General features: G+C 44.1%; 5 protein-coding genes across 6 annotated transcripts; 3 read left to right on the top strand and 2 right to left on the bottom strand.

Annotated features, from left to right (window-relative positions):
* The first annotated feature begins 243 nt into the window (after positions 1-243).
* On the top strand, positions 244-13,148 carry pals1b (protein associated with LIN7 1, MAGUK p55 family member b). Its single transcript, XM_030110644.1, has 14 exons — positions 244-500; positions 3,311-3,789; positions 4,709-4,917; positions 7,473-7,550; positions 8,954-9,073; positions 9,175-9,336; positions 9,535-9,612; positions 9,705-9,888; positions 10,452-10,520; positions 10,593-10,664; positions 11,190-11,351; positions 11,438-11,640; positions 11,918-12,028; positions 12,245-13,148. Exons 2-14 carry the CDS (start codon positions 3,465-3,467, stop codon positions 12,419-12,421), a joined length of 1,950 nt encoding a protein of 649 aa, XP_029966504.1. The 5' UTR covers positions 244-500; positions 3,311-3,464; the 3' UTR covers positions 12,422-13,148.
* Positions 13,149-13,261: 113 nt separating this feature from the next.
* Positions 13,262-17,064, bottom strand: atp6v1d (ATPase H+ transporting V1 subunit D). Its single transcript, XM_030110645.1, has 9 exons — positions 16,844-17,064; positions 15,626-15,743; positions 15,275-15,354; positions 15,130-15,197; positions 15,004-15,048; positions 14,794-14,897; positions 14,658-14,724; positions 14,500-14,578; positions 13,262-14,001 (listed from the first exon to the last, which is right to left on the bottom strand). Exons 1-9 carry the CDS (start codon positions 16,882-16,884, stop codon positions 13,857-13,859), a joined length of 747 nt encoding a protein of 248 aa, XP_029966505.1. The 5' UTR covers positions 16,885-17,064; the 3' UTR covers positions 13,262-13,856.
* A 56-nt stretch (positions 17,065-17,120) lies between these two features.
* Positions 17,121-21,818, top strand: eif2s1b (eukaryotic translation initiation factor 2, subunit 1 alpha b). Its single transcript, XM_030110528.1, has 8 exons — positions 17,121-17,285; positions 18,587-18,829; positions 19,266-19,345; positions 19,979-20,130; positions 20,224-20,330; positions 20,410-20,507; positions 20,971-21,114; positions 21,200-21,818. Exons 2-8 carry the CDS (start codon positions 18,589-18,591, stop codon positions 21,323-21,325), a joined length of 948 nt encoding a protein of 315 aa, XP_029966388.1. The 5' UTR covers positions 17,121-17,285; positions 18,587-18,588; the 3' UTR covers positions 21,326-21,818.
* Positions 21,819-22,356: 538 nt separating this feature from the next.
* Positions 22,357-32,689, bottom strand: rbm25b (RNA binding motif protein 25b). 2 transcript variants are annotated; one of them, XM_030109904.1, is made up of 17 exons: positions 32,512-32,689; positions 31,938-32,038; positions 31,099-31,316; positions 30,866-30,923; positions 30,598-30,758; positions 30,243-30,428; positions 30,052-30,135; positions 26,308-26,579; positions 26,101-26,218; positions 25,795-25,884; positions 25,478-25,551; positions 24,705-24,849; positions 24,062-24,473; positions 23,684-23,979; positions 23,423-23,521; positions 23,288-23,335; positions 22,357-23,178 (listed from the first exon to the last, which is right to left on the bottom strand). In XM_030109904.1, exons 2-17 carry the CDS (start codon positions 32,014-32,016, stop codon positions 23,086-23,088), a joined length of 2,433 nt encoding a protein of 810 aa, XP_029965764.1. In that variant the 5' UTR covers positions 32,017-32,038; positions 32,512-32,689; the 3' UTR covers positions 22,357-23,085. The 2 variants fall into 2 exon arrangements, with proteins under 2 accessions (XP_029965764.1, XP_029965762.1); XM_030109902.1 differs by having other exon boundaries at positions 24,705-24,855; positions 32,512-32,688.
* Positions 32,690-33,887: 1,198 nt separating this feature from the next.
* On the top strand, positions 33,888-39,822 carry hsp90ab1 (heat shock protein 90, alpha (cytosolic), class B member 1). Its single transcript, XM_030109513.1, has 12 exons — positions 33,888-34,049; positions 35,089-35,232; positions 35,631-35,837; positions 36,020-36,179; positions 36,330-36,463; positions 36,560-36,859; positions 36,950-37,115; positions 37,217-37,407; positions 37,798-37,945; positions 38,036-38,304; positions 38,853-39,186; positions 39,272-39,822. Exons 2-12 carry the CDS (start codon positions 35,089-35,091, stop codon positions 39,388-39,390), a joined length of 2,172 nt encoding a protein of 723 aa, XP_029965373.1. The 5' UTR covers positions 33,888-34,049; the 3' UTR covers positions 39,391-39,822.
* Positions 39,823-50,466: the final 10,644 nt, after the last annotated feature.

Here is a 50,466-nt window from a genome sequence, read left to right as displayed (position 1 = left end):
GTGGAAAATAAGTATTTTTAAGGTTGTAAAACTCCTTAATGCACCTTTAAACCTCAGACACAGATGTCGTTCATGTAGTGGTCCAAAAATCCAATAATAGTGAATGGTCCGCAAGCTAAAATCCTATCATTATTATTATTATTATTATTATTATCATTTGGATTACTTCATTTCCTCCTGTAAAGTCCGTCACTGAGTGATGAACGTCCTACGTCACGGCTGCGGCCTTTGCGTCACGCCTGACCATCAGGGGTCGCTGTGGAGACGCGGTGTTGCCAGGGAGACGGCTGAAAACAACAGTTGCACAGAAATGGCTTCAAGTGTCCCGACTGTGCCCGGGCCAGTCTCACAGCAGCGGCTGTACGCGTTGCAGTGAACACCGGTTGCTTCTCCCTATCCATCCCAGTGGGAAGTTAAGCGCACGTTCGGCGCGTGCGGGATGGTAAAAGTGTTCCCGTCGTCCTCCTGGAACTCCCATTCATCTGGCTGTTTGTGAAGTGGTGAGTACAGCACTCCGCCGCGGGACAACTACTGTTAAGCTACGCAAGCTAAGCTAAGTCCCCTGCTATTGTTACGTTAGCCCCTAATACCAATAATAAATCCAATTTTGCACATTTTTAGGTTCAGGGCCGCGTTTGTTCCAAGCGGATATGTCCAGTGTTTTGTTACCGATGTTTAGGAATGTGCTAATGTTCTTGTGAAGTTGTTCTCTGAGTATTTATTTCTCCATAAAGATGCTGCAACTGCTCCGCTAGTGATCACAATGATCACAATTTAGTAGCATTTGTGTGTCGTGGAAATTACCAGCTAAAATGTATTCTGAGACAGTGTAGCTATAGACAGTAACTATATGCTATAGCTGAAGTACAATACAGAACGTTTTTTTTAACTTTTAAATCAAAGTTATTTTCCAGTTCTTTATTTTCTTGTTACACATTATACAATAGTGTAGCGATGCTGACAATATTTACTCGCTATAAGCCATGTTGTAAAGTAAAAATATCTCAAATTGTACATACATTTTTAAAGTTCACATAGGAAATGCTAAATATTGAAAACGGTATTATTATTATTATTATTATTATTATTGTTATGCCTAGTTTACAGTGAAGTTGGGGTAAAATGTAACAGTTATCTTGATAAAAGACAACGTTAACATCAGATATAGTACGATCAAATTTAAATCCAGACACTTTTACTGACCTCTCAGTCATATACAGTTATCGTCTTCAATACATAATCATATAACTAATAAATTAGACATATCCTCTGAAGTGACACCCCCCCCCCCCCCCCCCCCCCCCCCCCCCCACACACACACACACACACACACACACACACACACACACACACACACATTTTGTATTCATCTTAGTCATTTGAAGTGGAAGTAATTCAGGATATTGTGGTTGGTTCATTACACTTGAGTTCCATGTGGCCTCGCAATATCTCATACCTGCCTCACTTAGTTTTAAGCTCGGGCCTTCTGGTGCCACCTTAATCTGCTCATTCACTTGATATGAGCTTGTCGCCATCTAATTCGATATCACACAGCATGATTAAGTTCTATTTAATTATAAAAACTTATTTAATCATCACTGTAATCTTTCAGAGGCATCAAACTAAATCCACAGATGTAACCGAGACCTTGTTTATTCTTCACTCGTCTGTTCAGGTATCCCCATCCCATCCCACTATCCCCTCCAGTGCTGTGGTGGCCACTGAGCTCGAGTAGAGCATGAGCGCCCAGGCTTAATTAAGCCCACAGGAACAGATGGTCTGCTGGCAATCTCTGTTATTTGTCAGCAGTACACCGCCTCTCTAAATGCAGCTAAATGCTCCTGTAGAGTCTGGGTTTGGGAGGCGGGGGGGATGACCTGCCAGACATAATTAGCTGTGGGAAGTAGGTAAATAGGAGGGAGGGCTGTCATGCATTGATAGCTCATATTAGTGTGTGACTTGACAACATCTGCAGGTTGGCTTTTGGTGGAAAACAAGTGTATTAGAAGACGCATGTAGATGGGACTGTTGTGTTGTAAGATTTTTTATTTTTTTTTTAATGACAAACCAAACAAAATAGTTTTTTTCATTACTTGTCAGACATACTTTTTGACTGAAGTTGCTTTTAGCATCATTAGAAATAGATTGTAATCCACAGAAGACACAACAAAACAACAGTCACAACACCGAAAGGTCAATCAGGATGATGCTTGAAATGTACATGCTGTTTAAACGCATGTTACATTAGACATATACATCCATACGAACACACATGGTGTAGGCACCAGGTGGATTTTGTGATTAAGCTCTTCAGGTAGACAAGTGGGGACAGGTGTACCCAGGCAAATGCTGGGTGAGGCTGTACCAAAGGGATTTGAGGTGATTGAGGGTCAGAAGGCTTTCCTTGCTTTCCTCTCTGCAGGAGATTAGTAGTGTGATGGTTGAGAGAAGGTGCAGGTCAGTGTTGGTGGTGATCAGCTGACATCAGTCTGGAAGGAAGTAATCATAATGTTGATTTTCTGAATGTATTGTTATGAAACTCCCAGCAAGACCACAAGTTTGTAGAATATCTCGATATCCATGATGGAAATTTTGAAAAATACCAGGACCACAAATTCAAGATGATCAACTTGGCAGAGGAAAGTCCATTGTTTTCACCAGTTAAATAATGGAACCTATTATTAAACCTGCTGCGAATTGAATACAACTCCTTGCTTGATTTTAATTCAAATAACACATTCAGTTTTTTGTTATTTAGTTTTGTTAATTTTTTTATTAAACATCCCTGAAAGGCTGCCAAGACACAAAACAGCTGTTAAAAAAAAGAGAGGGTGAGAATAGAACACACAATTGTTAACAAATGGAGCTGTCAATGAATTACTTTCATTTTCATTGAGCAATCATCACATTGCATGCTTAAACTATGTAATTGACACATGAATATGTTCCTGGAAAGGACCTGTAAGATAAGGGCTTGAAATGACAAAATATGACTTAAAAAGAGCTAATCTGCATCTTTTGCACACATTTCGAACTGTCACTTTTTTAGGTTAGCAACCTAAAATTTCCACTTCATGTGAGAATAAAACCCTCAGCTTCTTTTATTCGCAAAATTTAAATATGATAATAAATGTATTTTTTTTTTCTTTTTCATTGTCTTATGTTTTCTCCACTCAGTTTTCAACAACTTCTGCTGCTTCAACTTTCTAAGATGAGATTTATTTGCTGAACACTTGGCTTTGCCTCCTGCTCTTAAATTAACATAAAACAGAAAGGGAAGCCCAGTTTCAGTCTGTGTTTGTATTTCCAGGACGACTGATCACAGAAGGAGCATAAAGGACGACATACTTCACCGGTGTGCAATGGCCCCTGAGTTGAGCGGTCTGGGCTTCAATACCTTGTAACGCTCTGACAGACCTGAGACAACACTGGGGTGGTGTGAGCTGTACACAGCTGCAGCAGGGATGATTACATCCCACATGAACGGGTTTGTCCAAGAGCCCACCGGTCAGGCCAAGAGCCACAGGGAGAGGGCCGTGGACTGTCCAGGGGAGGAAGGCAGCCTCGTCAAATCGCCGCAGAGCACTGCCCACATGGAGCGGATCCAGCATTACCAGGAGGAGCTGAGGAAGAGGAGAGAGGAAGACAGCAGGGGGAAACACGGCATAGACCCCAACGCTTCTCTGAGGCTCAAGAAGCTGGCGCAGAACCCCAAGGTGGGCATCGACAATCCCACCTTCGACGGGAAGGAGGCCACCAAAGAAACAAGCTCTCCAGATCTTTTCATCGGTGAGTTTTAGGTCTGACTAAACAGAAACAAAGCAGGGTCAAACAATGACTACTGAGCGGGCAGAACAATGGTTATGGTGGAGGAAAGGGGTTTGTTTTAAGGGCTGGACTCTTCTCCTCTGGTTAGTTGATCCTTTATCTTTGGTTCTGCAGCAAAACTGAAGAACTGCTGAATATCACAAATTTTATTCTCAATGAAAAAGTTGTGCTGATTCAAATGTTCTCCGAGAAAAAAACACAACATACGAGATATTATGATAACATGTATTTTATGGAATCTCAAGCCAAATCAAGATTATAGCCACTCAAATCCAACGATATGTACTAATTTTCAAAAGAGTGCATCTGAAAATGTAGAAATGTTATTCAATCTGAAACTGAAGACTGTGCTCCAGAAAAAAAAAAAAAAACACTCTCATTCATAATATACCAGCACGACTATTTTTTTAATGCTCATATCAAGGTTAAATCAAGGCTTCAGCTTCACATTGAACATTCATGTAAAACACAGTCAGGTGCAAGACTCATATGATCATTTAAATTCAAAGATATAGATATATAGTGTAAAATCACAATAAAGTCATTTAATACTTTATTCCATGACAAAGTTTGTGTTGAGGACGATCTTCTCTATTGAATCCACTGAGATTTGATTAATAAACAATAAATATTGCTGCAGAGTCCAGATTTTTGCTTTCAAATGCAACAAAAGATTCCCAAAACACAAAATAAAGGCAAAAATATACCTTATAACACATACTCAACAACAGAAGTAAAGGCTTACTTATTACTTCCTTATCATTTTTTTTCCAGATGTGTACCTGCATTCTTTCCTTAGACACAAACTAATCCTCCCATCTTTCCATCTGAAGGTGACATTCTGTCCTTGTTCCCCTCGCTGTCTCTGCCTCTCCCTCAGAACTGGAGGAGCTGCTGCAGTCTCTGAAGTGGGTGCAGCACTGCTTGACCGACGCTCAGAGCCAGCAGGACGTGGAGCTGTTGATGCAGCTCCTCGCCAAGGAGGACTTCAGGAATGCCTACACGGTCTACAACGCCGTGTCCCAGCAGATGAGCCGAGCCAGTCCCACCTCCCCGCTCACCGCACAAGCACAGCACCTCTGCCACGAGGTATGCATCACTACCGCTTTTTTTCCTGCTGAGAGCAAAACTTGCCGTTTCCTTCAGTGCAGGAGATCAATTGAAATACCTTTGCAAACGCTGAGTCATGTAAAACAGACCGACATGGACTCAGACAAATGACTCACTCACTGTGACTGTATTCCTACACAACGAGTTGCATACCTCCCGTTACTAAGTCTCCACACATGAAGCACTTTGTGCTCGCTGGCTGAAAATACACTTAAAAATGTGTTCTCCAATTTACGGTTTGGCTACCGTTAGTTTGTGTTTACTTTCAAAGCACCTCCGTGAGTGAAGCAATTGAATAAACTCAATGAAGGGTGGAAAATCTTTGCTTCAGGTGGTGATTAATTCAACAAAGCTGCCCAAAAGACTGCCATGCCAGCCTGACTAATTATGAAATGTAAATTGCCGTGCGGTTAACAAGGTGAGAGAAAACAAAAAATGGGGGATTTGTGGGATACAGGCCATGCATGAAAATGTAGCGGGCTGGCAAAAAGAGAGACGCAGAAGGTAGAAAAATTCAAATCAGAGCATTCGGGTGAAAAGAGGATAAGCTGGCAGCCACAGGCAAGAAAAAGGAATAAAAAAAAAAAACCAGGGTGTGTGGTTTGGTCTCCCACTGGTTGGGAAATATATATAAAAATAAAAAAGACATGGATTCAACCAGTTGCTGTTTCCTATTTGAGCGACAGTGATGTCTGAGGAGCTCCGGGCCAGAGAGTGACAAAGAACTAATGTGAGCTTTTTGGTTTGAGTGTAGGTGGGAATCTGCCACACTTCATTCCTTGTTGATGGAAAAAAGAAAAAAAAAAAAAAAACAGCCAGCTGGTCTCCACTGAAGCGAGGTGAAGGTAACAGACTTGTGTCTCCACAAAAGGAAGCTGCTGCTCTCTGGGTGTTCAGCCAGCTGTGTGCTGATTTCCTGTGAGTCACGTGAAGCTCTATAGATCTGTGATGGGGCATCGGGGTCAGCGTGAGGGGTCGCTGCATGCGTCCTGTCTGCCTCTGCTTCATCTCTGTCTTGATAGTAAATAAACAGATTATCTAAAAATATATATATTTTAAATTATGTATTTCCATGAATTAAATACAAAATAGTGAAGCATCCAGATATTTCAGATTTACAACATCAATTAAAATATTTAAAATCTCTGGAAGACTACTCTCATAGCATGCAAGTTATCCAAGTTTCCTGCTATTCTTTGTCATTTTTACATAAAAATAACTGCACTTGCTGCGCAGAGGTGTAGTCGTAAAGGGATCTAAAAATATCTGTGACAAAAAGAGGAATCAAGCTCTCTTAAAGACCTGTGAGCATCCCTGTGACTGAGTGGCTATTCCTGTCTTATCAGGATGGTTGAAGATTAAGAGGCTGGGTGTGATGATCTATTTCGCCTCACATACACACACACAACACGCCATCATCCCGCGTAAAGCAAATCAGCATTTGCACACATTTACCAGGCACGTCTCCTGAAGCGCTTAGCAGCGTAAGAGTTTGAGCTGCAGTCTGTCTAAACTTAAGTGGCTGTGTTGTGTGAGACTCACTTTGGTCATTGGGGAAACTAATCTCCCAGCAGCCATCGCTGCTCGCTGAGCAGAGCAGAGCAGCACACCGCAGGAAGGAGGCCGGGATCTGGACGGCCAGAAAAAGAAACTCCAGCAGCTTACGGCAGCGTAGGCTGAGAGAGACAGCGCGGCTCAGGCGGGGGAGGGGAAAGTGCGTCACCTTGTTAGCCAGAGCTTTGATGAGTGTTGTGGATGAAGGAAGGAAGGTCCAGACAGGAGGAGGAGAGGAAGAGGCAGCAGGAATCTGAAGCGATCACCGTCATCATAAAGAGTCCACAAACACTGAGAGAAACAAAACAGTAAAAGACAGTCTTCCAAGTGAAAGACGAGGGGGAAGATAAACGAAAGCTGCAATTTATCACAATAAATTTCCCAAAATACCAGGAAGCCTTCACAGGAAATTTGTACCTTTTGGCCTTTAGATCCAGGGGGGTAATTTCGATCTTTGATCAGTACTTGTCAGTGTTCTTCTCCCCTGTCCAGTATCACAATAAACCCATTTACTAGAGAACAAGTTGAACCTCCTCCATGTTTCCATCGGCCTCTCATTCGCTTTCGTTGTATCATTATTGTAAAACTTTGGTCTAAACATCTGAACTTCACTGGTATTCTCGATAAACATCTACTACATTCATTCCTTTCCCTCTGAATCCACAGGTGCAAGGAACTTTCAGTCAAAATGAAGCTAAAGTTGAAAACTTCTCAGCTTTCCCAGTTTCTGGTTGATCAATTAAATACGACACAACTACAAAGAACGAAAACAATGTACATCTGACAGGCTGTGGAACAGCTTTCTGTCTGAAATCTCAAACCAAACTGTGAACGATTCCAAATTAAAGCCCCTTTAAAATTAATGTTATGTATTTTTTTTCAAATTTTCTATCATGTGTCGTTGGATTAAAGGGCTCTCTATCGCTTGAGTGGCTTATATAGAATTTATTTTACCATAATGTGTCTCCTTTTCTGCGTAGGTGCAGAAGATTCTCCAGTCGAGCCAACAAAAGGAGGGTTTGGAACTCAGAGCTTTGCTCACCAAGCCTCATCTACAGGTCAGAAATCAGCTTTCCAGCTGTGACCCCCGCTGACCCTCCGCATGACTTTCAGACAATCCCAGTGAGGTTCAGCAGCAGGCCTGCTGGGGCCCCCCGAGGCCAACTCATTTATTTAGTTAATATGTTAATAATTAGACGACTGGAAATATAATTAACGTTCCACTGTCCTGCTGCCAAAAGGGTAATTATCTTTCTCACGCCTTCCAGTGGGAGGTCAAAGGTCACGGTGAAGCAAAACTTGACAGTTTCACACCAGCACTATGATCACATGTGCTTGAGTGACAGGTTGAACCATTTCATTTTGAATCGTTTGTGTTACAGTGTACGTCAACGGAGAGGCGAATTTACTGATTCTAGGATTTTTAATTAAAAACATCATGAGGTCTTATCATGCTCGTTCAAAATGAACCCTTCTTTTTTCAGAAGACATTACCTGGAGACTGGGTTGTTTTACAAATTACATCACCTGACACATTAATTTTAGCTGGTTTGATGAGGTGTTATTCAAGAGGTGCATAAGTTTTTTTTTCAAGGTCAAATATTCCCTCGGTTGTTCGAATGATTAATAAAGTTAATCAGCACAAAGGCGGCGATGTAGGTCATCTCTCCTGGTAACAGTAAAACATGATTGGTGGAGTCTTTGCAGCAAAGTCAGCCTTTTAATTCATTTAAAGAATGTTTGTGAAATATAAAAGCTGTTGATGATTTATGGACTTTGCGTGCTTATAGATGGTCGGTCCTTTTCTAAAATAACCGGGAAAAGCTGGCATAAGGCGACTTAATTGTGTGAATTTACACCTCCGGCTGAGTCACCCTGGCAAACGGCTTCATATCCGAAACTAATGGAGACGCAGGAGAGGGGAGCAGAGCGCCCCTCAAGTCCAGCCAAACCATGCTTCGTCGTTTTATAGGACACGCTTTCCTCGGGAGCGGCAGGAGTCAAAGGTGTTTGATGATTGATGGCGGCGGATTCTGACACCTAAATGCAGGCGGAGATTAAGACGGATTGTGTGTTCGCCAAAGCTTAGCCCGGGCGCCGTTCTCCCAGGTCCCATTTTGCTGCAGGATAGAGAGGCTAATTTAGACTGACGGTTATTAATTGCGGGTTGTGGAGCTCGTGTCACATTAAATAAAATAAAGAAGCCGTCCAAATTGATATTTTCTCCCCGGAGGTGGGTTTGCTGACTGGTTTCCTTGAAAAAAAGATGGGGGTGAGGAGAGTCATGGTGGAGCTGAAAATATTTGGTAAACTCCTCTTATTCTTCATGATCATTTCCATTTTCCACTGATTCCCTTAATTGCTAACACCCTTCGTTTTTCCTGCTACCTCCTCCAGTTTTTAAGTCCCTGTTCCATCTGAGACTGTGAATTTCCTGTCTGCTCTTCTGGTCTTGTGTCAGGCATTAATGCAGGCCCACGACAGCGTGGCAGGGCAGGAGATGGCAGAGGAAAGTGTGACCCAGTACCTCGGAGAGACGGTCAAGTTAGTGCGGCTGGAGAAGGCCAGAGACACCCCACTGGTGAGAATCCAAACCGTCGGCCAGTTAATGAAATAACGGTACGGATTCAGTCTGATTTGTTGATGGTCTGACGTCCGTCACCTGTATGACCTCTGACCCAGGGTGCGACGGTACGGAACGACATGGAGAGTGTGGTGGTGAGCCGCGTGGTGAAAGGTGGGGCGGCGGAGCGGAGCGGCCTCCTCAGCGAAGGAGACGAGATCCTGGAGATCAACGGGATCCCTATTCGAGGGAAACATGTCAACGAGGTCCACGATCTGCTGGTGAAGACCGTAAATTATTACAATCACATCCCATGTACTGCGAACTGACAGACATAATTTGGGCTTCTGTTAATTAATGGATCTGTCAGGATGGTCCAGAGCTTCTGTGTGAATCTGATGTTTTTATGTGTTGATGAGACGCATTTTTAAGATTGAGACCAACACGATGAATCATTGCATTTTCTATTTTTTCACCAGCAACAAATGCACGGCTCCCTGACCTTCCTCCTCATCCCGAGCTCTCAGATTAAACCTGCCCCACACAGACAGACTGTGGTAAGCCCCTGCTCGTGCATGTGTGTGTGTGTGTGTGGGGAATTCCGTCTGCATGCGACCAGCGGCCTTGACGTTCTTCACCCCGCCCTCAGATGCACGTCCGAGCTTACTTCGACTACGACCCCTCCGATGACCCCTTCGTGCCGTGTCGGGAGCTGGGCCTGTCCTTCCAGAAGGGAGACATCCTCCACGTCATCAGCCAGGACGACCCTAACTGGTGGCAGGCCTACCGGGACGGGGACGAGGACAACCAGCCACTGGCTGGACTCGTCCCAGGTCAGAGTGAGAGCTGAGCTGAATATGTTTTGATTGTGAAAGTCGCATATCAGTCAGGAGAAAAAAAAAAACAAAAAAAAATGACCGCAGGTGTGGTTGTGGCTCCGGTGCTAGAGAGGGTTCGATCCCCCGCTCGTGCCATGTGAGTGGCGTCCATCTGCGCTGTTTGCGTCGGTGTTCCACCGAGCAGCCAGTACCTGACTCCACCCCTGTGTAGTAGCGATGGACCCAGTGACAGAGCAGCTCCTGGCAGGAGTCGCCTCCCATCTGGCACGTTAAGGAGATTAAAACAAACACCTGAGAATTATTTGTGATTACTTTCTGACCTCTGCCTGTTGTGGCTGGAAATAAATGAGGTTAAGTCGTGGAAATGGAAAGTGGGCCTTTTTTTATTTTTTTTTTTTATGTCTCATCCTTTGTTTGTCCAGAGGAAGAAAGAAAAACACTTGGTGGCGTCGTCCTATGCTGATTCAAATTTTTGATTTAAATACAGAAAAAACTTTAAGTTTGAATTTATTGTACTGGAACGTCAATAAATATATGTATTTTTAATTTTTTTTTAGGTAAAAGTTTCCAGCAACACAGGGAGACATTAAAGAAATCTATAACAGACAAGAGTCGAGAGCCTCAAGGTAAAAGCTTTACATCCACTTTCACTCATTTAGAAATTCCGGTGTGAAATGATGCTCTGCCCGTGTTTTCAGGGAAGGGCTGGTATGCCAAGAAGAGCAAGAAGCAGAGGAAGAAGAGCGTACCCAACCTGAACAGGAACACCGGTAAGACTTTTCACCTCGGCTTTGATCCGGTCTGAACATGTGCTCCATCTCTACACACTTTGACCCGCTGCCGCGGCTCATTTACCACCTGTGAGCGGCCGCCTCCGCGCTGGGCGGCCGCCAAGTGTCCACACGCCGTCACCGTTAACCGGAGCTGACGCCTCTCGCTCTTCCTGTCGCAGCTTGTCCAGACTCGGTGTGTCAGATTAGTCCCGTTCCCTCGCAGACGGGATCAGGAGGAGGAGGCACCAATCGGTGCCCAGCAGGCGCCTAAATGGCTTGAAGGAACCAGTAGAGCCTCTCACAAAGGAACACGCTCATACCGACAGCTTAGCTTTAACAAACATGGCCAACGTCACAGAAACAGGAGTGCTGTAATGATTCTGAAATATTCTGTTGATCTCTAAAATCCAGTTGCTTCCCCACGTCTGAAAGGTCAAAGGTCGGAGTAGACTGGAGAGATTGGAGTGATTTTGTATATAGGTCACCGGTGTAACGCTAATCACCTCCAAACCGTGTCCTCAGACTACGAAGACATCCTGACCTATGAGGAGATGTCCCTGTACCACCAGCCGGCCAATCGAAAGCGCCCCATCGCTCTGATTGGTCCGACAAACAGCGGCCACGACGAGCTGCGCCGAAGGCTCCTGTCCATCGAGCCCGACAAGTTCGCCGTCGCCATTCCACGTAAGTCCTGGTTTTGTTACGACACCATCACATGCTGACTCAAACCCTTCCATCGTCACAAACCTCCTTTCTTTTTCACTCCTCAGACACGACCAGGACCGCTCGCATCCACGAGCGGAACGGGCGCGAGTACCACTTCGTGGGCCGCTCGGCCTTCGAAACCGACCTGGCGGCGGGGAAGTTCATCGAGTCCGGGGAGTACGAGAAGAACCTGTACGGCACCAGCACCGACTCCGTCCGGCACATCGTCAACTCTGGCCGCATCTGCCTGCTGTGCCTGCACACCAGGGTAACGCCCGGAGAGCGTGCTGAAGTTTCCAAACATCTTTTAGTAAATCAGATGTAATATTTTTAATACACATGATTGGTTGATATTGTTTGACACTGGTGCTCAGTTGCATGAAGACAAATTTTGCCAAAGTCCTTTGAGAAACTATCCTGAACATAATTCCTGACTGGTGTTTGTTTTTTAATTACAGTAAAACTGTATTCAAATGTTTGTATTTCCACTAACAGAGGCTTTTGGTGTAACTTGACCCTGGATCTGTTTTTTTTTTTATCGTTAGTCCCTGGGAGTGTTGAGGTCTTCCAACCTGAAGCCATATGTCATCTTCATTGCTCCTCCTTCTCAAGAACGACTACGCACCCTGCTGGCCACAGAGGGGAAAACACCGAAGGTAAGAGTTTCAGTTCTGAGTTCATTCTTCTACAGAGGATTCCTTTACTCCTAAAGAGACTTTCAGCTTGATTAAAGTGTGATTTTGTGTTCAATATATTTGATTTCAACATTAATTTGAAAGACAGAGTCCTTAAGAGAGGGCATACAGAAACTTCCTCCTTTCATTCAGGGGTTGTGAGGGGTTACAAATGGATTCCCTGCTTTCTGTGCACAGCCGGAGGACCTGAAGGAGGTCATCGAGAAGGCCCGCGAGATGGAGCACAACTTCGGCCACTTCTTCGACGCCACCATCGTGAACGCCGAGCCGGACCAGGCCTTCCACGAGCTGCGCAGGCTGATAGACAAGCTGGACACGGAGCCGCAGTGGGTGCCCACCTCCTGGCTGTGCTAGAGGCTCCCGGAGACGGGAGCCAGGGACGCACAGCGGCGGGTCGTCACTGGATTGTCACTTGCACATTTTCCTCGTTTGAAGAGGAGGCTGTCGTTAGCACGTCTTGCATGGATGGACTCCAGTTTCTTTACTTTCTTTTTTTGTTGTTTTTGTTGTTGTTGTTGCTGTGTCTTTGTGAAGGAATGTTTTGTTATTTTTACTCATCTCTCTTTTATGCAAACCATCTATCAAACAAATAGACATATTTCAATTGTGAATAGTTATTTATAACTGTAAATATATGTATATTTTCTAGACCAAAGAAGAAGCTATTTTATTGTTTCATTTTGTGTTTGATGCCTGAAACGGCACACTCGACTGGGAGGCTGTCGAAGTATTCCAGAGGTTACCTGATGAAGCAGCGAGCCAAAAACTCATCGCATACCAAACTGAGGAAAAGCGCTCGTGCTTCTAGCGGCCTCTAACTTCAGCTGGAACCTGCACACACTCGCAGGCAGTCCAGAGGCAGTATTATTTCATGTTGTGACAACAGATCAGCGTCTGACTCGGTATCGTTACTATCAGTGTGTAACTGCTGCACAGGGCAGCTCATCTTGTTTGTTTTGGGATTTTTTTTTACCAGTATATGAAAAGATCAATTTAAAATTAGAGTAAGTCCAAACAATCCTCTGTAGTTTGTTTGCAGGATATCCGAGCACAACATTTGGAGCAGTGGTAATAAAAATGGAAATGGATGTGTATTGTTTTTTTTGACTCTCCTCTAATGTCTCTTTCAACAATGTGAAGATTTTCTTCCTCCTTTCAGGAGCGGACGGCTTAAATGAGGGAATCCAGACAGGCTGAATATTTCCAACATCTTTATTGGGATGGATTTTTGTGTTTTCTTGACTTGTTCACCACATTTTACAGCAGGGTCACACTGGGGGATTCATGTGTCGCGGTCAGCGTCCTCCACCGAGGTCACTGTAACCCCCCAGGATGTGACGCCAGCAGCTGGACGATGCTCCACAACACACACGCACACACACGCACACACACACTCTTTGAAATCCACAACCACTTTTAAGCTTTACAGCATGCAACGGCTCTAAATGTGGTGGCAAAACTTAAATATCTACAACTTCATCAGCAGTCACACGGAATGCGTCGACGCTTTAACATCTCTCGTGTAAACACACATACAGTTATTGTAATATCCACTCAGTCTGTCACACCGTTGAGTAACAGCAAAGTGCAACATCACTTCAGTGGGAACCTTTCCTGCACTGAAACGTTTGGAACAACTGATCACAGACATGGACGAACAGAAAAACAAAAAAACCAAAACAGAAACAACTTTCATCACTTGGATTGGAGGACACGGACATGGCCAGAGAGGCACAGAATAAATAGGAGCGTGAAGTGAGGTTGGTGAGCGCCCGCCTTCGTCGAGGCTTCACTCGAACAGCAGGTCCTCGTCCGTCTCCTCCGTCAGCATGTTGGCGGGCTCCGCGATGGGGCCCAGCTTGGCCAGGCGCTCGGCGATCTCCTTGTCCGTCCGTTCCCTCAGCTGCTTCTTCTTCTCCTGAATCTTCTTCAGTCTGGAACAACAGAAAACAGTAACATTACAGCGTTATCCAAGTCATTTGGATCTAGGAATATATTTACTCCTTTGTTGTTTATGATTGATTTTCCTTCAATCCAGAGGAGGTTTCACACTCACCATGTGCAGCCCAATTTAACCTCAATTAAAATAAGAGCATCGTGAATGCAGCATGAATCGATGTGAAATCTTGAATAAAATTCAAAACTAATGTATGAAGCTCTTAACAACCATCCCAGACGATCCCATATTATCCCATCAGAACACCTCATACTCAGACTGGGGGCTGTTCGAGTTTCTAAAAACAGATTTTGAGGCAGAGAATTGAGTTTAAGACGTTTCTTTCTTGAGGAACTGGGCCCCAGTTTCTGTTCGGTGTCAATTTCAAGTTAATGATGTTAATATAAATAAATAAAGCGCATAAAGTCATAGCTTCTGAGTACCAAACAGCATTATAAATATCAAAAATAAAAAGGACGAAGCTTGAAAACCTCACCTGTAGAACTCCTCCCTTTCTCTCTCATCCAGCTCCGTGATGATGTAGGTGAGGGTGCGATCGATCCTGGGAATAATCACTGCAATGGGGAGCAAACATGGTTTGATTAATGAGACTTTAAAAGGAAGTCTTCATCTGCTGATGAGGCGAGAGCTTACCGTGCTCAATGGCATTGACACGGCGATTGGTGATCTTTATGGCCTCATCCAGGGTGACAAAAGAGGTCTGCAAACAGAATCGTGTTATTCTGCGTCTCTGAAGTCACACTGTGGCCTCGCCAGCAGGTGTGTGTACCTGTAAGGAGGCCAACTCCACCAGCAGCTCCACAGCTCTCGCATAGTTTCTCTTCAGCCTGGAGAGCTGCTCTCCTCCTCGGGCCAAACCGGTGAGCTCATAGCCTGAAGGACACACAGGGAGATTATCAATACAATATCTATTGATACTCAGGAGAATATTAAATTCATCCAAGCACAGTGACGGATGGAGAAGTGAGGCTCGACTTACTGTCCCCGCCTTCTTGGTAGTGCTCAAAAACGGGAAGAGTGACACCTGAAAGAGGAAAAGCAGAGTGTGTGACAAACCGTCCGTCACTCACAGAGAAGGTAACGCCGATGCTTTTAAAAGGCTGACCTGCCACGTTGTCTTTCTTGGCTCTGACCTTCACCTGGGCTTTGTTGACGTTCTGGATCACGGTTGTGCTGCAGACAGGAATAAAAGGCGGAGCGTTGAGTTTGCGTGCGAAAGCGACACAAAAATCCAGTTTCATCGGTCTCACCTGAAGTCTCCTGCAGCAAATTTGGCTTCAGCCAAAGAGAAAGCAGCCTCCCTCATCACCTCTCCCATCTTAGTCTTAGTCTAAAAGAGCACAAACAGGAGGAAAGACGACCTTTAAGAAACTCTGTTCTTTATTACTTAATGTTAATATTCACAAAAGCCTTGAAAGCTCTAGTTGTGTGGTTTCTGGTAGTTTTTAAATTTTTCTACATAAACAGCCACACATGCCAAATTCAGAATGTGCTTGTGTATTGCATTAATCTGTATAAATCACTGGTAGGCATAACAAAGTGAGTGGAAAATACAAGAAGAATTCAAACTCATTCCAAAAAGCCTGAATAATTTAACTGACTTCGATGATTTTACGAAGGATCTGGCGGAAGCGCATGGATAAGGCGTCAGATTTCTTCTTGAGCAGATTGCGGCCGGTCTGCGCTCCCTTCAGCCGGGCCTTCATGATGGTCTGAGCCCTGCAAACACAAAACAAACAGGCTGGGCTTCAATTCTGGCTCTTATATCGGCTCATGGGTTCAACCTGCATTTAGTCCTTTAATAATAATGATAATAATAACATGGAAGGATGGAAAGAAACTAATTAACTCAAATATGCTGTGAGAAAATTTGCAGAAGTAAAGTTCGGAACATCCTACATGGGGTCGGTTTAAAACCCCTGCTTCAGTGGATTTTTGCAAAAATTTGTTGAATAATCTTTAATTTTCACCCATCATGTATTATAGCAATCTTTTTATTGATTTGCTGTTTGCTTTTTGTTTTTCCTTTTGTTTCCGGGAAGCTTTTACTTTGCAGAAATAAGTTCAAATATTAAAATTATTGGAGATGATCTCAGGTTTATGTATACTATGCACAACCATCCATCTTCTCCACAGCTTTATCCTGCAGGGTCACAGAGCACTGGGTCGATCACAGCGACTGGAGCTATCTGTGAAGGTCTCTACAGGTCAGAGGTCAAACATACCAGTTCACTTCATGGGCATGTTTTGGGACAGTGGGAGGAAACTGGAGGAAAACCACTTTATGATTGTATCACAAAAAATATTGTCATCCTCATACAAGTAAAAGAAAAACAAAACACTTCTGAGAGCCACAGGAGATCCTCATCACCATCACACTTTTTTTTTTTTACTGAAAAGTCCATCTTTGTTAGCATATTGTTTTTATTTACTCAATATTTAATTCTACTCATTGTAAACAGAATCTCCGACTAGGTTTAAATTTAAATTAAATGAATCTGTTCAGTAGAAACAGGCCTCCTATTTGAACAAACACGACGAAAAGTGTATAGTTTTTAATTTTCTGACCTTGTTGCAGACTGACAGCTCACACTAGGATGATATTCTCACCATCACATGACAGAAGGCCTGTTCCTCTTTGTAACTGTGGCCTGGATCTTATTTACACTGGATTCATAGAGTGCAACACTTCCACATCCATGACTGTATGCAGGGAGGAGTGTGTTTCAAAGCATGTCAGACAGTAACTACACAGAATAGCGTTGTGTTGGTTAAGACACTGCAGAGGTTAGCGACCAGCGAGCAAACAAGCTGCTTACATTCTGGAGGGGAAGATGTCGATCCTGTCTTTTCCGGACATCCTGGCCTTCTGTCTTCGATTACTGCGATCTTGCGGAAGGTTTCGCTTCCTTAAGGTGACACTTGGACGTGTCGTTCAGTTTTTCTGTGTTAAATATTTTAGAAAACGGCGCTCTCCGTGCAGGATTATCGGGCTGATGGTCGTGATCTTGTCCGACTCTCCGTCCGGGATGATCAGCTGACCTCTTGGTCACGTGATCCAGCCCTTCGTCACACTGCGCATGCGCGCGTCACCAGCCTCGTCCGATCCTTTCCGGGTGAGACGTTAGCACACCCCATGAATGTGAGCTAGCGGGCCGGACTTTTTCATTCAGAAAACCGAGAAAAGTGAACACAGCCGGACATTTAAACACCTCCTCCGCGGTGTCATTCAGCGTATCGCTCTGTAAACTTATGACACAGGTGAGTGTTTGCGGAGAAAGCGGATGTTCGGCGGGAGGTGGGCAGCGCTCGGCGCTGTTAGCTCGGTGGCTAGCGGCTAGCCTGTGCCGCGGTGCATGTGCCGCATGTGATCCGCTGGAAACCGGGGCTGTGAGCTGGAAGATAACGGACTGCACTCATAACGAAATATTATTTGTCACGGTGTTTAATGGGAGTGTTTGTTCTTGAAATCGTGTCAACATGTTGTGGAAATTCGGTGGAAATGATTTCTTGTGTTCATTCAGTGGGCTCCAGCTTGTCTGCGTTGCATCATCTAACTCAGAGCCAGTGTCGGTGAATTAAAAGTCCTTTAATTTATCCCGTGTTGTCCTGTAAAACTCATTTATCACAGTAGTTAAACCCACCCTGGGAATTCAGATATTGAATGGGTGTTTCTCTATATATTGTGTCCACGCCTCTGATATCTATGAAGGCAGAAACACCTTTGGGTGGGTCTCTTTAAAAATACCACAAATTGCAGCTTCTAAAACGAAAGTCATTGTTAATGTGTTTATTTTTGTGGGGAATTAACAGTGCATTCAGTTGACCTGCACCTGGGAAGGAATTGGTGAATGGGACACCATGAGCATAGCTGTTGTTTTGAAATGATGTCAGATTGAAGTGAGAGTCGTTCTCCACAGCTCAGCAGCACGAGGATCACTGGCTTCTACTGGACTGTGAATCACAGGCGTCCAGCTTTTGTGGCTGCTTTAAGAAAATGAAGCCTTGTACACATGGCATTAGACTGACTGTGAATTATCAGATGATAATCTGATGTGGCAGGAGTCCAGTGATGAAATACTTTACAATAATCTGTATATATAGAATTCACATAAAAAAAAAAACAATCATCTCATCTTATTTTCTATTATAATAGTGTTTACTGTCACTGCTGAAATACTAGAATTTCCCCAGTGTGGGATAAACAACATCTGTCGTGTCTTATCAGTTTCTCTTTGAATCAATCGCCTGATTCTGTTTTTTAAATGGAACATCTGCCCCAAGTGTTACATTATGTGTTCCACTGCAACACTGGACTGTAAATTAATAATAAAAATCGTGAAAAACTGTTATTTTTTTCCCCACTTTGGTGTCCAAGGAGTTCATCACATGATTTTAAAACTTGTGATTTATGCAAACATTTCTGGCATTTGAATGAAGTTTTTACAATACCGATTACCCCCCTTTCATCACTCAATATACATTTATTCTGTATTTATTCTAGCTACTGTCTGCCCTCTTACTATTTTCTACTTCTTCTTCTTCTCCTCTCTCTCCCGCAGCGATGCCGGGGCTCAGCTGTAGATTCTACCAGCACCGGTTCCCAGAGGTGGAGGACGTGGTGATGGTGAACGTGCGGTCCATCGCCGAGATGGGCGCCTACGTCAGCCTCCTGGAGTACAACAACATCGAGGGCATGATCCTCCTGAGCGAGCTGTCGCGTCGACGTATCCGCTCCATCAACAAGCTCATCCGCATCGGCCGCAACGAGTGTGTGGTCGTCATCCGAGTAGACAAAGAGAAAGGTGTGTGTTGTGGGGAGGACTCCAGACATTTCAAATGTGTTGGGACATATTCACCTCAGCACAGGGTTTAAACGGGACTTACTGCTGTTTGGTTTTTAGACGGAGGGATGAAATCTGCCTCAGTCTCTCAGTGATTGATGTTGCTTCACCTTCAGAAGCAAACCAGACAAAATTCATCAAATAGAACATATTCTTCAGGTCCAGCTTGAGCTCTGTGACTTGTCACTGCATTGTTAGTGTCTACTAGTGTTTAATTTAATTTTTTATTAAATTTAATCATTCAGATCCATTAGCCTGATTGTACACTCATTTACTAAAACAAGACAGTTCAGTTGGCCTTACTATTTAATCATTGTATCGACCTCATCTTGCACAACTTCAAACTTTAGCACATTTTACAGTCATTTGAATGTTTTTCTTTTCTTCTTGCTCACAGGATACATTGATTTGTCCAAAAGAAGAGTTTCACCAGAGGAGGCCATCAAGTGTGAAGATAAATTCACCAAATCTAAAACTGTAAGTTCGACTGTCTTTGTAAAGATCTGCAAAGTTTGCAATCCAAAGAGCTTCCTTACCCACTGTTCCTGCTAACTCATTTGATGTTAGGAACCTTTTTTTTTTTTTTACCTTTTTCAGCTTTGCTCTGGAAACTGAAACTGTAGTGTGGAATTTATGGATTCAATGAACTATAAGTAAAGGCTGTGTAAACACGCATAACATTTGAGAATGTGAAAAATAAAGTGTTCACATGTCATCTAATGTAAGGGACAGATAATTTGTTTAATCAACTTTTTATAGGGCATGCATTAAAAAAATACCATTTACATGCAAGCATGTTGTAAACGTGTAATTTTTTAAAATAAACTGGGAAGTGTCAATATCAGACATAAAGCATTATTTATCATGAATAATGTGCTCAAAATTAGGTAAATATCTGGCTGAAGTTTAGTAAAACATTCAACAAAAATCTCTTTACTTGTCATTAACACACGAAATGGTCAAACAGGTGAGTCACCTCAGATTTAAAAGGTAGATTCTTGCAGTTGTATACAAGCTAGACATTTCTCTCTAATATCACCACTATCTTCAGTTTGACCTTCACGTGTTTTATTTCTCGGGCGATTTGATGTGCTTTCTGTGTGTGCGCAGGTGTACAGCATCCTTCGACACGTGGCAGAGGTGCTGGATTACAGTAAGGATGAGCAGCTGGAGAGCTTGTACCAGCGCACCGCCTGGGTGTTTGATGAGAAATACAAGCGGCCCGGATACGGAGCGTATGACGTCTTCAAACAGGCTGTGTCGTAAGTTTCAGACGACGACGACGACTGAAGAAAAACTAACTCGTCTCCCAAAGAGACACATCCATAAAAAAAAAAAAATCCTCCACCTCACAGAGATCCTGCCATCCTGGACGGGTTGGACTTAACAGAGGAGGAGAGGAGCGTGCTGATCGACAACATCAACAGGAGGCTCACCCCGCAAGCCGTCAAGATCCGAGCAGGTGCGGTGCCGCCGAAGGCGAATGTGTGTCAGCTGATCGCCTGCTCCTGACGGCCGTGGCGTCTCTTCTCCTCCCGCAGACATCGAGGTGGCGTGTTACGGCTATGAGGGAATCGACGCCGTGAAGGAGGCTCTGAGGGCCGGGCTGGGCTGCTCCACGGAGGCCATGCCCATCAAGGTAATGTCACTGCTTCAGTCTGTGTGTGTTTGTGTAGAAACTAGTGTCCTGATTTATATGTAATAGATTTTGAGTCGATAATGAGGTTTGCTTGTGCTGGTGAGACTTGTGTGAACACAGATTGCAGCTGTATTTGTTTTGAGATTGGAAAGTGGCTTCCAGGACCTGGAATAGTCTCCGGCTTGTTCATAACTACAGGTTGTGTTTGCCTTCAGTCTTGGCCCACAGGGTTGCCTTTGTTGAGCCACTTCCTGTAGTGTTACGTTGAACATCACGCTGCAGCGCTCCTTGGTTGTTATGAAGGGGCGCACAGCCTGACAACCATCAGCCTGTCAGTCCATATTGAGGGCAGATAAGCCCACAAGGCACTGACAAATTTGAAAATCCAGCCGACTGAGAGAAGATTTTTTTCATTTTATCTCAAATTCTGACTTGTGATCTGACTCTCTCTCTTCCCCGGCAGATCAACCTGATCGCTCCCCCTCGCTACGTGATGACGACGACCACCCTGGAGCGCACGGAGGGCCTGTCCGTCCTCAACCAGGCCATGGCCGCCATCAAGGAGAAGATCGAGGAGAAGCGAGGCGTCTTCAACATCCAGATGGAGGTGAGGAAGAAGTAGTCATGATTTCCACATCTTCACCGCGCCGGCATCCAGCGTTCGATAACTAAACGGCGGTGGTGTCTCGCAGCCCAAGGTGGTGACAGACACGGACGAGACAGAGCTGGCGCGGCAGCTGGAGCGGCTAGAGCGGGAGAACGCCGAGGTGGACGGAGACGACGACGCCGAGGAGATGGAGGCCAAAGCCGAGGACTAGAGTCGGCGCTGGACAAGGAAGGCCGGCGGTCTAGGGGGGGGCGGGAGACGGCAAACACAAGGAGAACATGTGAACAGGTCACAGTCACTCAGTCCAACAGACGGTAACTTTCACATTCAAACATTAACGGGTGTTACTAGTTGATTGGCAGACGTCCCGGTTTCTCCGAAAGAAGCAGATTTCTGACCGGGCGAATGGTTACGTCACAAGTTAAAACATCAGCATAGTTTCTATTTTTAAGTACTCCCAATTTGAATACATGATAACTCTTAAAGTACAGAAAGCTGTTCAACAGACGGTGGCCTTCACATCCCTCTGGCTTCAAGAGCCCGGCGGCCTCAGTGTCCACAGCGCTTCATCTCTGGATGTGATCGACTGAAGAGGGAGACGCGCCGCCGCTCAGCTGTAACTTCATGTGTTTCAAGGTTTCTACTGGCAAAGATCTTGTTCGGCTCACATGGCATCAATAAAGTTCTGGATGTTTTGATCTCAATGTGTCTGTCTCTGCTGAATGAAACGGGAAGAAGGTTCACAAGGTCTATAGTTTTCTCCGCACGATGAGTGGAACTTATAGAGAAAAAACCTTGGGTTTTTATTTGATTTATGAAAACAACCCCCTCTTATAGAATTTGTTTTTGTCATTTTTAACCCTACCTCCTCAGCAACAAGCTTATCTGTCAGACATTCTGAGTGCAGGAGCAGAAACAAAGCTCAGTCCGACAGGTTGATCATTATCATCTGGTTTCATTTTACTTTTCTGCACAGCGATGGAAGTTAAACTACACCTGAGGATCTGAGTATTTTTCCAGTAAGTCTCTCGAGCCGAGACTTAATTTTTGACTTAATTCTTCAAACCACTGGGTTCTAGTTCCTAAGAAGACCTGAAGTCTTTAATCTAGTTATGTAAAATCAACTCCAATACAAATGTTTGATCAATAAACTTAAAAATGAGATGAGATGATTAACAGTATTTTTTCTTGTATTTGACTATCAGTTATTTGGTGACAAAAATAAAACATGTTGACAACCTGTTAGAAAAAAGTCATTTTTATTCAAATGTTTACTGAATACAAAAAAAAAATGGAGAGAATCTTCACAACTTGAAATCCTTTTTGTCCTATTCTTTGCCCGTTTTCTGGTAGTGGTTTTCCCGTGTGTGTGTGTGTTTGTGTGCTTTCACTAGTTCCCCACCTGGGACGATTTGAGGAGTTCTCCTAGCAGACACATTTCAACCGGTAACAAAAGACGAACACACTGACCCGTTTATCAGGAATGTGAGGAGACGAGGGAAACGTCTGTCTGGTTGAAGCTGCGGTGGCGTCCAAGACCCTTAAATAAATACCCCATGGAAAACTGAACTAAAAATCATACTGTAAAGTGTGTGTCGACTGGAAAGCTCCAATATCCCCCCCCCCAGTGTGTTTGTACGTACACAAACAGAAAATAGTCTCTTATTCATCAACACAATGACACCGAGTCTATTTGCAACTTCAGTTTTCAATTTTTCCATCACAGCCAAACAATTATGTACTGTATTTACACTGAAGCACACCGACACCGTCAGCACCTGCAGACACAGGAGAGGCCGGGTGGTGCTGGAAGAAAGAAAAAGAAACAAAAAAAAAAGACCTGAAACAAGTGGTGCGATCGTGGGAATGAGCAGAAGTCTACAGGTCGGGGCTGACGGACCGTCGCTACACTATAATACAACATGAGAGAGTGAGGAGGGGGGAAGGAACGGGGAAAAACAAAACGTCGCTTCATTTCACCAGTCCTATCTTCTTGGCTTCAGTTTCATAAATGAGCAGCCGCCACATCTTCACTATGAAGACTTCAGCTTCTTCATCAAGAACCTGGAGAGGAAGGAGAGAGAACCAAAAGTTCCATCTTTCGCTCTCACTGAACTCCGAAGACAACTTTATCATTCCGGTGCGAGGCAGACATATTTTTATCACTACTCACCATGGCAACGTCGTCCAGGATGCTCTGCGGCATACTGTGAGCCATCACCTGAGAGCGCACGGACGAAAACACCAGGATGATTAAATCTTAATCGTTCCCAAGCCCAGATGACAGTGGCGTATGGAGGATCGGTACCTTGGAGCAGACGAAGTCCACTAACGTCGGCTCTTCCTCGCCGATGTACTCGATGATCTTCTTGTTGATCCACGGCCGAACGCGCCTCTCCATTAACGTCTGTGGAGCAGAGAGGCGAAATATTGACGACGTCTGAATGGCTGAGGCCGTTTAAGTGAGATGAAACATTTGGCGTTCTTCTATTGGCCTGACGAGAAGCCGTGCAGGGTTCTGCGATTCGATCGCGTTCCTCGGCTCAGAACTGAAATGAACGGTTCTCACCGAGTCGACCATGGTCCAGTCCAGCGGGTAGGAGAAGAGCTCCGGCTTGGCCGTGGGGATCTTCTCGATCAGGCTCTTGATGTGCTTGCGTTTCTCCTCGGTGTTCGCTCCCTTTATGCTGGACAGCCCGGCGCCGTCCACCCCGAGGCTCTTGTCGTCGTCGTAGTCCAGCGGCACCAGCTTCCTCTTGCGGGGCTGCTCGTCCGCCTCCTCGTCGTCGAACTTGTTGAAGACGCTGTCCACGGGGAGCTTCTTCCTCTTCCCGGCGTTGGGCTGACTCGGGCTTCCTGTGGCAGCTGGACCGGACGCAGACACGTCAAGGTCTGGTCTTCAGGCTTTTTTTCACAGATAGAGGCGTTGCACGCTCTCAGGACTCACCCAGTTTGAGGCTGAGGCCGATCTTGGGCCGGTTCTCGTCCTGCGGCAGGGCGTCGGGCGGCGAGTTTTCGTGGGGGATGATGATGCCGCAGGGCGACTCCTCCCCGGGCGTGTCGGGGGACACGTTGCCGCTGGCGGACGAGACCGAGGGCGCCGCCGTGATGGGCCGCATCATGGGCTTCAAGCTCGGCGGCTTCACGTCGGGGTTGTCTTCGTCGTGGTCGTACTCTTCCTCGCCCTCCTCCACCTCGTCGTCCGAGTGCGGCGGTCTGGCGCGGGGCTCCGGTCTTTCCGGTTCCGGGCGGCGATCCCGGTGGTCCCGGGAACTCCGGTGGCGTTCGCGCTCCTCCTCGGGCTCCGGCTCTTGGATGATGGGAGGCCGTCTCAGACGCTCCTCCTCTTCCTCCTCCATCTGGACCAATAACAGGCGGACGTGTGAAAAATATCCCCCAATCGGAGGGTTTCACAGCAAAGAAGGTCAAGAGACAATGACAGCTGGACGTGGCGGAGGTGCAGAGATGCAGAGAGACTCAAATGATAAAGTGACCTTCAAAAAAAGCAACACAGCACACACACACACTACAGGCAGACACTGGGAAAACACACACATCCACAACATCCCCGCCGCGGCAGGCGGGCTTACCCTGCGCAGCTCTGCGTCTGGGTCTGGGTGTCCCTCGTCTAGCAGCCGCTGTCTGATCTCCTCCAGCTCCTCCTTCTCTCTCTTCCTGTCACGCTCGTCCGCCTCCATCTCCTTCTCTCGGTCTCTGAGACGCTTCTGCAGCGCACTGCCCCTAGGGGCAACACAGAGCATAGCACCATGTAGAACAATGGCCAGAGCTGCAGTGCTGCATGGACTCGGACTACAGTCACACTGAACGTGCCACGTGATTTATTATTTGTGCAAAACTTTACCAGATTTTTTTTAAAATACCATAATGTACTGAAAAATGTCACAAGATTAACTGTTTTTCATTTTTGTTAAACTGTGGCCATAACTGCCACAATATATAGATCACAGAACATCTTGTTGAGTTAAAATGACTCATTGTTAATCTTGTGTTTCTGTATTCGACACAATTAAAACGTGTAAAATCAAAACAATGTACAGAGGAATATGTTTGCATGGGGGTGTCGTGGTTGGTATTCCAGCCTCACAGCGAGAAGGTCTCTGGTTTCAGATCAGTTTTTTTTCTCACAGTTAAACGTGTTTGAAGCTTTTAGGCGTGGCTGTGAGTTTGTGTGTCTGTGTTTGCTTGGTGATGCACTGGTGGCCTGCGGGTGTGCTCACAGCCGTTTCACATTTAGATGCATCACTACAGTAATTTTATAACCTTTTCTTGTTGCTGAAGATGGACGTTTGCATGGTTTTGAGCAGTAATCCAGACGTTTCAGCGTGTCCCTCCGCTGTCTCACCTGTAGTATTTGGGATCATCTCTGTCATCATCATAATCTTCCAGGAACTCTTTCAAACGTTTGCCTTCTTTCACCTAGAAGATCACAAGAACCAAACTAAATGACTCAACAACAATACTGTAATTTCGTTTTCACAATTATTTTAACAATCCAATCTGACATTTTATTTTGAACCATTAAATCCAAACCACCACACAGAAGTTTCACATTAATGAGCAGAATTCTCCATGTAGCATCTCAAACAACAGTATGAACTTTGTTGTTCATAATCAAGCCCCACGCTCCCGTCAACATCACAGGCCGTTCAGTCCTCTCACCACTTCACGCCGGCGCTCATCTTCTCTCTCCGTGTCCTTGGCATAATCCCGCGCCTTCTTCCTCTCCCTAAGCTCCCAGTTTTTTAGACGCTGAAATGAAAAATGTTTTAGGTAAGCTGTTCCTGGCAGTAAAGGCGAAAAGGGACAACTGTTAAAATATTGGTGCTAAAACAAGATATGTTGTGTGAATTTCTGGGAAGAGGAAAAAACTTTCCCAAAGAAAGAGAAAGATTCGGCGACTGAAACCACTGCCTGTGTTGATGTTGCTGAAAGAGATTTTCATGGCCTTCAAGCAGTCCATCCTACCTCCTGATACGCCGCTTCTTTGTCTCTGAGTTTCCTTTCCAGCTTCCTGCGTTCATACGCTTCCTCTTCGTCTTCTTGTTCTCGCTTCTTTTCTCTCTCTCTGTCTCGACTCACCTCCCTACAAACGGAAAATTGTGGATGTACAGAGTTACATTTTATTGCCTTTTGGAGATAGAGGACAGTGAGTGAGGAGAACGCTTGCTTCACCTCGACCGGCTGCGGTCGGCGCTCCTGTCGCGGCTCCTGTCTCTCTCCCAGTCCCGCTCCCGCTCTCGCTCTCTGGTCCGGCGGTCGCGGTCTTTGTCTCGGTCTCTCTCGCGCTCTCGCTCTCTTTCCCGCTCGCGCTCCCTCTCTCGTTCCTTCTCCCTCTCGCGGTCTCGCCGCTCTCTCTCTCGCTCCCGCTCCTTCTCCCGCTCCCTCCGCTCGCGCTCAAACTCCAGCCGCTCCTTCTCCCGCTTGTCTTTCTCTTCCTCTAGTTTCTGCAGAGCAAAACACAGAGCGGTTCAGCCGACGCCCCACAGGATGCCGCTGGTCTTTTGCAGTCACTTTTACAACTGTGCACAGATCAAGTGGTTTCCAGGTTTTGGAGAACTTTAGAGGAACATGCCCTGCGCTAATCAGCCGACTGTAAGAGAAGCTGCAATCCTACATCGGAAAAACTGGGCTCTCCCTCACAGAGAGACAGCTTGGTCATTCGTTTAAAGCAGTCCAGTGTGCTCTGCCGTCTAAAGCTTGCAGCCTAAACTACAGCCTAGCGGAAATGTGACTGGAAACCACTTTAAGGGTCAAAAGATCTGTGGGACAAGTTCAACTTTGAGGCATTCGTAACGAGAAAAACGCGGCAAAAAGACAAAAGTTTTTCTCTCCTTAAGGGTCCTCCTCTCAGAACAAGGAAAACAAAAACAGAAAACAGGCATCAGTCTTTCGGTGAACTAGTTGTTTGTGACTTACAGGTGTTGAACTATGGACTCAGCCCTTCGCTGCCCCTACAAGCCTTTTAAGTTAGGCCTGGGAGGAAAGCAGGTCACACGGTATACAAGGGAAAAATGTTATGGGATTCTGTCTTGCTTCAGCATCATTGTCATCATCATCAACAACAGGATTTACAGTCATCCAACACATGGCATTTGGTACAGAGCTAAAAATCAAGAAATGAACATTAAGAAAATCAGTTACATTTCTGGACAGATATATAAAATTGTAGAAGCAGTCTTACCCCCGCAGAAGTCTTCGGTGGATCATCACGACTAACTTTCTCAGATACATACACACACTCACACAAACACACACACACACAATGACTCTGCCTTTGTGAGCATTACACACAAGGCTGCCACGTGAATTTCTCAAGAAAGCTCAGATATGTTTATAACTATTCAAACAAAAAAAATATGCAATGTCTTGCACTTTTCTTATTTTTGTCCAGTTACACAAAAAAGGAGTCGTTCATGAAATGTGTTAATTTAAGTGAGCAGCTGATGCAATCGAGGAGTAAAAGTAACCTTGGGTGTAATGCAACCTGAGGAACCAGCAATAATTAAAAACTATTTACTTCTGTATAAATATTATAGAAATAATTTAAAGATCGTCCATGTAATGGTGAAGAAGAAAAACTTGCTGTTTTGTGTCTTGTTACTTACCTCTGTAATGTCTACCAGCGATGCTTAAGATACAAAAGGCTTGATGGAGCTTCAAATGGTTTTATCCGTTTATCAGATGTATTGTTGTTAAAGAAGCGCTACAGGTCAAATGTTTTATCAGAATCATCTTTAAATTTGTGATCAAGCTTATGTGATATGATGCATGTAGCATTTAGGGCTTGTTTCCTTTTCCTAAACTCTGTACTACATCTCAGTGTTTATGTTGACTTATCCCACCAGCCGCATTATTCCTGTCATTGCTCCGTTGTCACATCCAGTACTGAGTTAATCAAAGAAAGTGAGAGTTAGGTTATGCGTTACCTTGATGTTGCAATGCACATATTATTAAATACCATGGTTTAGTCTTGCCTTTCTCGTGTTATTGCCATGCAAGAATAAGGGTGCAGTGACTTAATTTCGCCACAAGGTGTCCTCACTAGACTATTTTTGACTACAGATCTCTTCATTTGCTGTGGAAGCAGAGAGGCAGGAAAGGGAGATGTAATGGAGGGGAGATGACAGCATGTGGAGGAATATTTGTGTTGGTTATCTTATTGTTTATTAATGTGATTTACTAATTGTACATATTTGCTATTTCAGACTTTGATGGTGACATGGCATCAGTCGAGTAACTCTGTCTCACCAGTGTTCTGACACACCCCCCATCCAGTGAACTTCCTCACACTACCCGTTAATTTACCAGTCTGAGATCAAATCATCTCCTTTACAAGCAGAGTCTGACCAAAATGGCTGCATTAAAAACACATGATGACAGACAGAGACTCAGAGACAAGAAATAATCAAAAAAACAAAGAGAAAGTCCCAGAGTCACTTAGGGAAAGAGACAACACTCTTGAGATACTAAAGATAATCGGTGTTTGACTTTCTTTTGCCCAATAATACAAGCAGATTAACATCAAAATCTCTCAGAAACAGGGAGCGGACATCTTGAGCTCATGTCTGCTTCTGTATACTAAGCTTTTACCATATTAAAGCTTTATTCTGTTGTTTCACTCTGCAGCCATGTTAAATATTAATACTCTGCATCAGATAAGAGCAACTTGCAACTGTGAGCTAAACATGTCACATCATTTGTGACCTATGAGCCAATTTTCAGGAATCAATACATTTGCCATTGTGATTAAATTACAAAAAACAAATAGTGCCTACAGGTCTGGTAAATCCATGTAGTCTATGTGCTCAGTCACATTTTGACTGCAGTTTACACTTTGATCAAAGCTGCACAGCCCTGCTCAGCTCAACATTAGGAGACAAAAAGTCTACAAGTTCAAGTTGTCTGATGTGCCAAAATGTGTTCTTTTTCCATCCTGTGCACTTTAAACACATAAATTAACTTTCTGAACTAATAGCTGGCAAAAAAGAAAAAAACTAAGGCAGAGAAGGAGATCAAGAGACAGGAGAGAGAAATCACACCACAACACACACAGAGAGCACATACCTTGTCAGTCTTCAGATCATCGTACTGCTGTGGAAAGGGCGTCCCCACTCCACACTAGCATTATAGATGCTATAGCCAAAGTCACTGCAGTGGTTATTGAGACCTTGTGCTTCAACATGAACACCATTAAGACAGATCATAATTTACAGAGGACTCACACAGGTTCACAGACTGCCCAGCGTTCCCTGCAGCTGCCAATGCCTTCATAATTTCAGCATCATGAAGTAGAGAGGCATCTTTGTTCTGTCAAACGGTTGGCTAAATCACAGGCTTCCAGGGCCCAGGCCAACACACACGGCAGAGCAGTACCGTTGCCCCGATGCAAGTCCTCAAGAGGGGGACGCCCAGTATATGTATAAAGTAAATGAAGGCTGATACTTACATCCTATCCTGGCAACTTTTTCCAAAGCTCTGTGATTCATCTTGCTTTAGTCACCATATGATCACTATCATAATGGTGGGGTTTAATGAATAGATTAGCTTTTAAGTAACTTTACATCGTCTCCATGCATTTTTGTGTGATGAATGAAGAAATGGATCTATAATGGTCACACCTAGATTGTTTGACTACGGTGATCACAGGTATCAAATCAGGCCCGAAAAAGGGTGACAAGAATAATAGCTGCCAAATAGTCTGCCTGCTTGTGGTATCTGAGCATTGTGGGGCAAATTAGCATGTGCAGGTGGTGTTGGTTTTAAAGACTGCCAATTTGTACCGCAGCATGTATGTAATTAGAGGAAGAAAAAAACAGTCATAATGTGTGAACCTAATGTGCTCTAGGAGTGAACTATGTGAACAGCTGCTGTCCAAAACCTGCAATGTCAACTACAAGACTAAAGAAGAAACTTTACCTTGTGAGTGTCACGAAATTTACTAATCTCTCTGGAGATCAGGTCTCTCTTGTCCTCCTCCATGTCAATTGTGTTTATGTCATCCTGACGAATCACAGAGAAGAGAGGTCAGTCCTCGGCCCGGAGGGACAAGAATTAAGCTCAGGGAGAACAAATCGATATATCACACAAATGAGACATTCACACAGTACCTCTTCTTTTTTCTCCTTTTTTCTCTTTCGACGCTGAGACTCGTCGTCCTGCGAAGGCGCGTTTAGTTCAGCGGCGTATTCTCGCATCAGTCCATCAATGGCACCTTTGACGATCTGATCTTTCTTCTTTGTCTCTTCATCTAGAACCTCCTCTTCCTCGTCTCCTCCGTCTTCGGCCTTCTTAGTCTGCCCGCAATGACAAGATTTAGTCATTAGTTTATCATTTAAAGCGGATATATTTTTGAATGGCTCAACAAATCTGAGTTCGGAGCATAGAACCAGAGGGGTGGAACATGTGCACATGGTGAAGTACGAGCGAAACAAACAACCTTGATGCTCCAAAAGAAATTCATACCCCATTTGCCGTCTTCTTTTTGGCCTTCCACTCATCCAACTGTGCTTTCGTCTTGGCATCCACCTTGACTAGCAGGTTTTTGTCTCCGATCTGCAGGTCATGAAGGAGCCGAAGGGCTCTGAGCGTGGACTCGGGCTCTTTGTACTCGCAGAAACCAAAAGCTGCATAAAATACAAGCGAAAAAAGCTCAGTTTTGAACAAAATCAGTTAATGAAGGGCGACCACCCAAGTAAATTATCCAAGATTTTCACTTTCTGTGATGACTTACCTTGAAGCTTGCCAGAAGCTCCTTGTACTCTTTTCCAGCTAAGAACAATTCCACATTTCTAGAAATCACACAAAAGAACAAAATAGTTATGCATCAATTTGATTTTGTTGAAGCCTGAATAAATTACAGTAACAAAAGATAGCTGCAAGAATCATCATGTTACTTCCTTTAAATAGAGAAAAATTATCAATTCCTCAGAGTTGAGCTCATGTAATAATTGTTTCTCCCCTTACCGCCAGCAGTTGTCTGATGAGCATGTCCGAAGCTTTCTCTGATATATTCCCCACAAAGACTGTCGTGGTGGGCCCACTGTTCTCGTCATTGTCTTTGGCTCTCAAAGCAGCAACATCCTTTTTATGGACTGGAGGCTTGCTGACGACTGACACAGAGGGGACCATGACTGTCGGGGTGGGGGCCATGATGCCCATGTGAACTGGGATCATTGGAGTTGCTGCAACAAAGAAACCACATGTCATGTAAAACAATAAAGACTGATATAAAGGTGCTCGATAAAGACTTGGCTACAGTGTTATGAGGTAACCTCAGGGAAAATTATGATTTGTAGTTCATAATCCCATTACACATGAGCACTGGAGCAATATGAGGTGTGCAGATATCAACACAATTACTAATTAACAAGGCAAAGAGTTGCATTTTGAAACAAATTAAGCAGATCTTACACATGCAACCACAAGCACTGCTAAGTGAGAATGATTACAGTAGTATTATTACATGTGATTTCTGTATTGAACATCTATTAACACTGTAGGACCAACTCATGTTGAGGCACTTTCCCAGTACTGAATACTCTGTATTCTGAAAATGACTGTCGGGTGTGTGACATGTGTGTAACATGTTTTGAAATTATCTGGAGGCTGCATGAGAGTGTCTCTCGCAAACGATAACATCAAGTCGAGACAAGAGGAAGGAAACAAAGTTCATAATGCCAACCTTCTTCAGAGTACTGAATGGCTGCTTTTTGAGAGTGATGCTGGATTCAAGTGGTTGACTAATAATAACACACAGAGAGAAAGCAATCCGGGATGTGAAAACGGGATTTTGAGATGCTTACCTGAGGGAAATCCAGCATACTGAGGGGGGAGTCCAGGCGGGGGCAACAGAGGCCGGTTTAAATGAGGTGGAAAGGACATCTTAGAAATGAGTCAGACCGACCTGAGGAACGGTGACAACCATTAGCGGCCAGTTTGTATGTACATCAACACAGTAATAGTCCTCGTCGAGCAAACGTCACCTTCTTTTGTTTAACACTGACGTGTGACATTATAATGCATCGGCGTTCTGACATTTAGTACTTTACGATATTAGCTGTTGAAGTGTGACATAAATTTAGGAGTAAGTGCAGTTAAATTAACGCCTGATACAATTACAATATAAAGCCCAACAATGGCCCTGCTGTGACGATGGTGTGTTACTTTGAAAGAAGAAAAATAAGACAATTTATGAGAGGAAACGGTGAGAAAGCTAGTTAGCTAAAACTAGCATCGAGCACGCTACCGTGCTCCCGGTACGGCTTTATTAAGCTAAGCTAACACTAGCTATACTTGTGTCAACCAACAATACGAAAGTGACTTTAGCGGGCTAAACACCATCTTAAAATGCACGTCAAAGCGGCACTGTATACATACCCCGAAACAGGCGGCGAGAGACGGTAGAAAAACCACAAGCAGGACGTTATTAGTGAAGAAAACCTCTAATCACCGCCCAGTGTTTAACTAGCACGCTAGCTTTTTTTTTTTAACTAGCACGCTAGCTAGTCGCGGGCCTTGACAAATATTGACGCAAGCGCTTTACGCAGCTCACTATAGGTGCGCTTGTTTTGTGTACCGGGACAACACAGCCTAGGCAGAGGGTTTGTAACTAATTTTTTTCATATCACAATGAATGACAGAGCTGATCCAGTGTAGTTCTAATGGAAGAAAAACAAGGTAACAGATTTTAAAAGCTGATTTTTTAAAAATTAATCTCAAATTTCAAACATCAGAAAGATCATTCCAGACGAGGGCCTCTGGACTGAAAAAAATAACTCAATATTTGAACTACCAACAATGGCGCGTTCTACGACCTTCAGGAAATTCAACGTTTAGCAAATGAAAGAATCCATCAGAGCGTTTTAGTGTGATGCAATAACTATCTTAACGTTGTGTATAAAACTATACTATACAAGACATTTAAAACCCCTGGAAAAGCTCTGTTGATAAGCGTTGCACTGATTTCAAATTATTGCTTTAAACATCACTGCCTCGCATATATTTGATAGATATAACTCGTCTTGTGGAAACTGTGGCTCACAATTGAGTTATTTTTGTGTGAGTATATAATGTCGTTGAGGTCTAAGGACACATAAATAGATGTCTTGGACCCTCGTACCTCAGATTACCCCTTTTCAAAATCTTCTAATTCCTGTTGTGACTGCAAGTTGTTAAAGCGTACATTCCTCAGTAGTTTGTTTTATAAAGGCTGTGCTGTTTGGCTGGAGGCTGGTTGCCATGGTGTTTTCTGGAAGGTAAAGCAGCTGCTGTGCGGAGAGGACTGCATCTGACAAGCCATGACGTCACATTTAGGCGGGTTTTTTTTCATGGAAAGTGCTAGAAGAAACGAAGTACACCTTCCCTGTTTCAGAATATCCCTCCGTTGGGTTAAAAAGTTCTTCTGCCTTTCCAGCTTTGCCACACAGACCACTATTGCCAGAAGATGGCAGTAACAGGGTATATAACATCGGCTATCAATGATGTTTAGTCGATAATGGACTTTTAATATTTACTCCATGATTTTAAAAAGATGATGAAAAACGCTTACCGAGTGTAACGTTTAGGATACAGCAAATATTACCAAGCTACGGAACGGTGTAAGCGTCTCTCACGCATCTTAATCCTCAAATCATATTCACACCAATGTTCAATGAATATATTTTTACGTTGATTTAAAGCTATCGTGCTGTCATTACATATTTTTGTAAACATATTACAGTTTTATTTAATGTGCAATGGGACATGTGGAGCGAGTATGGTGCGCCGCGGATGGATACGTCGGCACAGAAACGCATGTGTATAAAGATTCCGGTCTTTTAAAAGGAAGTCCCTTTCATTCTCCCTGCGTCTGAGAGCAGAAGGGACGACACTTTGGTTGCATTATATTCAAGAGAAAAAAAACCGAAATTAACAAGGTATGGTGGTGAACGTTCACCTTACTTCTTCCACATATTGTTCTCCGAAATGTGTTTGCTTTTAGACGGGCAGGGGCAGATGTATTCGTCGGGTGCGTCCTTGCTGAGACCTCCTGAGTCACGACGTTAACCTTAGCATCATAATGGAGCTAGCATGTTTACATAATGCTTTATTCGGCGTATTTATCATTGAGCCACTGGCGATATGAATGTAATGATGTTTTGTTGGATTAAAATGACGGATTTGTGGCGTTGGTGTGAATGCGGCATCGTGTCGCACCGTGAGGCCAGGCTGCAGTGAAGCAGGTGTGGTGGAGATGACAGCGCACTGTTAGTTTATTCAAGGGAGAATTCACCTCGATCTCACAAAATCACTACTAATGACATGATTAAGCGTCCCCTAGTCATTTATTTAGACTTAAGGGTTACTGAAGAGCATTTACGTAATATCCGTGTTGATTATAATTTTTCTGTGATCCATTCAATACTTGCGTTGCATTGTTTACTTAATAAACACAATATTAATTAATATAGGAATTGATTTTTTGCGTTTTACCTCTCCTGTGGGCGTTGGTTTCATGGCGATTCTGTTGTTTTTTTCCGTGTACTGTGCTATGATATTTAATCACCACGTTGCTTGTCGGTGTACGATATTCGACTGTGTGCGACATTGCGCTAATCATTTTAACCACAAAAGGTGTCCTTTTTCACAGCTTTAGATGTGTTTTGACCAGTCGTCGCTCCTTAGCACGTGTCTGCAGGCTCCATTGTCTGTAGGCCGACGCCATGTTGGTTAACTGTGACTTCCGGCGATATGTAGCAACTCCATGGCAGCTTTCCAATTTAATGAAGCAGTGATGGGAAGCTGGTATGTCTAACAAACGAAAGTGAAACGCGATCGTGTCTTAGCAGGGAGGGGTGCTGTATGGATGTATTGGGAGTAAAGGCCTGACAGGGTCACGCTGCTTTATCACGTGCAGTGAGTGGGTTTCTGTGAGAGATCTAAATCCCAGACTTTCTGCTCATTTGTTTTGTGCAGATGCCTGAAGAAATGCACCAAGAGGAGGAGACTGAGACCTTTGCCTTCCAGGCAGAGATTGCTCAGTTGATGTCCCTGATCATCAACACCTTTTATTCCAACAAAGAGATCTTCCTGAGGGAGTTGATCTCCAACTCTTCTGACGTGAGTGTTCATGTTTGTTGAAATTTTTACATTTACTGTTCAGGTATGTAATAATGGTATTGATGTCAACTTAAATGTGGTTAGAAATTAATAATATATCACGTAATTTCCATGATAATTGATTAAGTTCATCGTATTCTTACAGAAGGGTTGTCTGAACTGAGGGTATTTGAATCTGAAGCTTGAGCTCAAGGACAAATACAATTTTCTTGGAAATAGACCCTAAAACTAGTCCAATAGTCCTGGGCACACACGGGGGCTAACACCAGTGTTTATACTAATCGAATCAAACTTTCCAATTGCAAACTATCTCAGCCGCCTTTGTTCGGTCAGTTCTATCCGTTTTCAAATTTTAATTGAAGTTAATATCTAACTTGGCTTTGTCAATGATTTCACAGGCTCTGGACAAAATTCGTTATGAAAGCCTGACAGACCCCTCCAAGCTGGACAGCGGCAAAGATCTGAAAATTGAGATCATCCCCAACAAAGAGGAGCAAACCTTGACACTCATTGACACCGGAATCGGCATGACCAAGGCTGACCTGATTAACAACCTGGGTACCATCGCCAAATCTGGAACCAAGGCCTTCATGGAGGCCCTGCAGGTACGACTGGAGGGGAATGCTGTTCAACTGCAACACGAGTAGAATAGGAGGAAGCGCACAGTTTTAAATGAATTAACATTTGCTGCATGTTGCAGAGGAATGAAACTATAGTGTAGAAAAGTCAGTTTTCTGATTTGTGTGTGTGTATGGTGACACTAAATGAGTTTATTTTGTCCGTCTAGGCTGGAGCTGATATCTCCATGATTGGTCAGTTTGGTGTGGGCTTCTACTCTGCCTATCTTGTTGCCGAGAGAGTTGTTGTCATCACCAAGCACAACGACGATGAGCAGTACGCCTGGGAGTCGTCCGCTGGCGGTTCCTTCACCGTCAGGGTTGACAATGGTACGTAACCTGAAACCTGATCTCACTCAATGGTTTGAGTGTACTTTCAGAATGGCTGTGCACAACTCTCATTTATCATCCGACATTGGTCCTGTGTTATAGATGAAGAGTATTGAAAGTGTGTTTATCTGAATTTGGTTCCATTTACAGGTGAGCCAATTGGCCGTGGAACAAAGATTATCCTGTACTTGAAGGAAGACCAGACAGAGTACATTGAGGAGAAGAGAGTCAAGGAGATTGTCAAGAAGCACTCTCAGTTCATTGGCTATCCCATCACCCTGTTTGTAAGAGCTGATTTTTTTTTTATAGTTAACCTTTTTCTACTTTTATTATTCCACTTTAGTGTTGCTAAAACGGGTAAATGTTTTGTTATTTTGCAGGTGGAGAAGGAACGCGACAAGGAAATCAGTGACGACGAGGCAGAGGAGGAAAAGGCAGAGAAAGAAGAAAAGGAAGAAGGCGAGGATGACAAGCCAAAGATTGAAGATGTTGGCTCAGATGACGAGGACACCAAGGACAAGAAGAAGAAAAAGAAGATCAAGGAGAAGTACATCGATCAGGAGGAGCTGAACAAGACGAAGCCCATCTGGACCAGGAACCCAGACGACATCACAAACGAAGAGTATGGAGAGTTCTACAAGAGTCTGACCAACGACTGGGAGGATCACCTGGCCGTCAAGGTACAGAGAGTCATAAAACACCTCTTCTTTCTTGTTCAGCTCACTTCAGACAGGACCAGAGCTTAATGCTGACTGTGTTTCTCTTAACAGCACTTTTCAGTGGAAGGCCAGCTGGAGTTCAGGGCTCTGCTTTTCATTCCCCGCCGTGCACCTTTTGACCTGTTCGAGAACAAGAAAAAGAAGAATAACATCAAACTGTACGTCAGGAGAGTCTTCATCATGGACAACTGTGAAGAACTCATCCCAGAGTATCTGAGTAAGTCTATCAATCGACATGGTTTCACAGTAACACAGTGGGAATGGAACTGCTTCTTTTTTTCTTCCCCCATAAACTAAATTGTTTGTGTTTTTTTCCAGACTTTGTTCGTGGTGTTGTGGACTCCGAGGATCTGCCCCTCAACATTTCAAGAGAAATGCTGCAGCAGAGCAAGATCCTCAAGGTCATTCGCAAGAACATCGTCAAGAAGTGTCTGGAGCTTTTCGCCGAACTGGCCGAGGACAAGGAAAACTACAAGAAGTTCTACGAAGCTTTCTCCAAGAACATCAAGGTAATGGGAACGCTTTCTCAGCAGCTGAATGGACGCGTCTTTTAACAAACTTCTCACATTACTGCTTCTGTGTCTTCAGCGCATCCCCGCGGATTTTAAAGGTTTAAATGGCTTCATCCTGAGTGGTGACGGCACAGTTTTAGATTTCCCAGGCAGGTTTAGCTGTAGTTTGTAGTGATGGCACAGAATTTTACCAGCAGTGTAGTTTTAGATGTGTCTGTTTACATAATTCCATGCAGTGCTTCTGTACTGTACAATAGCTGTTAAAAAAAAAAAAAAAGAGGGGGGAGGGGTTACATTTGAATGAAGCTGGTGAAACTATCAGGCCATTTACTTTCTATTTCATACAATACTCGTCATGTAATTGCAATCTCTCTCTTCTCTCTGTAGCTGGGCATCCATGAGGACTCTCAAAACCGCAAGAAGCTTTCTGAGCTGCTGCGCTACAACAGCTCCCAGTCCGGGGATGAGGCCACTTCCCTCACAGAGTACCTGACCCGAATGAAGGAGAACCAGAAATCGATCTACTACATCACTGGTGAGTTTTTCACTTGGAGTAAACGCCTTTAGAGGTCTGTTGTGTATATTTTCCATAGCCGACTGGGTCTCGCCTTCTGTTCTTTTCTAGGTGAGAGCAAGGATCAGGTGGCCAACTCTGCCTTTGTGGAACGTGTCCGCAAGCGTGGGTTCGAGGTTCTGTACATGACCGAGCCCATCGACGAGTACTGCGTCCAGCAGTTGAAAGAGTTCGATGGCAAGACCCTGGTTTCTGTCACCAAAGAAGGCCTGGAACTGCCGGAGGATGAGGAGGAGAAGAAAAAGATGGAAGAGGACAAGGCAAAGTTCGAGAGCCTCTGCAAGGTCATGAAGGAGATCCTGGACAAGAAAGTGGAGAAGGTCAGTGATCAGAATAACGAGTTTTAAAGGGATCCAAACGTTCCTTCTGTGCTGTCAGATGTAGGTTTTAAGAGGTCACGAAGACAGTTGACAGTTTTTTGTTTGGCAACAGGTCCCCTAGTTTGGTCCCAGCTTTATTGTGGTGAGTGTTGAGGTGGCCGCTTGTTTTCAGTGTTAAGTGTGACCTGAATTTGAATTTTGATGTCAAATGTCTCCTAACTCTTCCCGTGAATGTGAGTGAAGTTTTGGTCTAACTTGGCCTGTTTGAGTTTGTATCTAGTATTTTTAAACAATGAAGATGGTTTTTACTGTTACTGACACCTGATGCATTTGAATAAGTATTGTACGCGATCTGTGTGGAGTTAAAACTCGTCCGTACAGGCTTTCCTTGAATTGTGGTTGCACCGTTGGTTTTCCTTGCACATGTTTGTCTAATGAATGTTCAGCATGTTTTAACTGCAGTTTCAAAACGATCAGCCTTCCGTTTGAAGTGTTTTCTCCCCTCTCAACCCCTTAACACTTCAACTGTAATGTCCTGTCTCTTCCAGGTGACCGTGTCCAACAGACTGGTGTCCTCGCCGTGCTGCATTGTGACCAGCACTTACGGCTGGACGGCCAACATGGAGAGGATCATGAAGGCCCAGGCACTCAGGGACAACTCCACCATGGGCTACATGATGGCCAAGAAGCACCTGGAGATCAACCCTGACCACCCCATCGTGGATACTCTCAGACAGAAAGCCGAGGCCGACAAGAACGACAAGGCCGTGAAGGACCTGGTCATCCTGCTGTTCGAGACCGCCCTGCTGTCCTCAGGTTTCTCCCTGGACGACCCACAGACCCACTCCAACCGCATCTACAGAATGATCAAACTCGGCCTTGGTGAGAACCCGCAGCAGATCGCATCTCCTGCAGCTTTCGGCACCTGTCCGACTCGCTCTAAATCAAAAACTCTTTCAATCTCCAGGAATTGACGATGACGACGGTCCCACAGAGGAGGCCACCTCCACATCCGTCCCAGATGAGATTCCCCCCCTAGAAGGAGAGGGTGAAGATGATGCTTCACGCATGGAGGAAGTTGATTAAATCCATCCCATCCCGTTCAGATTTCTAACACTTTAGCCTCACTTTCCAATTGTTCATCCTTCAAAACTGCAGTAACTGCAACAATTAGTCATTCATGTTGTGTGGTTGACCAGTGTTGCTCTTGTATAAAGAGCCGTTTCACTGCGAAACCTTTTTAAAAAAAGGAAAAAAAAAGTAAGTTTTGATTTTTGCTGTAAAATTCATGGTGACAGCACATCTGTTTTAACAAGTACCCTGTTGCACTGAGTATATTGTGAACATGGGAATGGTACATTCCATTGTTGGGTTTTGCTCTGGAGGTTTTTGGGGAGGTGCTGTTCATGTGCAACACCGCACGCTGCATGGAGAGGACTGTATGATTCCTTTGCCTGAGTCCAGGCTTGTCTGTATTCCGAGTTTTGTTTTGCAAAAAATTAAAGATGTAATACCTCATCTGTGTGTTCCTGTTGTACTTGACTGAAAATGTAACTCCACTCAGAAGGTTAGCCTTAAACGATGTCACCATGGCGTTGATGTGCTCGCAACTATGCAGACTAGGAATAAAACCAGTTCGATTCTTGGTGACAGATGTTTGCAGGTGGCTGAAAATGAACAACTGTTCACACTCAACACTCCAGTGGCTTCCAGAAGTACTGAACCCATCTGCATTTTGTCACATCACAACTGCAAATGTCCTTTATTGGGATTTTATGCGACAGTCCACAGTTTTGTTGCATAATTGTGAAGTAGAAGATTGCTTTTAAAATTTGCGGTATGCTAAAGTAAAAGACTTCTCTAAAGCATCGTTTGAAATATTTTTAAACTCAGTAATGACAGCTTTTGACTTACTGTAAGGGTGAGTATCACTCTGCTGTCAGCTTTTACTACAGCCATACAACGTATGAGTTGAATTGGTTGTGAAACAGTTGCATAATTTGAGTCTATGTTCAGTTCACACATATGAGCAGTAGGTGGCAGCAGCAGGACGTTCTACTGCAAAGAAAGAAGTGTGTATGAGTTTTAATAAGTTTTCTCAAAATGTAAGATGAGGATCAAAACAGCTTTTCTGTCAGTCCAGCAGAAGGTTCAAGAGAACAAAATGATTACACAGAGTCATTTATATCTGACGGAAAAAATAAAAACAAAGACTTTTAGTTATTCTCGCTGTAATGTGTGATGGGAGATGTGCGCACGATGCTTTAACCAAGACAGCAGTCTGTTTATAATGTGCTCTCTGCAGCGTGATCAGAAGCATCTGGAACATAGGAGGGTGGAAGCAGGAGAAGCGGTAGACTAAGCCAATCAGCATCCAGAAACTGTAGACAACTGTAGACTCTGGACCAATCAGCATCCAGAAACTGTAGACAACTGTAGACTCTGGACCAATCAGCATCCAGAAACTGTAGACTCTGGAAAGTGCCGTCTCATACGACGTGTACTTCAACCAATCCAATTTAAACACATTAACCACTGATTGTAAGTCTCAGAGCACAAATACACTGCTGTTAGTGCACTGAAACATAAACTGTTGTTGCAGAAATGCGCCAACCTTAATGTTCTGTTAAATCACGGCTGTTATAGTTTGATTTACACATTTGATTCTTCAAAGTGGCTGACCCACTTCACTGCCTCACAAGTGTGCATATTACTCATCGCTGCATTATTAGTGTCATTTATACATTCTGTTAAAGTGTGTAGAAATGTACATACATTTCCTTAATGTTTCAATTAATTCCACACCCAGTTCCAGCTGTATTTCTAAAATCACATTTATATTCTACTTTTTTTTTTATAGTTGGTTAACTTGCATGTGTAAAACCGGTGAAGTTCTAACTGCTCTGTTGTCTTTGTCATTAACATACCTGTAAAACTTCTGACACTGGTTTCAATGTGCATTTTTTAATAACGATCAATCATTTTTCTTTCCCTCTTCATATGGACCTCTGTTTATAGTGAAGGGTTTCTTTAAAATGTCTTCAGGAAAGCAGAGAGTTCAGACATAAAAAGCCTCATTTAGGAGAATAGAAAATGGTGTATTATCATTTACAAAAAACGAGAGATCTTCACCAGTTCAATTCAGCTTTATTTTTAAAAGAGATAATCCCAACAATTCCACATGAGCAAAACATAAGCATGCATAAAACGTAAGTCCCATAAAATAATGCAATAATTAGGCTAAATAAAGACCGTCTAATTTAAATCTGGTGTACAATGCATAATTGTCATGAAACTGTCTGAAGACGTTCACAGTTTGAACAGCAAAAATAACTTAACTATTAACAGTTGAAAACAGTTTAGAAATTGTGTCGATTGAAATTTGAAGACCCACAGAACAAGCAAAGAAAACGGAGACAATGCGTACAGGTGCATTTTAGCCAAAAAGTATTCACAACACACAACATGTATACAGACGGTGTTCGGAGCCGTCAGGTGGGCCGGGGTCCTGCAGGACAGACAAATGTGCAGGAGGCACAGCAGAGAGAAGGAAAAGCTTTGGCTCGACTTTCTTCATCCCACACTTGAGGCCAGCTGGTGTGCGTCCTCTGGTCCGGCAACTCTGCTGCTGGGAGCTGTGTGATGCTGGACAGATCTTGATGACGGTGGAGAACACTCCAGCCTCGGTCAGTCGCATGTGTTGCTGACTGGGTCTCCTGCCTGCTGATGAACACGGCAACACACTTTGAAATCCACTAACAGTGGTGTACTCTGCAGGGAGTTCCACTTTGAGTTGAGGAAAAATGTGTCAATTTCAAAATTGACCGCATTTCACATTGTGCAAGATCTTACCTTCCTCGCAGGCCGTCCTTCGACCCCTCAGCCTGCTGTCTTCGTAGTTCCGGCACGGCGTCTATGACCGGCGTTCCTCGGCCTCCTTTGTATCCTGTAAACTGCATTGTTGCCCGTCCTGAGGCTCACTCCGGTCCAGAACACACAGTACAGTCATCAGCCGACCCTTCCTAGATATCTTAGTGGAAAGACATCAGTACAGTGCATTTTAACTTTAAAACCACCAAAGTGACCTCATTTTGTCTTTGCAGAGCAGTTAACTTGCATCCTAGACTCTGTTCTGTGAAACTCAACACTGAAAGATGGAGCAGGCAGCCTCTTCTCAAGTCACCACACTGATAAACAGTAAAATCAGCCACATATGCAGTGTAAAACTTTAATGAAACTTATTTATGACAAGTGCATTACAGCGATGCTCCCCACACACACAGATAAAAAATAACTCATTGTGTTACATGTATGCACAGAGTACAAGATATATTGTCATGAAAAAATACAAAATACTAAAACAAAAACAAAAAGCAAGGAACATTGTCATCCTCCCTTAGTTTAGAAGTCATTATTTGTATTGTTAAAGTGTGTAGATATGGTTTTTCACATTTGTCACAATTAAACTGATGAGTTTAATTAACCCTTCAAATTAAATATAAATCCTATGTACAAATGTATTAGCAGAATTCTGTTTGTCTAACAGCTGAAAGTACAACTTGAAAACATAAGTTAACATAATACAAGTATCTGAACAGTTTTCCATCACAGTTGACATGACATTATTTAAATGACAAAATATACATTTATTCTATCAGAACAGACAATTTACTTTTTGTCTTCAAACCATGGCGTTCGACCACAAATAGACAATGTGCAAAGACATGTCAGCATTTCCCCACATGTGCAAATATATAGAATGTAGACGCATGATGCACACATTTCAAAAATGATGATGTGTCACAGACCTCTTTATATTGATTAAAAATAATCTCTACATGCTCTACGTGCCCTGTAAAGTGTCCCTGTAAACAGATAACGAGTTAAGGGACATTGTTTTTGGCTCTGCGCATGCTCCCATCCGCAATGAATCATGGTCTTTTGAGTCCAGCAACGAGTAGGCGCGAAACTCGCCACACTTTTGTCTCTGTGAGGCTTCCCTGACGCACGATACGAACCATTATTCTGAGCGCGCACATCGCACATGCTTCCTTCTGAAAGTCGGCGATTCGTATGGCCTGCATAAACATCATGTACAACAGAACAACTGTTCTGTCTGCGTTCTGTCTACAGAACGGAATCACCGCAGCACCGTCTGCCTCTGCAGTTCAGTGGAGGAGGTTGCCAGATCTGGAACACAATTATTTAATCAACCCATCCAACGTGTTCAAAAAAGAAGCTTGGTTTGGTGGAAACCCCACCCAATCTGGAAACACAAAGCCGCTCCGGCCAGAGCTGTTTTGTTTCGAGAACAGCATGATGTGTGCCGTAGTTTGGAAAGGGATTTCCCGATTGAATGCGCTGACTTGTAAACGAGGTAACTCTCTGTCTGTTAAAGCATGTAAATGGGGTTTTCCTAATGTTTCAGAAACCCAGATATTGACCTGAACCCAAATTTTAGCTGCATGTAAACATAGTCAATATGTTTGACACATTTAGGATTAACGTTCCCAGCTGTTATCATTGGTTGGTCTGAACATTGCGCCTACACCAGGGTTGAACAGTCCTGAAAGCTCCAGTTCTGCATGTTTTCAATGTTCCTCTGATCCAACACGCCTGAACCTAATGAACGATCAGGAGAAATCTGCAGGAAGCCTGGTAACAAGCTAATCATTACTTTCAGGTGTGTGGCCCTCCAGGTTCAGGACTCCTAAACCTTGGCCCAAACAGTTTGGGAATTTTCAATAACATTTGTTGAAATGATTTCCAAAGCATAGAAAGAAACAAGTGCTTGTATTTACGATAAAACACAGCTCAGTTAATTTTTACAGTAACTTCACAATGTTTTATGTTGAATGTTCAGATGCATGCAATCCACTGGAGTGGACTTTAATGTAACTTACGAAAAAAATACTTCTGCAAAAAAATTTTGTCCTGAGAAACCAAAAAAAAAAAAAAATACTTCAGAAAAAAATCTTGACCAAGGCCCTCATAATTTTCGCAGCAGAGGGCTTGACTTATGCTTGAAAAGGGATCAGGAGTGGGTGAATGACCTCAACAGGCTTTCATGAATGAACAGCCACAGCCTTCCTCCCCTCCCCCAACTCAAGCAGGCCTGCTGCAACCCCCTCCCCCTGACTGGAACCCCAGCTGGCTAAAAGGACTTACACCGACCCCCCCAACCAATTCTGCTTTTGAATAGAGGCGAAAACTAACAATTTTTATCTGATTCATCGTAAAATTACCATTGGACGCAGTCATTAAACATCTTAGTCTAGCCCACCGAACTGTTCCCCTGCTGCCTTACCACCATGAGCAGTGTTTTATCATTTTGCCGTTTTATCTGTACAAGGGAACTTCATTTCACTGGCCTCATTGCTGTCATTTTAGGAGTTGTGTGGAGAAGCAGATGAGCTGTCTGATAAGGGATCACGTGTGGCGGCAGGTCCGAGTGAGCCACTGTTACAAGTACCTGCAAAAGAAAAACCTCGAAACAAACCTGGTGAGATCATAAATCAGTCAGATTTATATGATTTCATATGCATTCTAATGTTAAGTCCAGGGCTAGTCAGTAATATAACCAATCCTTCTGCCCACATTTATCAGGGAAACTAAATACAAGAGACAACCATGTAAAAGGAACGAGAGAGCTCTTTGAGGAGACTCAAACTAATCAAGAGAAAAACAATTGATGCACTTCAGTCATAGGAAATTAGGGTACAGCAACTATAATATGATGTGGTGGCTCAGAGATTTGAGTGTGAGAGATATTCAATATTCATTGCTCTCCAGCCATCAGTCTCAGCCACCACCACGAAAACAGCTGTTACTTTTGTAAGTATGGGTGGCCCAGTGTGGGTCTGATCCAAATGTGCAATCCTCAGTTTAGTATTTTTCTGTATTGTCTAGATCAGGGGTCTGCAAACTGTGGCTCTTTAGTCCCTCTGTAGTGGCTCTATGAAGCTTTCACCATATGAAATGTGAATGAACATTGAACTTATTTTTATTATAGCTACACACCACAGTACTATTCAAACGGATTCATCACTCTCAGCTCAAAAGGGATTCATAAAAAGGTACAAGTAAAATTTGGAAAAATAGCTAAAGCCACAAGAAATGGGGAAAAAAGTCATAGAACGTTTAAAAAAAAAAAACCCCTGAAATGCCCAGAATTTCTAAAAGAACATAAATATGGTTGGGGAAAAAAGCAGGCAAAACTGCTTAAAAGGAGGTAAAACGGTTGAAACAGCTAAAATTTCAAAATTGTCAACAAAAAATACTTCAGGAGTAAAATTGTTAAACTGCTGTTTCCAGCAGCATATGGATTGTCTGTTTCAATAATTATGAATACCTGAGCCACAGATCACTGAAAAACATTTCTGATTTGTTTCAGTCTGAAGGGTCGCTAGTGGAGGCAATCGAGGGGGAGTCCAAAGATGTCCTCCAGAGACCACTGGATTCACCAACACCACCACATGCCCAAGCACCGTCACTATTTGCTCCCACACCACTACTTCCACCGTCGCCGCTTCCTCCAGCGGCATTAAAATGTCCGTGGATGACTCCGGTGATGTCTGTGTCACCCCCCCACCAGCAACGCCTGCATGGGCTGCAGGTGAGAGGTGTCTCACACCTGAAATCAATTAGGCTGATTGGGAGCTGCAGGATGAAGACGTGTGGCTGCTGCAGTCTGAGAGACTCTGGCATAGGAGAGGTGAGGCTGTGAGGAGAGCCTTTTTGTGTCTGCTGAAATAACCTTTTTTTGTTTCTCTCTGCAAAAGACATTTTTGGAGATTTGACAGACTGGTCATTTTTGTCTTGCTGTGTTTTTGTGGCGAAATAAATTTTTTTTTCTTATTTTTGAGAAAGCTTGGGCTTGTTTAAGTTTTTTCTTCCGTTCACACCGCCTGTCATCCTGCATAACATCCCCCCACCTTCCCGGATACCAGCATGTGGAGGAGCCGAGTAAGGCAAGTTTGACATAGTTCTAATTACGCCCACTTATTTCCCTGAGCAGTCACTGAGTCACAGCAAAGCTGTAATGACATTCAGTAGCATTGTTCAACTGATCATTACTTTGAAGGCAGTTTACAGACTAATTTCTCCAAACAACATGTTGATTTTAAAACAGACCAAATTAATTTACACATGATTTTTAATTCTGCGGATAAAGTCTGGTTCTACTGCTGGTGATGTTTGCATAGCAATCAGTACTTTAACCTCAGTTTGTTTTCTGTATTTTTGGGAGTATTTGTGTTCATCAGCATTTGGCGTAACTACAAAAATCAAAGACGGCGGGGCATCTACCATCTTGCAATCTGGGAAGGCTGTAAAACAAACATTAAAAAAATCACTGAATCAGTGAACACCGGTGCTGCTTGGATGATATTCACATTTTTTTCCTCTCTGTCTCTCAAATAGATCTTTAAAGAACATCAAAATCACGTTAAATATCACTGTAGGAGGTGTGGATAAAAGGGGTAGGATTAAGTTTAACTTCTTCCCACTCCATTTCGAACATGTAGATCTGTAACACATGCAGGTTGTTGCTGCAGTCTTCGTTTTCTTTTAATTTTATTATGCATGTGTTTGTTTTGGTGATGACTATTTTCCGTTTTCTTTTGCATGTTCGAAATAAATTCATTCATCACCTCTGCACCTCCTGAAAGTCAAAACCAATGAATCATCATCTTAATTATGCTCTGAAACAAAAACTGCATACATTTCCCCATGACCCATCATGGCAGGAGCTCCTCAAATTGCCTCTTAAGCAGATCTAACAACCATCCCACACTACAGCTCTATCATCAAAGAACAAACTCCTAAACCTGCAGAAGTGTATTTTAAGTTACACTTTTCAATATCAACCTCCTTACTAGCATCATTCAGCTCAAACTCCAGACCTTTATCGAGCATTTCTTGCACAGTTGATTTCTCTGGATTGGGGCCACTGTCTGGTTGCCTCTTTACAATCCCAGTGTCTTAAGTTATTTATATAAAATATGAAATTATGCCATATGAGTTCAGTTGCTTCAACATAAATGCCTATTTCCTACATAGGATGTTTGACTTTTTTCTCTTTGTCTCTCTTCTTTTGTGTTTTCTGACAGATCTGCAAAAAGCTACCAGGCGACAGAAAAGGCACGGCAGAGTGGTGCACAAGCGTTGCCAATGAACTGGTGCAGGTCCTCATGTGTGTCCTCACCTGCAAGGAGAGTGTGGAGAAAATGAGGCCAATGGCTTAAGGACTTATGGCCAGGTACAAGAGAGCTGGGGAGGCGCCTCCCAAACTTTTGTACATTAACCGTGGCTGCTGTCGCGTACATGGCGTCTCCTAGTTGGAGCAGCTCTTCGACGAGTGGGTGGAGAACGGCATGATGGTGCGGCTGGACATACTTCATTGGTTCACCGCTGCCCTCCGCACGGACCACCACCCAAAGTAAAGTCTCTTCAAGTCTGTACTTTCTGCCGCCGTATTCGCCTACAACAAAGAGGACATGGCGCTGCTCATCCAGGCCGTACGGGCGGGGCATCCTACAAAATATGATTCTCTGACTGATGCTCAGGTGGTTGAAACCCACATCAACAAACAAGACATGCCACATCACGTTAGGAGAATCACTGCAGGTGCCCAAGAGACCTTCGCCGGAGTGCAGAACGTCGTTGACATCCTGAAGGGAGCGGTGGGATGGACGACAACAACATCCATCTATTCAAGGATGCGACCCCCATCGACCACGTGTGGGAGAACCAGCAGAAGCACCTGGAGTGCATTCAGGATCCGCCGGGTGAGGGACATGTGCACCATCACCAGATACGTCGCCCGCAATGGCGTGCACCTGCCGTTCTACACCACCGTGCGCGGGAGCAACAGCCTGGAGGGCTTCCACGCCTTCCTCCCAAACATGATCCCCGGGCCCCACTGTGCCGCTGTCCCTTTCCAAGTCTACCTCCTCAGCGGGATCGCACGCTGGAACTCTGAAAGGGATTCGGTCAGCGTCAAGGGACAATAGGGGAGGAGGCACATGGTGTACGCGTCCCCTCTGGTTGATCGCCTGAATAAGAGGTGCCAGGACCGGTTCGGCGAGGTGGAGGTGGTCAACTTCAGACCTCCCGTCCCTGCCGGAGACGAGAAAATCGGTCTGGAGTATCTGTCGGCGCAGTCTCACGACTTCAGTGCTCCAGACCATTACTCTCAAACTAGAGAGGCGCTTCTAGTGGCAGAGGATGAGGACGACGACAGCCACTTGAGTTTCTGCACCAAAGCTGACTGTCAGTCAAGTTCGGTAAACGTTACTCTGCCGCCCACCTGCTGGACTCGAGGAAGAACCGCCTCATGTACTGTGTAATACAACAGCTGTGGCTACATCCCGGGTGCGTGGCGAAGGCTCGGGGTTCAACGCTGTCGGAAATCACCAAACTATCAGCGTGTGCAGCAGAGGGTGACGGTGGACAACCCCGAACTCAGCAAACTTGGAATACCGCTGCTGAAATACACTCCAAATGCGTCACCGAGTTTGTTAGACGACAGGAGGCCCTGTCTGCCACAAACGCCACCGAACAAGGCCTGGGTGTCAGGCACAGTCACGAGTCTCTCTCAAGCGCCGCACAGCACCCAACAGCAGAGCTACCAGACCAGAGGCAGCACACCAACTGACCTCAGGTGTGGTACGAGGTCGTTCCATAGTTGGCAGGGACTAGAAAAATTAAAAAAAAAGACGCAACCTGGTATTTCACTCATCTGTCGTTGCCACCACAGCGGCACCGGGACCACAGCCCACAGTCAGTCAGCCCACCACTGCACAAGTGGGACTGCCTCAGCCACAGGCGTCCTTTTTGGTGCCAGACCGCTTGCCAGCAAGGTCGACATTCTATAAGAGGAGAAAAACGAAATAAAGTGAACCTAAACTATCAAACTTTACACCTGTGCTTTGTTACAAGTCCACACAGAGGCACAAAAAAAAAAAAAAAAAAAAAAAACAGTGTGAGGCATCGCAATCCTCAACATCAAAAGAGCTGGCTGGCAAGACTTTTGAAACTTTTGAAGACTTAAAAAATTCAGTGGACTGACTTTCGGGCTCTATGTGACACACCACAATCCATCTGAGATGCCAAATCAGACATCACTGATGTACATACTGTAAGTATCACAATATATTGTAATGTGTTTAAACTGTAAATATTCCATTATGTAGATACTGCAAATATAATTGGCAACATTTAATGTTTGATTTTTCATATTTTGTCTGTATCTTTCCCCTCCATCTGTCTGTTGTCTTCCATCCCCTCATCCCAACCAGAATAGCAGAAAGTCGCCACCTCTGAGCCTGGTTCTGCAAAGGTTTCTTCCTTTAAAAAGGGGAGTTTCTCTTTTCCACAGTCGCTGATGCTTGCTCATGTGGAACTGTTGGGTTTTCTCTCTTTAAAAACAAAACTTAATTGAAGATCTCTTATTTTGTCTTTGTAACAGTAACGCACTACTCATTGACGCGCCAAACTGTTTTTAAGGAAGCGCATCCGTCACATATGAGAGGGAAAGTGAGGGAGTAGACTCGGGGGATTGGCAGGTGAAAAGGAGGAAAAAGAGGAAGAAGAATAATGATGGTGTAGGCGGGGAATCGAGTAGTGACAATGAGGGAAAGCGGCGGCAGAGGGGAGAAGCGATAAATGTACTAGTGAGGTTTGAAAGAGAGGGAGGAGTAACGAAAACGGATCAGCTAAAACTTACAAGAGTGCTTAGCGATCAGGTTGGAGAAGTGAAATATGCCAGAGTGCTGGGGGATGGGAACCTGCTGGTTGGATGCGTCAGCGAGGAGCAAGTCAGGAAGGCCAAGGGGTTGCTGAATGTCGGGAAGGTGAAAGTATTTAAAGTGGTGATAGGACATTGGTGACAGCGGTGACATTTCTGGGGAAATCACTTTTTGCTGACGGGGCTCTGTGGAAAAGAGGGAGGAATGTGGGACACATGCTGCAGGAAGGGGTTCAGCGGATAGGGAAGTATAAGAAAGTAATTCATGTTATGAGGAGTCTGACAGGGGGTTAAATGGGGGGTTAACACAGCATCACTGAAGCGCATATACATAGCACTAATTCGATCAAAGGTAGACTATGGAAGTGTTGCATACGGATCAGCAGCAAAGTCTGTTTTGGCAATTTTGGATG

The sequence above is a fragment of the Salarias fasciatus genome, chromosome 15 (assembly GCF_902148845.1).
Source record: "Salarias fasciatus chromosome 15, fSalaFa1.1, whole genome shotgun sequence".
In the NCBI taxonomy this organism is placed as follows: Eukaryota; Metazoa; Chordata; class Actinopteri; order Blenniiformes; family Blenniidae; genus Salarias; species Salarias fasciatus.
Note: the sequence above shows the minus strand (reverse complement) of the source record. Positions and strands in the feature narration are given on the sequence as shown.

Excerpts from the sequence above, each read along its gene's own strand:
- eif2s1b (XM_030110528.1), top strand. The coding sequence starts at position 18,589 with ATGCCGGGGCTCAGCTGTAGATTCTACCAGCACCGGTTCCCAGAGGTG. Across the intron at positions 19,346-19,978 it reads AATTCACCAAATCTAAAACT|GTGTACAGCATCCTTCGACA; the intron begins GTAAGTTCGACT and ends GTGTGTGCGCAG. Across the intron at positions 20,508-20,970 it reads CGGAGGCCATGCCCATCAAG|ATCAACCTGATCGCTCCCCC; the intron begins GTAATGTCACTG and ends CTTCCCCGGCAG.
- rbm25b (XM_030109902.1), bottom strand. The coding sequence starts at position 32,016 with ATGTCCTTTCCACCTCATTTAAACCGGCCTCTGTTGCCCCCGCCTGGA. Across the intron at positions 30,429-30,597 it reads AAAAGAAGACGGCAAATGGG|ACTAAGAAGGCCGAAGACGG; the intron begins GTATGAATTTCT and ends CATTGCGGGCAG. Across the intron at positions 23,980-24,061 it reads CGGCCTCAGCCTCAAACTGG|CTGCCACAGGAAGCCCGAGT; the intron begins GTGAGTCCTGAG and ends CGTCCGGTCCAG.
- pals1b (XM_030110644.1), top strand. The coding sequence starts at position 3,465 with ATGATTACATCCCACATGAACGGGTTTGTCCAAGAGCCCACCGGTCAG. Across the intron at positions 9,889-10,451 it reads ACTGGCTGGACTCGTCCCAG|GTAAAAGTTTCCAGCAACAC; the intron begins GTCAGAGTGAGA and ends ATTTTTTTTTAG. Across the intron at positions 12,029-12,244 it reads CAGAGGGGAAAACACCGAAG|CCGGAGGACCTGAAGGAGGT; the intron begins GTAAGAGTTTCA and ends TTCTGTGCACAG.
- hsp90ab1 (XM_030109513.1), top strand. The coding sequence starts at position 35,089 with ATGCCTGAAGAAATGCACCAAGAGGAGGAGACTGAGACCTTTGCCTTC. Across the intron at positions 36,860-36,949 it reads AGGATCACCTGGCCGTCAAG|CACTTTTCAGTGGAAGGCCA; the intron begins GTACAGAGAGTC and ends TTCTCTTAACAG. Across the intron at positions 37,946-38,035 it reads ATCGATCTACTACATCACTG|GTGAGAGCAAGGATCAGGTG; the intron begins GTGAGTTTTTCA and ends GTTCTTTTCTAG.
- atp6v1d (XM_030110645.1), bottom strand. The coding sequence starts at position 16,884 with ATGTCCGGAAAAGACAGGATCGACATCTTCCCCTCCAGAAT. Across the intron at positions 15,744-16,843 it reads GACATCTTCCCCTCCAGAAT|GGCTCAGACCATCATGAAGG; the intron begins GTAAGCAGCTTG and ends TTGTGTTTGCAG. Across the intron at positions 14,725-14,793 it reads TGGAGTTGGCCTCCTTACAG|ACCTCTTTTGTCACCCTGGA; the intron begins GTACACACACCT and ends TTCTGTTTGCAG.